The sequence below is a fragment of the Arachis ipaensis genome, chromosome B5, assembly GCF_059453495.1.
Source record: "Arachis ipaensis isolate K30076 ecotype BB chromosome B5, ASM5945349v1, whole genome shotgun sequence".
In the NCBI taxonomy this organism is placed as follows: Eukaryota; Viridiplantae; Streptophyta; class Magnoliopsida; order Fabales; family Fabaceae; genus Arachis; species Arachis ipaensis.
In genome coordinates this window covers 29,608,522-29,673,580 of record NC_142440.1, presented here as the reverse complement: position 1 = coordinate 29,673,580, position 65,059 = coordinate 29,608,522, and the positions used below count along the sequence as shown (strand labels likewise).

Below are 65,059 nucleotides of genomic sequence, written 5' to 3'. Positions count from 1 at the left end.
CAAAATGCACTGTCACCGCACGGCTAATCATCTGTCGGTTCTCGATCATACTGGAATAGGATTCAGTAATCCTTTTGCGTCTGTCACTACGCCCAGCACTCGCGAGTTTGAAGCTCGTCACACCCATCCCTTCCCAGATCCTACTCGGAATACCACATATAAGGTTTAGACTTTCCGGATCTCAAGAATGGCCGCCAATAATTCTAGCCTATACCACGAAGACTCTGATCGTAGATTAGGAGGCTAAGAGATATGCATTCAAGCTTGTTTGCATATAGAACGGAAGTGGTTGTCAGGCACGCGTTCATAGGTGAGAATGGTGATGAGCGTCACATAATCATCACATTCATCATGTTCTTGTGTGCGAATGAATATCTTAGCGAAGAAATAGGCTTGAGTTGAATAGAAAAACAGTAGTACTTTGCATTAACTCATGAGGGACATCAGAGCTCCACACCTTAATCTATGGTGTGTAGAAACTCTACCGTTGAAATACATAAGAACAAGGTCCAGGCATGGCCAAATGGCCAGCCTCCCCAAATGGCATATGAATTCGAAATTAGCGAAAAAGACCCCTAGTACAATAGTAAAAAGTTCTACTTATACTAAACTAGTTACTAGGGTTTACAGAGATAAGTAAATGATGTAGAAATCCACTTTCGGGCCCACTTGGTGTGTGCTTGGGCTGAGCATTGATCTTTCATGTGTAGAGACTCTTTTTGGAGTTAAACGCCAGTTTGTAACCTGTTTCTGGCGTTTAACTCTGCTTTGCAACCTGTTTTTCTGGCGTTTAACTCCAGAATAGGGCAGAGAGCTGGCGTTGAATGCCAGTTTGCATCATCTAAACTCGGGCAAAGTATGGACTATTATATATTGCTGGAAAGTCCTGGATGTCTACTTTCCAACGAAATTGAGAGCGCGCCATTTGGACTTCTGTAGCTCCAGAAAATCCACTTTGAGTGCAGGAAGGTCAGAATCCAACAGCATCTGTAGTCCTTCTTCAGCCTCTAAATCTGATTTTTGCTCAAGTCCCTCAATTTCAGCCAGAAATTACCTGAAATCACAGAAAAACACACAAACTCATAGTAAAGTCCAGAAATATGAATTTTATTTTTTTTTTTGGTGACTGAAATAAATTAAACAAAGAAAAACAAAAGAAACAAAACAAGGAACTGCTTAAATAGAGGGACAGTCCCGTTTAAGACTACTCTTAAACTCCTCCCAAGGTGAAAGAAGCTCCACATGCGAAAGTTGTAACTTCATCGCCATCTTTGCCATAGTATCTGCCACCGTGTTTGCATCTCTCATAATCAAACGAAAGTCAACACGCCAATTCCAATGCATGATATCTCTTATTTTGAGCACCAGTGGATCAATAAACCCAAAACCATCTTGAGTAACAAGATTAAATGCTTCCACACAATCCGTCTCACAAATAACATCTCGTTGACCCACATCCCAAGCTAAGAGATATCCTCTCCAAATAGCAAACAATTCTCCTTGAAGAATACTATTACTCTCAATCATTCCCAAACACCCCCTTTGCCAGCTCCCATTACAATCTCTAATAACACAAGCAAAACCAACACTATCACCCGAACCAAAATAACTAGCATCACAATTAATCTTAAAAGTACCAATGGATGGGGGATTCCAAAAACCATTTAGAGTAGAGGGAAGGGACATACGTTGTAATTCAAAAATATTTCTAAGCTCCTTTTCTGAAGTTAATGCCAGACAAATGACTTTTTCCGGAGGCCAAGTTTCATGGGGATTAAAGATGTCGTTATTCCTTGCTCGCCATATCCACCAAAGGCCCGAAAAGAACTTGAACGGGTGCTCTCTGCTATGATACAAGAACCAGTTCTTCAAATCCAAAGGATGACAAGGAATATCCAACCTTTGCCAGACAAGCTATGTAAAAACTAATAAAAATATACTAAAAACTAACTAAATCATACTAAAAACTATGTAAAAACAATGCCAAAAAGCGTATAAATTATCCGCTCATCACAACACCAAACTTAAATTGTTGCTTGTCCCCAAGCAACTGAAAATCAAATAGGATAAAAAGAAGAGAATATATTATAAATTTCAAAAATATCAATGAAGCTTAGCTCCAATTAAATGAGCGAGACTAGTAGCTTTTTGCCTCTGAACAGTTTTGGCATCTCACTTAATCTATTAAAGTTCAGAATGATTGGCATCTATAGGAACTTAGAATTTAGAGAGTGTTATTGATTCTCCTAGTTCAGTATGTTGATTCTTGAACACAGCTACTTTATGAGTCTTGACCGTGGCCCTAAGCATTTTATTTTCCAGTATTACCACCAGATACATAAATGCCACAGACACATAATTGGGTGAACCTTTTTAGATTGTGACTCAACTTTGCTAGAGTCCCCAATTAGAGGTGTCCAGGGTTCTTAAGCACACTCTTCTTTTTGCTTTGGACCTCGACTTTAACCGCTCAATCTCAAGTTTTCACTTGACACCTTCACGCCACAAGCACATGGTTAGGGACAGCTTGGTTTAGCTGCTTAGGCCAGGATTTTATTCCTTTAGGCCCTCCTATCCACTGATGCTCAAAGCCTTGGATCCTTTTTATTACCCTTGCCTTTTGGTTTAAATGGCTATTGGCTTTTTCTGCTTGCTTTTTCTTTTTCTTTCTTTTTTTTTTGCCATTTTTCTTTTCTTTTTTTTCGCAAGCTTTTATATTCACTGCTTTTTCTTGCTTCAAGAATCAATTTTATGATTTTTCATATTATCAATAACATTTATCCTTTTCATCATTCTTTCAAGATCCAACATATTTAACATTCATAAACAACAATATCAAAAGACATATGCACTGTTCAAGCATTCATTCAGAAAACAAAAAGTATTGTCACCACATCAAAATAATTAAACTAATTTCAAGGATGAATTCGAAACCATGTACTTCTTGTTCTTTTGTTTTTAGAACATTTTCCATTTAAGAGAGGTGATGGATTCATAGGACATTCATAGCTTTAAGACATAGACACTTAGACACTAATGATCATATAGTAAAGACACAAGCATAAATAAAACATAAAGCATAGTAAACGAAAAACAGGAAAATAAGAACAAGGAGATTAAGGAACGGGTCTACCTTAGTGAGGGTGGCGTCTTCCTCTTCTTAAAGAACCAATGGTGCTCTTGAGCTCCTCTATGTTTCTTCCTTGTCTTTGTTGCTCCTCCCTCATAGCTCTTTGATCTTCTCTAATCTCATGGAGGATGATGGAGTGCTCTTGGTGCTCCATCCTTAGTTGTCCCATGTTGGAGCTTAATTCTCCTAGGAAAGTGTTGATTTGCCCCCAATAGTTTTGTGGAGGGAAGTGCATCCCTTGAGGCATCTCAGGGATTTCATGGTGAGGAATTTCCTCCTGCTCTTGTTGAGGCCATGATCTCTTGTTTGCTCCATCCTTTTCTTGGTGATGGGCTTGTCCTCATCAATGAGGATATCTCCCTCTATGTCAATTCCATCCGAATTGCAGAGGTGGCAAATGAGGTGAGGAAAGGCCAACCTTGCCAAAGTGGAAGACTTGTCAGCCACCTTGTAGAGTTCTTGAGGTATAATCTCATGAACTTCCACTTTCTCCCTAATCATGATACTGTGGATCATGATGGCCCGATCTACAGTAACTTCAGACCGGTTGCTAGTAGGAATGATTGAGCGTTGAATAAACTCCAACCATCCTCTAGCTATAGGCTTAAGTTTTGGTCTTCTCAATTGAACCGGCTTGCCTCTTGAGTCAACTTTCCATTGAGCTCCTTCCATACATATGTCCATGAGGACTTGGTCCAACCTTTGATCAAAGTTGACCCTTCTAGTGTAGGGGTGGGCGTTTTCTTGCATCATTGGAAAGTTGAACGCGAACCTTACATTTTTCGGACTGAAATCTAAGTATTTCCCCCGAACCATTATAAGCCAATTCTTTGGATTCGGGTTCACACTTTGATCATGGTTCCTAGTGATCCATGTGTTTGCATAGAACTCTTGAACCATTAAGATCCTGACTTGTTGAATGCGGTTGGTGAGAACTTCCCAACCTCTTCTTCGGATCTCATGTCGAATCTCCGGATACTCATTCTTTTTGAGCTTGAAAGGAACCTCAGGGATCACTTTCTTCTTGGCCACAACTTTATAGAAGTGGTCTTGATGGACCTTTGAGATGAATCTCTACATCTCCCATGACTCAGAGGTGGAAGCAATTGCCTTCCCTTTCCTCTTTCTTGAGGTTTCTATGGCCTTAGGTGCCATTAATGGTTATGGAAAAATAAAAAGTAATTCTTTTACCATACCAAACTTAAAATGTTTGCTCGTCCTCGAGCAAAAGAAGAAAGAAAGAAGGAGAAGAAGAAGAAAAATGGAGGAGAGGGAGAGAGGTGTGTATTCGGCCAAGGGAAAGAAGAAAGGGTTGTGTTGTATGAACATGAAGAAGGAATGAGGGGTTTATATAGGAGTGGGGGGAGGTTTATGGTTCGGTCATGGGGTTAGGTTTGGGTGGGAAATGAATTTGAATATTGGAGGTAGGTGGGGTTTATGGGGAAGGGTGGATGGATGTGAGTGGTTAAGGGTATTTGGGGAAGAGGTATGGAGGTGATTGGTGAAGGGTAGGTGGGGAAGAGTGTTATGAAAAGGTGTGAGAGAGGTGGGGATCCTGTGGGGTGCATGATGAGCGGATATTTTATACGCTTTTTGGGGTTAATTTCATATAGTTTTTAGTGTGTTTTAGTTAGTTTTTAGTTTGTTTTTAGTAGTTTCTAGGCAAAATTCATGTTTCTGGACTTTACTATGAGTTTGTGTATTTTTCTATGATTTCAGGTATTTTCTGGCTGAAATTGAGGGAGCTGAGCAAAAATCTGATTCAGGCTGAAAAAGGACTGCTGATGCTGTTGGATTCTGACCTCCCTGCACTCAAAATGGATTTTCTGGAGCTACAGAACTCCAAATGGTGCGCTTCCAATTGCGTTGGAAAGTAGACATCTAGGGCTTTTCATCAATATATAATAGTCCATACTTTTCTCAAGGATAGATGACGTAAACTGGCGTTCAACGACGGTTCTATGCTGCTGTCTGGCGTCCAGCGCCAGAAACAAGTTACAAAGTGGAGTTCAACGCCAGAAAAGGATCCAAAGCTGGCGTTGAACGCCCAAAACAGCCCTATGCACGTGATTAGCTTAAGTCTCAGCCCCAGCACACACCAAGTGGGCCCCAGAAGTAGATTTCTGCACCATCCATCATAGTTTACTCATTTACTGTAAACCTAGTTTACTAGTCTAGTATTTAAACAACTTTTAGAGACTTGTTTTGTATCTCATGACATTTTAGATCTGAACTTTGTACCTTTTGATGGCATGAGTCTCTAAACTCCATTGTTGGGGGTGAGGAGCTCTGCTGTGTCTCGATGAATTAATGCAAGTATTTCTGTTTTCCATTCAAACATGTGTGTTCCTATCTAAGATATCCATTCGCACTTCAATATGAATGTGATGAACGTGACAATCATCATCATTCCTCCAAGAACGCGTGCCTGACAACCACTTGCGTTCCACTGTAGAATGAGTGAATATCTCTTAGATCTCTTAATCAGAATCTTCGTGGTATAAGCCAGATTGATGGCAGCATTCAAGAGAATCCGGAAAGTCTAAACCTTGTCTGTGGTATTCCGAGTAGGATTCAGGGATTGAATGACTGTGACGAGCTTCAAACTCGCGAGTGCTGGGCGTAGTGACAGACGCAAAAGGATAGTAAATCCTATTCCGGTACAATTGAGAACCTGCAGATGATTAGCCGTGCGGTGACAGCGCATCTGGACCCTTTTCACTGGAAGGATAGATGGTAGCCATTGACAATGGTGATCCACCAACACACAGCTTGCTATAGGAGGACATGTGTGCGTGAATCAGAAAACAGAAGAAAGCAGAATTTCAGAAGACAAAGCATCTCCAAAACTCCAACATATTCTCCATTACTGCATACAAGTATAATTTGCGTTCTGCCCTTTTATTCCTTGCAATCAAATTTGATAAGTGAATTATTTTATTGCTTCCTGACTAAGAGTTACAAGATAACCATAGATTGCTTCAAGCCAACAATCTCCGTGGGATCGACCCTTACTCACGTAAGGTATTACTTGGACGACCCAGTGCACTTGCTGGTTAGTGGTATGAGTTGTAAAAAGTGTGATTTACAATTCGTGCACCAAGTTTTTGGCGCCGTTGCCGGGAATTATTTGAGTTTGCACAACTGATGGTGAATCTTGTTGCTTAGATTAGGAAATTTTTGTCTTTTGGGTCAGAGTCTTTTATTTTCTTTTCAAAAATTTTTCGAAAATAATTTTTCTATTAAATCTCGTGCCAAACTTTAAGTTTGGTGTTTTCTTGTTGGTTTTCTAAAAATTTTAAGTTTGGTGTTTGATAAACCAATATTTTATGGTTTATCTTGTACTCAATTGAGTGGATTTTATCAACTCTTTACCCACCTATTCATACTATTTGCATAGTTTTACAACTCCTTCCTGATTATGTGCTTTGATTGAAAACATGCTTCTTTGATCTTATATTTGCTTATTATTAATCCTCTCTTATCACCATTAGATGCCTTGATATGTGTGTTAAGTGTTTTCAGATATTATAAGGCAGGAATGGCTTTGAGGATGGGAAGAAAGCATGCAAAAGTGGAAGGAATGCAAGAAGTTGGAGAAATTGCTAAGCTGTCCAGCCTGACCTCTCTGCACTCAAACGGCTATAACTTTAGCTACAGAGGTCCAAACGACGCGGTTTTAGTTGCGTTGGAAAGCTAACGTCTGGGGCTTCGATTTGATATATAATATGTTATAGTTCCCCTGACGCTAAGTGACGCGACCGCGTGATCCATGCGGCCGTGTCGCAGTGACGGAAATCCAGCGTGGCAAAATTCAAAACCAGCGAATTTTGGACTGTTTCTGACCCAGTTTGCGGCTCAGAAAACACAGATTAGAGGCTATAAAGTGGGAGATTGCATCCATTCATGAGAAGGCTCTCATATTTACAATTTTAGGAGTAGATGTAGTTTTTAGAGAGAGAGGTTCTCTCCTCTCTCTTAGGATTAGGATTTAGGATTTCTCTTAGTTTTAGAAGTGACTCTCAATCCCAGGTTCTTTATTTTTATTTATTTTCCCAATTTAATTTATGAACTTTTCCATGTTATGATTTGAATATTTTATTTAGAGCAATGCTAGGGGGCCAGCAACATTTGTGATTGGTAGCCATCAACTAGCCATCAATGATGATTTGATGGTGTGAGATTGATGTGAGATATCATCCAATGGCTCACATTTCTCTGCTGGTTACATGCTGGCCAAAATGTAATAAAACTGCTGGCCCCCTAGACTTTTCCTTTTATTTAATATAATTTGAGGTATTTCAGACTTATGTTGCCCATTTGATTCATAAATCTTTATTTGAGGTGTTTAAAATTTAATCTTACTTTGCTTTCAATTTAATTTAGATATTTTTCTCCCTTTTGGCTTTGGTTGAATCATCGGAGACACTTGAGTTATCAAACTCATTGTTGATTGAAAATTGGATTTCTTCATTTCATTAATTCATAATTCCAATAACTCTAGCCTTTCTCAAGGAAAGACTAGCACTTGAGGAATCAGAATAAATTCCTCCACTTAACTTACCTTCATAGTTAGAGGTTAACAAAGTGGGAGAAAAATCCAATTCTCATCGCAATTGATAAGGATAACCAGGATAGAACTTCTAATTTCTAATACCTTGCCAAGAGTTTATTTTTATTGCTATTACTTTATTTCCTCTGCCATTTACTATTGTTGCTTTTTATCTCATACATTAAAAACCCCCAATTTACAAGACTCATAACCAATAATAAGAACACCTCCCTGCAATTCCTTGAGAAGACGACCCGAGGTTTAAATACTTGGTTATCAATTTAATAAAAGGGGTTTGTTACTTGTGACAATCAAAACGTTTGTACGAAGGGATTTTTGTCGGTTTAGAGACTATATCTACAACGCGACTGTTCTTATGACATTCTTTACTGGCAAAAATCCTAACGTCAGTGTTCTTTCTTCATGTTCTTGTGTTCTTGTGAGTCTTCAAAGTGTTCTTGAGTTTTCCTTGCGTCTTGATCTTAAAATTTTTAAGTTTGGTGTTCCTTGGTGTTTTCCCTCCAGAATTTTCCAAAACAAGGAGCATTAGATCTAAAAAATTTTAAATCTTGGGCTATCTTATTGTTTCTCTCTTTCCTATTTAAATTTAAAAATATCTTTTCTCTCTATTTTTAAAACAAATTTTCGAAAATTATTTTTAAAATTCAGATTTTTTTTCAAAATTTAAAATCTTTTTCAATTCATATCTTTTTCAAAACTTCCTGACCACTTTCTCTCTCCTCATTTTTTTCGAAAATCTTCACCTATTTTTATTTATTTTACATCATCTCCCTTTCTCCATCATGGATCTAAGTGGAAATGAACAGTCCAGGAGGACTCTGGGGTCATATGCTAACCCCTCTACTGCTTCATATGGGAGTAGTATCTGCATACCCTCCATTGGAGTCAGTAGCTTTGAGTTGAATCCTCAGCTCATTATCATGGTGCAGCAAAGCTGCCAGTATTCCGGTCTTCCACAGGAAGAACCTACAGAGTTTCTGGCACAGTTTTTACAAATTGCTGACACAGTACATGATAAGAAAGTAGATCAGGATGTCTACAGATTATTACTATTTCCATTTGCTGTAAAAGACCAAGCCAAGAGGTGGTTAAATAACCAACCTAAGGCTAGCATAAGGACATGGAAACAGCTGACAGAAAAATTCCTGAATCAATACTTTCCTCCAAAACGGATGACACAGCTAAGGCTGGACATCCAAGGCTTTAAACAAGGAGATAATGAATCTCTTTATGATGCTTGGGAGAGATACAGAGAGATGCTACGAAAATGCCCCTCTGAAATGTTTTCAGAGTGGGTTCAGTTAGACATCTTCTATTATGGGCTTACAGAAAGAGCTCAGATCTCTTTAGATTGCTCAGCTGGTGGATCTATCCACATGAGAAAGACAATTGAAGAAGCTCAAGAGCTCATTGATACAGTTGCTAGAAATCAGCATCTGTACCTAAGCAGTGACTCTTCCATGAAAGAAGAGGCTAAAACAGTAACTGCTGAACTCAGTCCTGCAGAGCAAGCTGCTGAATTCAATCAGCAATTGGATTTTCTAACAAAGCAGTTAGCTAAATTCAAGGATAAACTACAAGAGACAAGGATGGCTAATATAAACATGGAAGTACAATTAAAGCAAACAAAGCAGAAGCTGTCAAAACAAATAACAGAAGAATGCCACGCAGTTCAATTAAGAAGTGGGAAGACATTAAATACCCCACCTCAAGGCAGCAAGAAGCCAATAAATGAGCAAACCACCCAAAATCCACCTGAGGACAGTAAGAGCCCAGGGAAAAATAGTTCTGGCGCTAAAACGCCAGAAATTGGGTGGAAGGCTGGCGCTGAATGCCCAGACCATGCTCAGGACTGGCGTTCAACGCCAGAAACAAGCAAGGATCTGGCGTTGGACGCCCAAAAGAAGCATAGTTCTGGCGTTCAGACGCCAGGAACAGATGAGGAGCTGGCATCTAACGTCACTCCAGCTTCTAACTCTGGCACTCAATTGCCAGTGAGGGATCAGACACACACAAGTGCTGATGACAACCCATCTAAAAAGGCCTCTTCAACCACTTTTGTAAGAAATAAACCTACAGCAACTAAGGTTGAGGAATATAAAGCCAAGATACCTTATCCTCAAAAACTCCGCCAAGAGGAGCAGGATAAGCAATTTGCTCGTTTTGCAGATTATCTCAGGACTCTTGAAATAAAGATTCCATTTGCAGAGGCACTTGAGCAAATACCTTCTTATGCCAAGTTCATGAAAGAGATCTTGAGTCATAAGAAGGATTGGAGAGAAACTGAAAGAGTTCTCCTCACTGAAGAATGCAGTGCAGTCATTCTAAAAAGCTTTCCTGAAAAGCTTAAAGACCCTGGGAGTTTTCTGATACCATGCACATTAGAAGGTAATTGCACCAAGACAGCTTTATGTGATCTTAGGGCAAGCATCAACCTAATACATGCATCCACTATCAGAAAGCTTGGTTTAACTGAAGAAGTTAAACCAATCCGGATATGTCTCCAACTTGCTGATGACTCCATTAAATACCCATCAGGCGTGATTGAAGACATGATTGTCAGAGTTGGGCCATTCGCCTTTCCCACTGACTCTGTAGTGCTGGAAATGGAGGAGCACAAGAGTGCTACTCTCATTCTAGGAAGACCCTTCCTAGAAACTAGACGAACTCTCATTGATGTCCAACAGGGGGAAATAACCCTGAGAGTCAATGATGATGAGTTTAAGTTGAATGCTGTCAAAGCCATGCAGCATCCAGACACATCAAAAGACTGCATGAAAGTTAATCTTATTGACTCTTTGGTAGAAGAGATCAACATGGCTGTGAGTCTCGAATCAGAGTTGGAAGACATCTTTAAAGATGTTCAGCCTGATTTGGAGGATTCAGAGGAAATGAAAGAGCCTCTGAAATTTCCTCTGGAAGAGGAAAAGCCTCCTAAACCCGAGCTCAAACCATTACCACCATCCCTGAAATATGCATTTATGGGAGAAGGTGACACTTTTCCAGTGATCATAAGCTCTGCTTTAAATCCACAGGAAGAGGAAGCACTTATTCAAGTGCTAAGGACACACAAGACAGCTTTTGGGTGGTCCATAGGTGACCTTAAGGGCATAAGCCCAGCTAGATGCATGCACAAAATCTTATTGGAGGATAATGTTAAACCAGTGGTTTAACCACAGAGGCGGCTAAATCCAGCCATGAAGAAAGTGGTGCAGAAAGAGGTCACCAAATTACTGGAGGCTGGGATTATTTATCCTATTTCTGATAGCCCCTGGGTGAGCCCTGTTCAAGTTGTCCCCAAAAAGGGAGGCATGACAGTGGTTCATAATAAAAAGAATGAATTGGTTCCTACAAGAACAGTTACAGGGTGGCGCATGTGTATTGACTACAGAAGGCTCAATACAGCCACCAGAAAGGGTCATTTTCCTTTACCATTCATAGACCAGATGCTAGAAAGATTGGCAGGTCATGATTATTACTGCTTTTTGGATGGCTACTCAGGCTATAACCAGATTGCAGTAGATCCCCAGGATCAAGAGAAAACAGCATTCACATGTCCATCTGGAGTGTTTGCTTATAGAAGGATGCCATTTGGGCTGTGTAATGCGCCTGCAACCTTCCAGAAATGCATGCTCTCTATTTTCTCTGATATGGTGGAAAAATTTCTGGAAGTCTTCATGGATGACTTCTCAGTATATGGAGACTCATTCAGCTCCTGTCTTGATCACCTGAAACTAGTTCTGAAAAGATGCCAAGAGACCAACCTGGTTTTAAACTGGGAAAAATGTCACTTTATGGTGACTGAAGGGATTATCCTTGGGCATAAAATTTCAAACAAGGGAATAGAGGTGGATCAAGCAAAAATAGAGGTAATTGAAAAATTACCACCACCTGCCAATGTTAAGGCAATCAGAAGCTTTCTGGGGCATGCAGGATTCTATAGGAGGTTTATAAAGGATTTTTCAAAAATCGTAAAACCTCTGAGCAATCTGCTAGCTGCTAACACGCCATTTGTGTTTGACACAGAGTGTCTGCAGGCGTTTGAAACGCTGAAAGCCGAGCTGGTCACAGCACCAGTTATTTCTGCACCAGACTGGACATTACCATTTGAGCTAATGTGTGATGCCAGTGATCACTCCATTAGTGCAGTACTGTGGCAGAGGCATGACAAGCTTCTGGATGTCATTTATTATGCTAGCCGTGTTTTGAATGATGCCCAGAAAAATTACACAACCACAGAAAAAGAATTGCTTGCAGTGGTTTATGCCATTGACAAGTTTAGATCATACTTAGTAGGATCAAAAGTGATTGTGTACACAGATCATGCTGCTCTTAAATATCTACTCACAAAGCAGGATTCAAAACCCGGACTCATAAGATGGGTGTTGCTTCTGCAAGAGTTTGATATAGAAATAAGAGACAGAAAAGGGACAGAGAACCAAGTGGCTGACCATCTGTCCCGGATAGAGCCAATAGAAGGGACATCATTCCCCTCTCTTGAAATCTCTGAGACCTTTCCTGATGAGCATTTGTTTGCCATTCAGGAAACACCATGGTTTGCAGACATTGCAAACTACAAAGCTACAAGGTTCATTCCCAAGGAATACAGCAGGCAACAAAAGAAAAAATTAATTACTGATGCAAAGTACTACTTGTGGGATGAACCCTATCTCTTTAAGAGATGTGCAGATGGCATAATCCGTAGGTGTGTGCCTAAAGAAGAAGCACAAAGGATCTTATGGCATTGCCGTGGGTCACAATATGGAGGTCATTTTGGAGTGAGCGAACAGCCACCAAGGTCCTCCAATGTGGCTTCTACTGGCCTACACTCTACAGAGATTCCCGAGAGTTTGTACGTAACTGTGACAGTTGCCAGAGAGCTGGTAATTTGCCTCACAGTTACGCCATGCCTCAACAAGAAATCTTGGAGATTGAGTTGTTTGATGTATGCGGTATTGATTTCATGGGGCCTTTCCCACCATCATACACAAACACTTATATTCTGGTGGCAGTTGACTATGTATCAAAATGGGTTGAGGCCATTGCCACACCCACCAATGATACTAAAACAGTGCTGAAATTCCTTCAGAAACATATATTCAGCAGGTTTGGTGTTCCTAGGGTACTAATCAGTGATGGGGGCACTCACTTCTGCAACAAACAGCTTGACTCTGCCATGGTCCGGTATGGGATTCGCCACAAGGTGGCGACTCCATATCATCCACAGACAAATGGGCAAGCTGAAGTCTCTAACAGAGAACTAAAAAGAATCCTGGAACGGACTGTAAGTACCCGTAGAAAGGATTGGGCACGAAGCTTGGATGATGCTCTGTGGGCTTACAGAACAGCATTCAAGACTCCTATAGGGACCTCTCCATACCAACTTGTGTATGGTAAGGCATGCCACCTGCCCGTGGAACTGGAACATAAAGCCTACTGAGCAACCAGATTCCTAAACTTTGATGCCAAATTAGCTGGAGAAAAAAGATTGCTCCAGCTAAATGAGCTAGAGGAATTCAGATTCACTGCTTTCGAAAATGCCAAGCTTTATAAAGAAAAATAAAAACAGTGGCATGACAGAAAGCTATCATCTAGAATCTTTGAACCAGGACAAAAGGTTCTGTTGTTTAACTCTAGGCTCAGGCTATTCCCCGGGAAACTAAAGTCCCGGTGGAGGGGACCATATGTGATTACAAGTGTATCACCATATGGTTATGTGGAGCTTCAAGATATTGATTTTAACAAGAAGTTCATTGTTAATGGACAGAGAATCAAGCACTATCTTGAAGGCAATGTTGAGCAAGAGTGCTCAAAGCTGAAGCTAGATTAAAAGCTCAGCAAGGTCCAGCTAAAGACAATAAAGAAGCGCTTGCTGGGAGGCAACCCAGCCATGGGGCACCACTTCCTCTAAGCATTTTGCCCTATTCTTGATTTTATTTGTTTATATAAAGTTCACTGATACTAAGGTAAAGAGTCAATTGTATAAGTTCACAGGGTTACAGAAGGATTCTACACACAAAGCAGAGAAAAAGAGCTCACTGGCAAGAAAACGCCAGTAAAAATCTGTTTTGGGCGTTCAACGCCCAAAAGAAGCATCCACTGGGCGTTGAACGCTAGTAAGGATAGCCATCTGGGCGTTGAACGCCAGAAAGAAGCTCCTTCTGGGTGTCTAACGCCAGACTTACAGCGTCCTGGGCGTTCAAAAAAATGCCCAGTGACAAAGGAGTTCCTGGCGTTCAACGCCAGAAAGAAGCAACAGCTGGGCGTTGAACGCCCAGGAGAGGCAGCATTTGGGCGTTCAAACGCCAGGATGGTGGGGAGGAGGTAAATTCATTTTTTCTTCATATTTTTCATTCTAATCTCAATTTTCATGTTTCAATTCATGATTTCTTGCATAAACATGTTAAGAACCCTGATTTCTAAAATCCCTAATTTCTAAAAACCCTATTTTAAAAATATCAAATGTATCTTAATCCATAAGCACAAATCCTTTTTTCAATCCAATTCAACTCTTTTTCAAAATTTTCAAAACAAATCTATCTCTTTTCATTCAAAAATCTTTTCAACTAATCAATATCTTTTTCAAATCTCCATACTATCTTTCTCAAAAATCCAAATCTATCTTTTTTAAATATCTTTCATATCTTTTTAATCTTAAATCATATCTTCTATCTTATCTTTCTTTGTATTTTCGAAATCACCCACCCTCCCTCCCCTTAAATATGGGTTCAGCCTCCCTCCCCTCCCATCCACCATTGCACCTAGCTCTCCTTCTCTCCCTCTCCTTTCTTTTCTTTTTGCTTGAGGACAAGCAAACCTCTAAGTTTGGTGTGCTTATCCGTGACCACTAAGATCATGGCTCCTAAAGGAAAACAACCCACTCCAAGAGGCAAGAAAGAAAGCGTTCCAAAACCACTTTGGAATTAAGGGAAGTTCTTAACTAAAGAACATTCAGACCATTATTACAAAATAATGGGTCTAAGATCAGTGATCCCGGAAGTTAGATTCGATCTGAAAGAAGACGAATATCCGGAGATCCAGGAGCAAATTCGAATCAGGAACTGGGAGATCCTAGCTAATCCTGAAACGAAAGTGGGAAGGAATATGGTCCAGGAGTTCTATGCTAATATGTGGCATACAGACAGGCAAAGACTAGCTGGATCTGCTATCTATGACTATCGGACCTTGGTCAGAGGAAAGATTATTCATACCCACCCTGACAAGATCAGGGAAATCTTAAAGCTACCTCAGCTGAAAGATGATCCAGACTCCTTCAATAGGAGAATGATGAGAACAGACAAGGGCCTGGATAAGATTCTAGAGGATATATGCATCCCTGGAGCCAGGTGGACCACCAGCACGAAGGGTGTCCCAATTCAACTCAAAAGAGAAGATCTCAAACCAGTCGCCAGAGGGTGGCTGGACTTCATTGGGCATTCTCTGCTGTCCACAAGCAACCGTTCTGAAGTCACTATTAGAAGAGCAGTGATGATCCATTGCATCATGATGGGAAAAGAAGTGGAAGTTCATCAACTGATTTCAACTGAGTTCTACAAAATTGCAAACAAAAATTCCAAAGATGCCAGGTTGGCTTATCCAAGCTTGATTTCTATGCTCTGCAAGGACGCTGGAGTAAGGATGGGAATAACTGAGTATATCTCAGTTGAGCGGCCAATCACCAAAGCATCAATGGAAAAACAACAAGCACAGGATGACCCCATCAAGAAGAGAACACAGGAAATTCTCCCAGAAATCCCTCAATCTGAATACTGGGAGTATCTTGAAACATCTATTACCAAGATGCAAGAAGCTATGGAACAAATACAGAAAGAACAGAAGGAACAAAGTAGCATTCTTTGCTATTTGCTTAAAGAACAGGAGGAGCAAGGGCGTGATTTAAGGGAATTGAAGTGCCAGAAATTATCTCTTGAAGGACCAAGCACCCCGCAGATTAGAGGAACATCCACTTCCCAGAACAAAGGTTGTTAAATTCCAATCTTAGCCTTAACTCTGTGATAACTGTTTTTATTTTTACCTTAGGAGTCATATAGTAGTAGTTAGTATCTATACTTTTGATTTTATCCCCAATTAAGCTATAATTTAATTTTATCATCATCACTGAACATGAATAAAATAGAAGAAATTCTTTAGAATAAGAGGCAATATTTTTCGAGTTTTTAATAAGATAAATTCTAATTATTCACATGTGGTGGCAATGCTTTCTGTCTTCTGAATGAATGCTTGAACAGTGCATATGTCTTTTGAATTTGATGTTTAAGACTGTTAAATATGTTAGCTCTTGAAAGAATGATGAACATGAGACATGTCATTGATAATCTGAAAAATCATAAAAATGATTCTTGAAGCAAGAAAAAGCAGTGAATACAAAAGCTTGCAAAAAAAAATAGAAAAAGCAAGCAGAAAAAGCCAATAGCCCTTAAAACCAAAAGGCAAGGGTAATAAAAAGGATCCCAAGGCTTTGAGCATCAGTGGATAGGAGGGCCTACAGGAATAAAATCCTGGCCTAAGCGGCTAAACCAAGCTGTCCCTAACCATGTGCTTGTGGCGTGAAGGTGTCAAGTGAAAGCTTGAGACTGAGCGGTTAAAGTCAAGGTCCAAAGCAAAAAGAAGAGTGTGCTTAAGAACCCTGGACACCTCTAATTGGGGACTTTAGCAAAGCTGAGTCACAATCTAAAAAGGTTCACCCAATTATGTGTTTGTGGCATTTATGTATCCGGTGGTAATACTGGAAAACAAAGTGCTTAGGGCCACGGCCAAGACTCAAAAAGTAGCTGTGTTCAAGAATCAACATACTGAACTAGGAGAATCAATATCACTATCTGAATTCTGAGTTCCTATAGATGCCAATCACTCTGAGCTTCAATGGATAAAGTGAGATGCCAAAACTGTTCAGAAGCAAAAAGCTACTAGTCCCGCTCATCTAATTAGAATATGAGCTTCACTCAAAAACTCTGAGATATTATTGCTTCTTAAATTATTTGTATTCTATTTTATTTATCTAGTTGCTTGAGGACAAGCAACAGTTTAAGTTTGGTGTTGTGATGAGTGGATATTTTATACGCTTTTTGGGGTTAATTTCATATAGTTTTTAGTGTATTTTAGTTAGTTTTTAGTTTGTTTTTAGTAGTTTCTAGGAAAAATTCATGTTTCTGGACTTTACTATGAGTTTTTGTATTTTTCTGTGATTTCAGGTATTTTCTGGCTGAAATTGAGGGAGCTGAGCAAAAATCTGATTCAGGCTGAAAAAGGACTGCTGATGCTGTTGGATTCTGACCTCCCTGCACTCAAAATGGATTTTCTGGAGCTACAGAACTCCAAATGATGCGCTTCCAATTACGTTGGAAAGTAAACATCCAGGGCTTTCCAGCAATATATAATAGTCCATACTTTGCTCAAAGATAGACGACATAAACTGGTATTCAACGCCAGTTCCATGCTGCTGTCTGGCATCCAGCGCCAGAAACAAGTTACAAAGTGGAGTTCAACGCCAGAAAAGGATCCAAAGCTGGCGTTGAACGCCCCAAACAGCCCTATGCACGTGATTAGCTTAAGTCTCAGCCCCAGCACACACCAAGTGGGCCCCAGAAGTAGATTTCTGCACCATCCATCATAGTTTACTCATTTACTGTAAACCTAGTTTACTAGTCTAGTATTTAAACAACTTTTAGAGACTTGTTTTGTATCTCATGACATTTTAGATCTGAACTTTGTACCTTTTGACGACATGAGTCTCTAAACTCCATTGTTGGGGGTGAGGAGCTCTGCTGTGTCTCGATGAATTAATGCAAGTATTTCTGTTTTCCATTCAAACATGTGTGTTCCTATCTAAGATATCCATTCGCACTTCAATATGAATGTGATGAACGTGACAATCATCATCATTCCTCCACGAATGCGTGCCTGATAACCACTTACGTTCCACTGTAGAATGAGTGAATATCTCTTAGAACTCTTAATCAGAATCTTCGTGGTATAAGCCAGATTGATGGCAGCATTCAAGAGAATCCGGAAAGTCTAAACCTTGTCTGTGGTATTCCGAGTAGGATTCAGGGATTGAATGACTGTGACAAGCTTCAAACTCGCGAGTGCTGGGCATTGTGACAGACGCAAAAGGATAGTAAATCCTATTTCGGTACGATTGAGAACCTGCAGATGATTAGCCGTGCGGTGACAGCGCATCTGGACCCTTTTCACTGGAAGGATGGATGGTAGCCATTGACAACGGTGATCCACCAACACACAGCTTGCCATAGGAGGACGTGCGTGCGTGAATCAAAAAACAGAGGAAAGTAGAATTTCAGAAGACAAAGCATCTCCAAAACTCCAACATATTCTCCATTACTGCATATAGGTATAATTTGCGTTCTGTCCTTTTATTCCTTGCAATCAAATTTGATAAGTGAATTATTTTATTGCTTCCTGACTAAGAGTTACAAGATAACCATAGATTGCTTCAAGCCAACAATCTCCGTGGGATCGACCCTTACTCACGTAAGGTATTACTTGGACGACCCAGTGCACTTGCTGGTTAGTGGTACGAGTTGTAAAAAGTGTGATTTACAATTCGTGCACCAGTGCACAGATCCTGTGGGGGATCCTATGGGGTCCACAGATCCTGAGGGGTCAAAAACTTAGCATCCCTGCTCTAATTAGGCGTGCAAAATGCCCTTTGTATGCAATACTGGCGTTTGACGCCAGACTACTGCCTGTTTTGGCGTTAAACGCCCAAATGTAACCTGTTTCTGGCATTTAATGCCAGGTTGATGCTTGTTTTTGGCGTTAAACACCAGCTTGGTGCTTGTTTCTGGTGTTAAATGCCAGACAGATGCTTGTTTCTGGCGTTTAAACCCATAATGCTCTTCCTCCAGGGTGTGTTATTTTTAATGCTGTTTTTCATTCTGTTTTTGATTTTCCAGTAGTTTTTGTGACTTCACATAATTATCAACCTAAAGAAAACATAAAATAGCAATGGAAAATAAATAAATATAATTAAATAACATTGGGTTGCCTCCCAACAAGCGTTTCTTTAATGTCAATAGCTTGACAATGAGCTCTCATGGAGCCTCACAGATATTCAGAGCATTGTTGGGACCTCCCAACACCAAACTTAGAGTTTGAATGTGGGGGTTCAACACCAAACTTAGAGTTTGGTTGTGGCCTCCCAACACCAAACTTAGAGTTTGACTGTGGGGGCTTTGGTTGACTCTGTAGTGAGAGAAGCTTTTCATGCTTCCTCTCCATGGTTACAGAAGGAGATCCTTGAGTTTTAAACACAAGGTTGTCCGCATTTAGTTGAAGGACCAATTCTCCTCTGTCCACATCAATTACAGCTCTTGTTGTGGCTAGGAAGGGTCTTCCAAGGATGATGGATTCATCCTCATCCTTCCTAGTGTCTAGGATTATGAAATCAGCAGGGATGTAAAGGCCTTCAACCTTTACTAGCACGTCCTCTACTTGTCCATAAGCCTGTTTCATGGATTTGTCTGCCATCTCTAATGAGAATTTGGCAGCCTGTACCTCAAAGATTCCAAGGTTCTTCATTATAGAGAGTGGCATTAAGTTTATGCCTGACCCTAGATCGCACAGAGCCTTCTCAAAGGTCATGGTGCCTATGTTACAGGGAATTAGGAATTTACCAGGATCCTGTTTCTTTTGAGGTAATTTCTGACTATCCAATGCATTCAGTTCATTGGTGAGCAAGGGAGGTTCATCTTCCTAAGTCTCATTACCAAATAATTTGGCATTCAGCTTCATGATTGCACCAAGGTATTTAGCAACTTGCTCTTCAGTAATGTCTTCATCCTCTTCAGAGGATGAATACTCATCAGAGCTCATGAAGGGCAAAAGGAGGTTCAATGGAATCTCTATGGTCTCTAGATGAGCCTCAGATTCCTTTGGTTCCTCAAAGGGAAACTCCTTATAGGTCAATGGATGTCCCAGGAGGTCTTCCTCACTAGGATTCACGTCCTTCTCCTTCTCTCTGGGTTCGGCCACACCAAGTAAGGTAATGGCCTTGCACTCTCTTTTTTGATTCTCTTCTGTATTGCTTGGGAGAGTACTAGGAGGAGTTTCAGTGACCCTTTTACTCAGCTGGCCCACTTGTGCCTCCAAATTTCTAATGGAGGACCTTGTTTCATTCATGAAACTTAGAGTGGCCTTAGATAGATCAGAAACTATATTTGCTAAGCTAGATGGACTCTGCTCAGAATTCTCTGTCTGTTGCAGAGTGGATGATGAAAAAGGCTTGCTATTTCTAAACATGTTTCTTCTACCATTATTAAAGCCTTGTTGAGGCTTTTGTTGATCCTTCCATGAGAAATTTGGATGATTTCTCCATGAGGGATTATAGGTGTTTCCATAGGGTTCACCCATGTAATTCACCTCTGCTATTAAAGGGTTCTCAGGATCATAAGCTTCTTCTTCAGAAGATGCCTCTTGAGTAATGTTGGATGCAGCTTGCAATCCATTCAGACTCTGAGAAATCATATTAACTTGCTGAGTCAATATTTTATTTTGAGCCAATATGGCATTCAGAGTATCAATTTCAAGAACTCCCTTCCTCTGAGGCGTCCCATTACTCACAGGATTCCTTTCAGAAGTGTACATGAACTGGTTATTTGCAACCATGTCAATGAGTTCTTGAGCTTCTGCAGGCATTTTCTTTAGGTGAATGGATCCACCTGTAGAATGATCCAATGACATCTTAGATAATTCAGATAGACCATCATAGAATATATCCAGGATGGTCCATTCTGAAAGCATGTCAGAAGGACACTTTTTGGTCAGTTGCTTGTATCTCTCCCAAGCTTCATAGAGGGATTCACCTTCTTTCTGTTTGAAGGTTTGAACATCCACTCTAAGCTTGCTAAGCTTTTGAGGAGGAAAGAACTTGGCTAAGAAAGCCGTGACCAGCTTATCCCAAGAGTTCAGTCTATCTTTAGGTTGAGAGTCCAACCATATTCTAGCTTTGTCTCTTACATCAAATGGGAAAAGCATAAGCCTGTAGACCTCGAAATCAACCACATTGGTCTTAACAGTATCACAGATCTGCAAGAATTTAGTTAAGAACTGAAAAGGATCTTCTGATGGAAGTCCATGAAACTTGCAATTTTATTGCATCAGAGAAACTAATTGAGGCTTTAGCTCAAAATTATTTGCTCCAATGGCAGGGATTGAGATGCTTCTTCCATGGAAGTTGGAATTTGGTGCAGTAAAGTCACCAAGCATCTTCCTTGCATCTCCACCATTATTATTATTTTCGGCCATGTCTCCTTCTTTTTTGAAAATTTCTGTCAGATTTTCTCCAGAGAGTTGTGCTTTAGCTTCCCTTAGCTTCCTCTTCAGAGTCCTTTCAGGTTTAGGGTCAGCTTCTACAAGAATGTTCTTATCCTTGTTCCTGCTCATATGAAAAAGAAGAGAACAGAAAATAATAGGGATCCTCCTTGCCACAGTAGAGAGGTTCCTTTATGTGAGTAGAAGAAGGGAAGGATAGAAGAAAGAAAAGATAAGAATTCGAACACAGAGGAGAAGAGTTGGTTCGAATTTTTGAGTAGAAGAGAAGTGTTAGTAAATAAATAAATAATTAGAAGGAGATGGAAGAATTCGAAAAATAAATAAATTAAAAATAAAAATTAAAGTTAAAATTCGAAAATTTTAAGAAGAAAAATGAAATGAAATTAAATTAAAATTTAAAACAATTAGTTAATTAAAAAGGAATTTTGAAAAAGAGGTTAGTGATTTTCGAAAATTAGAGAGAGAGAATAGTTAGGAGTTTTGAAAAAGATATGATTGAAATAGAAAACTTTTAAAATCAAACAAAAAGTCAAGTAGTTAATTGAAAAAGATTTGAAAATCAATTTTTGAAAAGATAGGAAGTTAGAAAGGATTTTGAAATTGATTTTGAAAAAGATGTGATTGAAATTTATTTTGAAAAAGATTTAAAAAAGAAATTTAAAAAGATTTGATTTTGGAAATTAAAGTCGATTACTTGCCTAACAAGAAACTAAAAGATATGAATTTAAAATTTAAAGATTGAACCTTTCTTACAAGGCAAGTAACAAACTTAAAATTTTTGAATCAATCACATTAATTGTTAGCATTAATTTCAAAAATATGAAATAGAAATAAGAAAAAGATTTTGAAAATAAATTTTGAAAATTTCGAAATTATGAAAGAAAAAATGAAAAAGATTTGATTTTTGAAAAAGATTTGAAAAAGATAGAATTTTTTTAAATTGAAAATTTGATTTGACTCATAAGAAACAATTAAATTTAAAAACTTTTTGACTAAATCAAACCATTCGAAAATTATAAGTGAAATAAGGGAAAGATATTTTTTGATTTTTGAATTTTTAATGAAGAAAGAGAAAAACAACCAAAAGACTCAAAACATGAAAATTATGAATCAAAACACATGATGCATGCAAGAACACTTTGAATGTCAAGATGAACACCAAGAACTTATTTTTGAAAAATTTTTAAGAAAAGAAAAACATGCAAGACACCAAACTTAAAAAATTTTTATTCTCTAGACACTAATAATTCAAGAATGCATATGAAAAACAACAAAAGATATAAAACATAAAAATACAAAGATCAAACAAAGAAGATCATCAAGAACAACTTGAAGATCATGAAGAACATATGATGAATTTTGGAAAATTAAAGAAAATTATAAAAGCATGCAATTGACACCAAACTTAAGAATTGACACTATACTCAAACAAGAAACACAAAATTATTTTTGGTTTTTATGATTTTGTAAAATATTTTTTTTTAAAATATAAACAAAAACAAAAAGCTTAAAATTAAAATAAAATTACCTAATCTGAGCAACAAGATGAACCGTCAGTTGTCCAAACTCGAACAATCCCCGGCAACGGCGCCAAAAACTTGGTATGCAAAATCGTGATCGTTCATTCCTTGGTAACGGCGCTGAAAACTTAATACGCACGTTCATAATCTTAGTTCTTCTTCACAACTTCGCACAACTAACCAGCAAGTGCACTGGGTTGTCCAAGTAATAAACCTTACGTGAGTAAAGGTCGATCCCACGGAGATTGTCGGCTTGAAGCAAGCTATGGTCACCTTGTAAATCTCAGTCAGGCGGATTCAAATGGTTATAGAGTTTTAATAATTAAAATATAATTAAAATATAAAATAGGATAGAAATACTTATGTAATTCATTGGAGAGAATTTTAGATAAGCGTATAGAGATGCTTTTGTTTCTTCTGAACCTCTGCTTTTCTGCTGTCTTCATCCAATCATTCCTACTCCTTTCCATGGCAAGCTTTATGTAGGGCATCACCGTTGTCAATGGCTACTTTCCGTCCTCTCAGTAAAAATGGTCCAAAATGCGCTGTCACCGCATGGCTAATCATCTGTCGGTTCTCAATCATATTGGAATAGGATTCAGTAATCCTTTTATGTCTGTCACTACGCCCAGCACTCGCGAGTTTGAAGCTCGTCACAGCCATCCCTTCCCAGATCCTACTCGTAATACCACAGACAAGGTTTAGACTTTTCGGATCTCAAGAATGGCTGCCAATAATTCTAGCCTATACTATGAAGACTCTGATCATAGATCAGAAGGCTAAGAGATATGCATTCAAGCTTGTTTGCATGTAGAACGGAAGTGGTTATCAGGCACGCGTTCATAGGTGAGAATGGTGATGAGCATCACATAATCATCGCATTCATCATGTTCTTGTGTGCAAATAAATATCTTAGAGAAGAAATAGGCTTGAGTTGAATAGAAAAACAATAGTACTTTGCATTAATTCATGAGGGACATCAGAGCTCCACACCTTAATCTATGGTGTGTAGAAACTCTACCATTGAAAATACATAAGAACAAGGTCCAGGCATGGCTGAATGGCCAACCTCCCCAAATGGCATATGAATTCGAAATTAGGGAAAAAGACCCCTAGTACAATAGTAAAAAGTTCTACTTATACTAAACTAGTTACTAGGGTCTATAGAGATAAGTAAATGATGTAGAAATTCACTTCCGGGCCCACTTGGTGTGTGCTTGGGCTGAGTATTGAGCTTTCATATGTAGAGACTCTTTTTGGAGTTAAACGCCAGTTTGTAACCTGTTTCTGGCATTTAACTCTGCTTTGCAACCTGTTTTTGGCGTTTAACTCCAGAATAGGGCAGAGAGCTGGCGTTGAACGCCAGGTTGCGTCATCTAAACTCAGGTAAAGTATGGACTATTATATCTTTCTGGAAAGCCATGGATGTCTAGTTTCCATCGCAATTGAGAGCGTGCCATTTGGACTTCTGTAGCTCCAGAAAATCCACTTTAAGTGCAGGGAGGTCAGAATCCAACAGCATCTGCAGTCCTTCTTTAGCCTCTAAATCTGATTTTTGCTCAAGTCCCTCAATTTCAGCCAGAAATTACCTGAAATTATAGAAAAATACAGAAACTCATAGTAAAGTCCAGAAATTTGAATTTTATTTAAAAACTAATAAAAATATACTAAAAACTAACTAAATCATACTAAAAACTATGTAAAAATAATGCCAAAAAGCATATAAATTATCCGCTCATCATATATATGGAGGTGGTGGTTCTTGGGAGTAATTGGGTTGGAATTGGGGTGGATCTATGTATGGCTCATAAGGCTCATAGGGTGGTTGATATGGTGGATAAGGGTTAGGGTCATATGGAGGTGAATGGTGAAAAAGGGCTTGTGAGTGTGGTGGTTCAAAGTTATATTGAGGAGGGGGTTCATAGGCATATGGTGGGGCTTGTTGGTAACCATAAGGGGTCCACCATATTCATCATCTTGGTATGCACCCTGGAATGGATCTTGACCACAGTAATTTGGTGGAGGTTGGTTGTTATGAAAAGGTCCACCATAACTATTGTCTTGGTATGCATCATAGAATGGTTGTTGGTTATAGTGCATTGGAGGGGATTGTTGCCAAGAGGGTTGGTCAAATTCTTGTGGCTCCTCCCATCTTTGATTGTTCTAACTTTGATGCCTGTTCTCATTATAGCTTCCATTCCTTACAACAACATTGGAACCAAACTCATAGAGACAGGGGTGAGAATTCATAGTAGCTAAAGAAAATAAAAACTAATAAAAATTAATAAAAATAAACCTATAAAACTAGAAACACCAAGAAAGAAACGAAAAAGCAAATATTTACAATAGCCAATAATAAGGCACATGTTTGCAATTCCCCGGCAACGGCGCCATTTTGACGAACAGATTTTTGCTAGTAAAGAAATATCACAAATAAATTTCCGTTGTTAGTTTCTAAACCAACAAAGAATCCTTTCGTACAAAAACTTGTTTGTCACTAAAGCAAACCCAAATAAAATTTATAACCGAAGTATTTAAACCTTGGGTCGTCTCTCAAAGAATTGCAGGGAGGTATGATTTATTATTGGTTATGAGATTGTATCTTTTTGGGGTTTTTGAAAGGTTGAACAAGGAATGTAAATTACGAAAAAGTAAATTATTAACTAGAAAAACTCTTGGCAAGGTATGAGAACTGGAAATCCCATCCTAGTTATCCTTATCAATTGTGATGAGAATTGTTCATTACTCCAACTTAGTTAACCCTTACTAAATAAAGGAAAGTCAAGTGGACTAATCAATTTGATTCCTCAAGTCCTAGTCAACTCCTAAGGAAAGATTAGCTTTAGAGGAATCCAAATCAATTAGCAAATTCCAATTATCAATCAACAAAGGAGTTTGATAACTCAAGTGTCACCAATTACTCAACCAAAGCCAAAAGGGGTGAAATCAAAATTAAATTGAAAGCATAAATAACATAAATTAAAGAAAATAATCATAAATCTGAAATACCTCAAATTGCATTAAATAGAAAATCAAATTAAACATGAGAATTCATAAATCAAATAGCAACATAAAGTAATCAATAGGGGAAATAGATAAAGTAGAATACTAAGACAAATAAAAGTAGAAGAGAAACTAAATTAAAGGAACATTGAACCTGGAATTGAGAAGAAGAAGAAATCCTAACCCTAAATCGTAAGAGAGAGGAGAGAGCATCTCTCTCTAGAAAAACTACATCTAAAACCTAAAATTGTGAATAATGAAAGTGTGAATAAATGGATGCACTCCCTCACTTTGTAGCCTCTAATATGTGTTTTCTAGGCCAAAAACTGGGTCAAAAACAGCCCAAAAATCACCTCCTGTGATTTCTGATACGTCCATCACGTGGCTCTATCACGCGTTCGCGTCGTCCACGCGTACGCGTGGATTGAATTTTCTCCAAGTCACGCGTGCGCGTCACCTAGCAGCGTGGTAACTTTGGCAAATTATTTATCGTTGCGAAGCCCCGGATGTTAGCTTTCCAACACAACTAGAACCGCCTCATTTGGACCTTTGTAGCTCAAGTTATAATCGATTGAATGCAAAGAGGTCAGGCTAGACAGGTTTGCAATTCCTTCAGTTTCTTGTATTCCTTTCAGTTTTGCATGCTTCCTTTCCATCGTCTAAGCCATTCCTATCCTGTAAACCCTGAAAACACTTAACACACATATCAAGGCATCGAATGGTAATAAGAGAGGATTAAACATAGCAAATTTAAGGCCAAAGAAGCATGTTTTCAATCATAGTACAAAATTAGGAAGAAAAATGTAAAACCATGCAATTAGTATGAATAAGTGTGCAAAGACTGGATAAAAACCACTCAATTGAGTACAAGATAAACCATAAAATAGTGGTTTATCAAGGGGCCACGCGTACGCGCGGGACTGTAAAAAGGCAGCTCGCGCGCGCATCTCTTTATCATGCGTACGCATGGACATGCATGTTGGCTCATTACGCGTACGCATATAAAGAGGTCAGCCAAAAATTTATGGCCACGCATACGCGTGGACATATATTTTCTAAAAATTTGATTAAGTAGAAAGCTATAGAATTTACATATTCCAAACCAAAACCTCCGACGTGCATAACTTAATCATTTTAAATCGTTTTTCATCCGTTCTTCGAATGGCATAAACTTCACGAACCTAATTTTTTATCAAAAGAAGTTTGAAACCTTTTGAAGGTCCGGAGGCTAAGTTATAGCTCGCTGAAATTCAGTCAAAAACCAATTTTCATCATACTTCAAAAACCTCAATTTTCTTTAAACAATTCCAATGTTCACTTCCTTTACCTACATTCAGCACAAACACACAATATATAACATCTTTAAATCACTCTACTATCCATAAACAATCATCAGCACCAGTCAATAAAATTCCATACTTCTTTCAACAAAACCCCACTATTTGCCATACATACATATGCAATCATTACCACCAACTTACCAACAACACAACCAACACATACACAATTTATATTACTAATCAAGTTACTAATGCCAAGCATCCAACATACATAATCATTCCAACCTATCATATGGTTCTCTAGCCTAAGTTTTCACAGAATATTATATATTAAATGCGTGAAACCGAAACCATACCTTGGCTGGTTTCCACGTATTGTCCAAGGCAACTCACCAAAACAAACACAACCCCCCAAAAGTTCAATAAAACACTAGTTCTTAGCTTCCTCCAAGTTCCAACATCCACAATTTCAATCACCGTTTATTTATTCACAACCTAATACACATTCATAACACATATACACCCAATTTAATACCCAAATCACAAATTCAGAAAATTAAATAGAATTATGGTATCCTCACCTTACCCAAGCTTCGTGTAAGTAAGAGTGAACGTTTTTCTCAAGCTAATCGGATCCTAATACATCAAAAGTAAAAAAATTCAATACCTCTACAAAATTTTCAAAAATTGGGGGAAGGAGTGCCTGAGAATAATTAAATGGATTACCTATGAAATTGTTCCAGTAGAAACATAGAGCTCGACGCGGTGGTCATACGGATGCAAACGGTGCGGCGATCGGAGGTCAGACAGAGGAGATACGGTGATTTGACGTGGTGGCAAGCCACGGTACTTTATCCAGAGAATCTCGTATCTCAGATCATTTGATTATTCAAGCCAAGTATCATACATAAATATTCATAACATTTCATAATCAATTCATCACCTTTTCAGCTTTACTTCACCTCCAAGTTATCCCCATTTCCTAACTTCACTTGATTATCAAACTTAATACTATTGTTTATGACTAGAAGAATGAACATAGAGGTTTAGAAGTTTGAAATAGGGTTTAAAACTCAGAAAACCATATTTGCTGGAATAGGGGCCACGCGTACGCATGGGAGTGTAAAAAGGCAGCTCGCGCGCGCATCCCCTTATCATGCGTACGCGTATGTGAGCACCTTATGTCACGCGTACGTATATAAGAATGTCAGCCAAAAATTCCAGGCCACGCGTACGCGTGGACACACATTTTTCAAAAATCTGATTAAGTAGAAAGCTGCAGAATTTACATATTCCAAACCAAAATTTTCGACGTGCATAACTTAATCATTTTAAATCCTTTTTCATCCATTCTTCGAACGGCATAAACTTCATGAACCCAATTTTTTATCAAAACAAGTTTGAAATCTTTTGAGGTTCTAGAGGCTAAATTATAGCTCACCAAAATTCAGTCAAAAACCAATTTTCATCATACTTCAAACCTCAATTTTCTTTAAACAATTGCAATGTTCACGTGCTTTACCTACATTCAGCACAAACACACAATATATAACATCTTTAAATCACTCTACTATCTATAAACAATCATCACCACCAATCAATAAAATTCCATACTACTTTCAACAAAACCCCCACTATTTGCCATACATACATATGCAATCATTACCACCAACTTACCAACAACACAACCAACACATACACAATTTATATTACTAATCAAGTTACTAATGCCAAGCATCCAACATACATAATCATTCCAACCTATCATATGGTTCTCTAGCCTAAGTTTTCACAGAATATTATATATTAAATGCGTGAAACCGAAACCATACCTTGGCTGGTTTCCACGTATTGTCCAAGGCAACTCACCAAAACAAACACAACCCCCCAAAAGTTCAATAAAACACTAGTTCTTAGCTTCCTCCAAGTTCCAACATCCACAATTTCAATCACCGTTTATTTATTCACAACCTAATACACATTCATAACACATATACACCCAATTTAATACCCAAATCACAAATTCAGAAAATTAAATAGAATTATGGTATCCTCACCTTACCCAAGCTTCGTGTAAGTAAGAGTGAACGTTTTTCTCAAGCTAATCGGATCCTAATACATCAAAAGTAAAAAAATTCAATACCTCTACAAAATTCTCAAAAATTGGGGGAAGGAGTGCCTGAGAATAATTAAATGGATTACCTATGAAATTGTTCCAGTAGAAACATAGAGCTCGACGCGGTGGTCATACGGATGCAAACGGTGCGGCAATCGGAGGTCAGACAGAGAAGATACGGTGATTTGACGTGGTGGCAAGCCACGGTACTTTATCCAGAGAATCTCGTATCTCAGATCATTTGATTATTCAAGCCAAGTATCATACATAAATATTCATAACATTTCATAATCAATTCATCACCTTTTCAGCTTTACTTCACCTCCAAGTTATCCCCATTTCCTAACTTCACTTGATTATCAAACTTAATACTATTGTTTATGACTAGAAGAATGAACATAGAGGTTTAGAAGTTTGAAATAGGGTTTAAAACTCAGAAAACCATATTTGCTGGAATAGGGGCCACGCGTACGCATGGGAGTGTAAAAAGGCAGCTCGCGCGCGCATCCCCTTATCATGCGTACGCGTATGTGAGCACCTTATGTCACGCGTACGTATATAAGAATGTCAGCCAAAAATTCCAGGCCACGCATACGCGTGGACACACATTTTTCAAAAATCTGATTAAGTAGAAAGCTGCAGAATTTACATATTCCAAACCAAAATTTTCGACGTGCATAACTTAATCATTTTAAATCCTTTTTCATCCATTCTTCGAACGGCATAAACTTCATGAACCCAATTTTTTATCAAAACAAGTTTGAAATCTTTTGAGGTTCCAGAGGCTAAATTATAGCTCACCAAAATTCAGTCAAAAACCAATTTTCATCATACTTCAAACCTCAATTTTCTTTAAACAATTGCAATGTTCACGTGCTTTACCTACATTCAGCACAAACACACAATATATAACATCTTTAAATCACTCTACTATCTATAAACAATCATCACCACCAATCAATAAAATTCCATACTACTTTCAACAAAACCCCCACTATTTGCCATACATACATATGCAATCATTACCACCAACTTACCAACAACACAACCAACACATACACAATTTATATTACTAATCAAGTTACTAATGCCAAGCATCCAACATACATAATCATTCCAACCTATCATATGGTTCTCTAGCCTAAGTTTTCACAGAATATTATATATTAAATGCGTGAAACCGAAACCATACCTTGGCTGGTTTCCACGTATTGTCCAAGGCAACTCACCAAAACAAACACAACCCCCCAAAAGTTCAATAAAACACTAGTTCTTAGCTTCCTCCAAGTTCCAACATCCACAATTTCAATCACCGTTTATTTATTCACAACCTAATACACATTCATAACACATATACACCCAATTTAATACCCAAATCATAAATTCATAAAATTAAATAGAATTATGGTATCCTCACCTTACCCAAGCTTCGTATAGGTAAGAGTGAACGTTTTCCTCAAGCTAATCGGATCCTAATACATCAAAAAGCAAAGAAATACAATACCTCTAAATAATTTTCAAAAATTGGGAGAAGGAGTGGGTGATAGTAATTAAATAGATTACCTATGAAATTGTTCCAGTAGAAACGTAGAGCTCGACGCGATGGTCGTGTGGTCGCAAATGGTGCGACGATCAGAGCTCAGACGGAGGAGATACGGTGATTTGAATTACCGTAAAGGGTTAGAAAAATTTCTTTTCTCCTATCCCCTGTTGTGCTTTCAGTGCTGCTTCTGCTGAATTGCGGAAGAAAAGAAGCTTTGGCTCACTTACGTGCTGGGTCGGTTGAGCCTGGTTCAACCGGTTGGGCCTGTTTCAAAAATTCTTGTTTGTGCACAATTGCACAAGCATATCCTCACCCCTTCTTTAGCATCATTGTCACTCTTGTTATAAAATCTGTAGAAAAACATTAAAACAGAAATTCTCGAATCAAATAATAACAAAAAATAAAAATTGAAATTAATTTAATTATCTAAAAATTAGGGTAAAGATTGTGAAAACAAAGCTTAAATTTTTCTTTTTCTTTGGACGCAGTGATAGAAAATAATAGTACTTATCATTTTTTGATTTTTTGGCTTAAGAGTCTTGGAGTTGAAAATGTTTTAAATTTTTTAGCAGGTTGATGAGTGGATATTTTATACGCTTTTTGGTGATATTTTCATGTAGTTTTTAGTGTGTTTCAGTTACTTTTTATTATATTTTTATTAGTTTTTATGCAAAAATCACATTTCTGGACTTTACTATGAGTTTGTGTATTTTTCTGTAATTTTGGGTATTTTCTAGCTGAAATTGAGGGACCTGAGCAAAAATCTAATTCAGAGGCTGAGAAAGGACTGCAGATGTTGTTGGATTCTGACCTCCCTGCACTCGAAATGGATTTTATGGAGCTACAAAAATCCAATTGATGCTCTCTCAATTGCGTTGGAAAGTAGACATCTTGGGCTATCCGGCAATATATAATAGTCCAGACTTGGCTCGAGATTTGGTAGCGCAAACTGGCGTTTAAACGCCAGCTCCTTACCCTTTTCTGGCGTTAAACGCCAGAACTGGCATAAAAGTTGGAGTTAAATGCCCAAACTGGCACAAAAGCTGGAGTTCAATGCCAGGAATAGCCTATGCATGTGAAAGCTTCAGTGCTCAGTCCAAACACACACCAAATGGGCCCCGAAAGTGTATTTCTGCACTATCTATCTTAGCTTACTCATTCTCTGTAAACCTAGGTTACTAGTTGAGTATAAAAACTACTTTTAGAGATGCATTTTGTACCTCATGACATTTTTACATATGAAATTTGTATCTTCTACGGCATCAGTCTCTAAACTCCATGGTTGGGGGTGAGGAGCTCTGCTGTGTCTTGATGGATTAATGCAATTACTACTGTTTTCCATTCAATCACGCTTGTTTCTATTCTAAGATGTTCACTCGCACTTCAACATGATGAATGTGATAATCCATGATACTCATCACCATTCTCAGCCTATGAACGCGTGCCTGACAACCACTCCCGTTCTACCTTAGATTGAGTGTGTATCTCTTTGGTTCCTGGTTCACGAGTTTGATTGCCTCTCCTGACAACAGAGCATTCAAATCTGTGAAATCAAAGTCTTCGTGGTATAAGCTAGAATGAATTGGCAGTATTCTTGAGATCCGAAAAGTCTAAACCTTCTCGGTGGTATTCCGAGTAGGATCCGGGAAGGGATGACTGTGACGAGCTTCAAACTCACAAATGTTGGGCGCAGTGATAGTGTGCAAAAGGATCAATGGATCTTATTCCAACACTAGTGAGAACCGACAGATGATTAGCCCTACGAAACCCGTAGCTAGACCATTTTCACTGAGAGGACGGATGGTAGCCATTGACAACGGTCATCCACCAACATACAGCTTGCCATGGAAGGAGCCTTGCGTGCGTGAAGAAGAAGATAGTAGGAAAGCAGAGATTCAGAAGACAGAGCATCTCCAAAACCTCAACCTATTCTCCATTACTGCATAACAAGTATTATTTAATCCATGTTCTTTTACTCATTCCAATTAAAACTGAGAATTATTATTTATATCCTGACTAAGAGTTACAAGATAACCATAGCTTGCTTCAAGCCGACAATCTCTGTGGGATCGACCCTTACTCACGTAAGGTATTACTTGGACGACCCAGTGCACTTGCTGGTCAGTTACACGGAGTTGTGAAGAAGTGTTGAGATCATGATTTCGTGTACCAAGTTTTTGGCACCGTTGCTGGGGATTATTCGAGTTTGGACAACTGACGGTTTATTTTGTTGCTTAGATTAGGAAAAATTTTTCTTTTTGGTTTAGAGTCTTCTATTATTGTTTTTGGTTAAAATTTTTAAAATCCTTATTTTATTTTTCTAAATTATTTTCAAAAATTTTCAAAACCAATAAATTCATAATTTAGTCTTCTGTTTGAGTTTAGTTTCATATTTTAAGTTTGGTGTCCTTTGTGTTTCTGTTCTCTTAAAAATTTTTCAAAAGTTGCCCTCAGTGTTCATCTTGATATTCAAGGTTTTCCTGTTTGTTTTCCTTATTTTGATCTAAAAATTCTAAGTTTGGTGTCATTTTATGATTTTTCTCTTTCCTCATTAAATTCAAAATCCCTTTCAAAATTCATATCCAAAGTTTTTCAAATCTTCTTAATTAAGTAATTATTTTAGTTTTTGAATTTATTTTTCTTTTTTCTAGTTTTCGAATTTTATATTTTAATTTCTAATTATTTTATTTTATCTTATTTCTTTTTTTATTTATTCAGTTTGTTTTTAATTAAATAAAATAAAAAATAAAAATATATTTTATTTGCAATTCACATCAATTCTCTTTTCTCCATCATGGATCTAAGTGGAAATGAACAGTCTAGAAGGACTCTGGGGTCATATGCTAACCCCATTACGGCTACATATGGGAGTAGCATCTGTATACCTCCCATCAAAGCAAGCAGTTTTGAGCTAAATCCTCAGCTCATTATCATGGTGCAGCAAAATTGCCAGTATTTCAGTCTTCCACAAGAAGAACCTACTGAGTTTCTGGCACAATTCTTACAAATTGCTGACACAGTACGTGATAAAGAAGTGGATCAGGATGTCTACAGATTATTACTGTTTTCATTTGTTGTAAAAGATCAAGCTAAGAGGTGGTTAAATAACCAACCCACAGCAAGTATAAGAACATAGAAACAGTTGTCAGACAAATTCCTGAATCAATACTTCCCTCCAAAAAGGATGACATAGCTAAGGCTGGACATCCAAGGCTTTAAACAAGAGGATAATGAATCTCTTTACAATGCATGGGAGAGGTACATGGGGATGCTAAGGAAATGCCCCTCTGAAATATTTTTAGAGTGGGTGCAGTTAGACATCTTTTACTCTGGGCTTACAGAAAAAGCTCAAATATCTCTAGATCACTTAGCTAGTGGATCTATACACATGAGAAAGACAATTGAAGAGGCTCAAGAGCTCATTGATACAGTTGCTAGAAATCAGCATCTGTACTTGAGCAGTGAGTCCTCCCTGAAAGAAGAGGCCAAAGCAGTATCCACTGAACTTAGTCCTCAAGAACAAGTTGTTGAACTCAATCAGCAATTGCTTATTATAACAAAAGAGTTCACAGAATTCAAAGAGATGCTCCAAGACACTAAAAATACCAACCAGAATATGAAAGCACAATTGGATCAGACAAGACAATAGCTATCTAAATAGATAACAGAAGAATGCCAAGCTATTTAATTAAGGAGTGGGAAGACATTGAATGTCTCAACTCAAAGCAGCAGAAAGCCAAGAAAGGAACAACTGACAGAGGATAACCAACCCACTGCCCAAAATCCTTTTGAGGACAGTAAGAGCCCAGAGAGAAATGATTATGGCGTTTAAACGCCAGAAAAGGATAAGAAAGTGGCTGTTAAACGCCCAATGGGCAGCCAAATCTGGCGTTCAAATGCCAGAAAAGGGTGGCAATCTGGCGTTAAACGCCCACAAAGCACCCAATCCTGGCGTTCAAACGCCAATAGAGGATCAGACACCTGCAAGTGCTGATAACAACTCCCTTAAGCAAGCTTCTCTAACCACTTCTGTAGGAAATAAACCTGCAGCAACCAAGGTTGAGGAGTACAAAGCCAAGATGCCTTATCCTCAGAAACTCCACCAAGTAGAACAGGATAAATAATTTTCCCGCTTTGCAGACTATCTCAAGACTCTTGAAATAAAGATCTCGTTTGCAGAGGCACTTGAGCAAATACCCTCTTATGCTAAGTTTATGAAAGAGATCTTAAGTCATAAGAAGGATTGGTGGAAAACTGAAAAAGTTCTCCTCACTGAAGAATGCAGTGCAGTCATTCTGAAAACCTTACCAGAGAAGCTTAAAGATCCCGGAAGCTTTATGATACCATGCACATTAGAGGGCACTTGTACCAAAACAGCTCTATGTGATCTTGGAGCAAGTATCAACCTAATACCTGCATCTACTATCAGAAAGCTTGGCTTGACTGAAGAAGTCAAACCAACCCGAATATGCCTCTAACTTGCTGATGGCTCTATTAAATATCCATCAGGCATAATTGAGGACATGATTGTCAAGGTTGGGCCATTTGCCTTCCCCACTGACTTTGTAGTGCTGGAAATGGAGGAGCATAAGAGTGCAACTCTCATTCTAGGAAGACCTTTCCTAGCAACTGGACGAACCCTCATTGATGTCCAAAGAGGAGAGATAACTCTGAGAGTCAATGAGGATGAGTTTAAGTTGAATGCTATCAAAGCTATGCAGCATCCAGACACACCAAAAGACTGCCTGAGCGCAGATGTTATTGACTCCTTGGTGGAAGAGGTCAATATGACTGAGAGTCTCGAATCAGAGCTAGAGGACATTTTTAAGGATGTTCATCCTGATCTGGAGGAACCAGAGAGAACAGAAGAACCTCTGAAAACTCCTCAGGAAGAGGATAAGCCTCATAAACCCGAGCTCAAACTACTACCACCATCCCTGAAATATGCATTTCTGGGAGAAGGTAACACTTTTTCGGTGATCATAAGCTCTGCCTTAAATCCACAGGAAGAGAGAGCACTAATTCATGTGCTAAGGACACACAAGACAGCTCTTGGGTGGTCCATAAGTGATCTTAAGGGCATTAGCCCAGCAAGATGCATACACAAGATCCTATTAGAGGATGATGCTAAGCCAGTGGTTCAACCACAGAGGCGACTAAATCCAGCCATGAAGGAGGTGGTGCAGAAAGAGGTCACTAAGTTACTAGAGGCTGGGATTATTTATCCTATTTCTGATAGCCCCTGGGTGAGCCCTATCCAAGTTGTACCCAAAAAGGGAGGCATGACAGTGGTTCACAATGAAAAGAATGAACTGGTTCCTACAAGAACAGTTACAGGGTGGCGTATGTGTATTGACTACAGAAGGCTCAATACAGTCACCAGAAAGGATCATTTTCCTTTACCATTCATAGACCAGATGCTAGAAAGACTAGCAGGTCATGACTATTACTGCTTTTTGGATGGCTATTTAGGTTATAACCAAATTGTAGTAGATCCTCAGGATCAAGAAAAGACAGCATTCACATGTCTATCTGGAGTATTTGCCTACAGAAGGATGCCTTTTGGTCTGTGCAATGCACCTGCAACCTTTCAGAGATGCATGCTCTCTATTTTCTCTAATATGGTAGAAAAATTTCTAGAAGTCTTCATGGATGACTTCTCAGTATTTGGAGACTCATTCAACTCCTGTCTTGATCATCTAGCACTTGTTCTGAAAAGGTGCCAAGAGACTAACCTGGTTTTAAACTGGGAAAAATGTCACTTTATGGTGACTGAAGGAATTGTCCTTGGGCATAAAATTTTGAACAAAGGAATAGAGGTGGATCAAGCTAAGGTAGAGGTAATTGAAAAATTACCACCACCCACCAATGTTATGGCAATCATAAGCTTTCTGGGACATGCAAGATTCTATAGGAGGTTTATAAAAGATTTTTCAAAAATTGCAAAACCTCTGAGCAATTTGTTAGCTGCTGACACACCATTTATCTTTGACACGGAGTGTCTGCAGGCGTTTGAGACTCTGAAAGCTAAGCTGGTCACAGCACTAGTTATTTCTGCACCAGACTGGACATTACCATTCGAACTAATGTGTGATGCTAGTGACCATGCTATTGGTGCAGTATTGGGACAAAGGCATAACAAGCTCCTGCACGTTATTTACTATGCCAGCCATGTTCTAAATGACGCATAGAAGAATTACACAACCACAGAAAAAGAGCTGCTTGTAGTGGTTTATGCCATTGACAAGTTTATATCCTATTTAGTAGGATCAAAAGTGATTGTGTACACTGACCATGCTGCTCTCAAATATCTACTCACAAAGCAAGATTCAAAACCCAGGCTCATAAGATGGGTGTTGCTTCTACAAGAGTTTGATATAGAAATAAGAGACAAAAAAGAGACAGAGAACCAAGTAGCTGATCACCTGTCCCGGATAGAACCAGTAGCAGGGGTGTCTCTTCCCCTAACTGAGATATCTGAAACCTTTTCGGATGAGCAACTCTTTGCCATTAAGGAAATACCATGGTTTGCAGACATTGCAAACTATAAGGCTGTGAGATTCATACCCAAAGAGTACAGTAGACAAGAAACGAAAAAATTAATTTCTGATGCAAAGTACTACTTGTGGGATGAACCATATCTCTTTAAGAGATGTGCAGATGGAATGATCTATAGATGCGTGCCTAGAGAAGAGGCACAGAAGATCTATGGCATAGCCATGGATCACAATATGGAGGACATTTCGGAGGTGAGCGAACAGCTACAAAAGTTCTCCAATGTGGCTTCTACTGGCCTACCCTCTATAGAGACTCCCGAGAGTTTGTACGTAACTGTGACAGTTGCCAGAGAGCTGGTAATCTGCCTCATGGTTATGCCATGCCTTAGCAAGGGATCTTAGAGATTGAGTTGTTTGATGTATGGGGTATTGACTTCATGGGGCCTTTCCCACCATCATACTCAAACACTTCTATTCTGGTGGCAGTAGACTATGTATCTAAATGGGTAGAGGCAATTGCCACACCCACTAATGATACTAAGACAGTGCTGAAGTTCCTCCAGAAGCATATCTTCAACAGATTTGGTGTCCCTAGAATACTAATCAGTGATGGAGGGACTCATTTCTGCAATAAACAGCTTGACTCTGCTCTGATCCAATATGGAATTAACCATAAAGTGGCAACTCCATATCATCCATAAACAAATGGACAGGCTGAAGTCTCAAATAGAGAACTAAAATGAATCTTGGAACGGACTGTAAGTACCCGTAGAAAGGATTGGGCAAGGAGTCTGGATGATGCTCTATGGGCATACAGAACTGCATTCAAAACTCCTATAGGGACCTCTCTATACCAGCTTGTGTATGGAAAAGCCTGTCACCTGCCAGTGGAATTGAAACACAAGGCCTATTGGGCAACCAGATTCCTAAACCTTGATGCCAAGTTAGATGGAGAGAAAAGATTGCTCCAGTTGAATGAGCTAGAGGAATTCAGACTCAATGCTTTCGAAAATGCAAAAATTTACAAGGAGAAAGAAAAAAGGTGGCATGACAAGAAACTATCATCCAGAGTCTTTGAGCCAGGACAGAAGGTTCTTCTGTTTAACTCTAGGCTCAGATTATTCCCTAGAAAATTAAAATCCCGATGGAGGGGACCATATGTGATCACAAGTGTGTCACCATATGGATATGTAGAGCTTTAGGATGCTGACTCTCACAAAAATTTCATTGTTAATGGACAGAGAGTCAAACATTATCTTGAAAGCAATGTTGAGCAAGAATGCTCAAAACTGATACTAGACTAAAGCTCAGTAAAGGTCCAGGTAAAGACAATAAAGAAGCGCTTGTTGGGAGGCAACCCAGTCATTAGCATAGGTTCTTATTATTTAAATAATAATTATAAGAGTTTGATATCAATTATCTTTAAGGTTATTTGTCCAAATGCAGAAGTTTACAGAGTTACAAAAGGATTCAGAGCATAAAGCAGAGAAAAGGAGTTCACTGGCACGAAAACGCCAGTAAGGGGTATTTTGGGCATTTAACGCCAGTAAAGATACCATTCTGGGTGTTAAACGCCAAAATGGGTACCATTCTGGGCGTTTAACGCCAGAATTGCAGCATCCCGGGCGTTCAGAAAAATGCCCAGTGACAAAAGATTTCTGGCGTTTAACGCCAGCCAGGGTACCTGGCTGGGCGTTAAACGCCCACAATGGCCAACATATGGGCGTTTAACGCCAGAAAAGGCAGGGGGAGGAGATTTTGTTTCCACTACAAAATTTTTCAAACTTTCATATTTTAATTCATAATTTTCTGCATAAACATGTTACAAATTTTCATCACTCACACTCAATTTTCAAAAATTTAATAATCTTCTAAATTCTTTTTCAATTTTCTTTCAAATCCTTTCCAAATCTTTTTTAAAAACTCATTTATCTTTTCAATTTCTTTCCAAATCTTTTCCAACTCATCATATATTCTCTTAATTCTTAGATGCATCAACAAATGTTCAGATTTAACTTCTTTATATCTTTTTCATATCTTTTGAATTTTAAAATCTCATCTTTTTCATATCATGATTCATTTTTTATCAATCAGATCTTTCTATCATATCTTTTTCAAAATTTTCGAAACCCCACCCCTCCACTTTTAAATACACGTTCGGCCATCCCTCTCCCCCACACCTCGAATTAGACTCTCCTCCTATTCCTCTCCTTTCCTTTCTTTTGTTTGAGGACAAGCAAACCCCTAAGTTTGGTGTATTTTTCTGTGATCATCGAGCTAAGACTCATTAAGATCATGGCTCCTAAGAGAAAATAAACCACTTCAAGAGGTAAGAAAGAGAATACTCCAAAGCCACTTTGGAATCAAGAGAGGTTCTTAACCAAGGAACATGCAGACCATTACCACAAAATAATGGGTCTGAGGTCAGTGATCCCGGAAGTTAAATTCGATCTGAAAGAAGACGAATATCCGGAGATCCAAGAGCAGATTCGAAACAGAGGCTGAGAAATTCTAGCTAATCCTGAGACAAAGGTGGGAAGAAACATGGTTCAAGAATTCTACTCAAATCTGTGGCTGACAGACAAGCAGAGAATGACTAGAACTGCCTTCCATACCTTTCAAACTATGGTCAGAGGGAGGATTATTTACTTCCACCTTGACAAAATAAGAAAGGTATTCAAGCTGCTTCAACTGCAAGATGATCCAGAATCCTTTAATAGGAGAATGGTGAAAGTAGATAAGCGGTTGGACCAAGTTCTAGAGGACATATGCCTCCCTGGAACTAAGTGGATAACCAACTCAAAAGGTGTCCCAAACCAACTCAAGAGAGGAGATCTCAAACCAGTCGCTAGGGGTTGGACTTCATTGGGCATTCTATACTGCCCACTAGCAACCACTCTGAGGTCACTGTCAAAAGAGCAGTGATGATTCATTGCATTATGCTGGAAAACGAAGTGGAGATTCATCATCTGATTTCTTGTGAGATCTACACAATTGCAAACAAGAACTCCACTGAAGCCAAATTGGCTTACCCAAGCTTAATCTCTCTGCTATGTAAAGATGGTGGGGTGAAGATGGGAGTAGATGAGTTCATCCCAGTCGAGCACCCAATCACCAAGAAGTCAATGGAAGGACAACAAGTGCAAGATAACTCCATCAAAAGGAGGGCGCAGGAGTTCCTCCCAGAAATTCCTCAGATTGACTACTGGACCCGCCTAGAAGTATCTGTCACCAAGCTACAAGAAGCTATGGATCAACTTAAGGAATAACAGCAAAATCAAAATAGCATGCTCTGCAAACTGCTTAAGGAGCAAGAAAAGCAAGGGCGTGAGCTACAGAAGCTAAAGCGCCAGAGGCTCTCCCTTGAGGGACCAGACACCCCACAGATTGAAGGAGCATCCATCTCCCAAAATAAAGGTTGTTGAGTCCTAATCTTAACTCTGTGATAACTTTTATTATTAGAAACCTATCTTAAGAATTATATGAATATTAGTAATTAGGGTCTTTATTTTTAATTTTATTTTTATCTCCAAGTAAGCTATAATTTATTTTTCTCTTCATCATTAAACATGAATAAAATAGTGGATCCTTTGAGTAAAGATGCAATTATTTCGAGTTTTTAAGAGAAGAATTCAAAATTATTTAATTGTGGTGGCAATACTTTTTGTTTCCTGAATGAATGCTTGAACAATGCATATTTTTGATAATGAAGTTTATGAATGTTAAAATTGTTGGCTCTTGAAAGAATGATGAAAAAAAGAGAAATGTTATTGATAATCTGAAAAATCATGAAATTGATTCTTGAAGCAAGAAAAAGCAGTGAAGAACAAAGCTTGCGAAAAGAAAATGGAGAAAAAAATATAAAAGAAAAAGAAAAAGCAAGCAGAAAAAGCCAATAGCCCTTTAAACCAAAAGGCAAGGGTAAAAAGGATCCAAGGCTTTGAGCATTAATGGATAGGAGGGCCTAAAGGCATAAAATCCTGGCCTAAACGGCTGAATCAAGCTGTCCCTAACCATGTGCTTGTGGCATGCAGGTCTAAGTGAAAAGCTTGAGACTGAGTGATTAAAGTCGTGATCCAAAGCAAAAGAGTGTGCTTAAGAACTCTGGACACCTCTAACTGGGGACTTTAGCAAAGCTGAGTCACAATCTGAAAAGGTTCACCCAGTTATGTGTCTGTGGCATTTATGTATCCTGTAGTATTACTGGAAAACAAGATGCTTAGAGTCACAGTCAAGACTCATAAAGTAGCTGTGTTCAAGAATCAACATATTAAACTAGGAGAATCAATAACACTATCTGAATTCTGAGTTCCTATAGATGCCAATCTTTCTGAACTTCAAAGGATAAAGTGAGATGCCAAAACTATTCAGAAGCAAAAAGCTACTAGCCCCACTCATCTGATTAGAATTTGAGCTTCACTTAAAACACTGGGATTCTATTGCAACTTGATCCTCTTTTTATCCTATTTTATTTGTCTAGTTGCTTGAGGACAAGCAACAGTTTAAGTTTGGTGTTGTGATGAGCGGATATTTTATACGCTTTTTGGTGATATTTTCATGTAGTTTTTAGTATGTTTTAGTTACTTTTTATTATATTTTTATTAGTTTTTATGCAAAAATCACATTTCTAGACTTTACTATGAGTTTGTGTGTTTTCCTGTAATTTCAGGTATTTTCTGGCTGAAATTGAGGGACCTGAGCAAAAATCTGATTCAGAGGCTGAGAAAGGACTGCAGATGCTGTTGGATTCTGACCTCCATCCACTCGATAATTTTGAAACCTAATTTTGAATCTCTAAACCTCTATTTTTACTCTTTTAGCCTTAGACTTTAGTGGTATATGGTGCAGAATTTATAACCACAAACTAACCGGCAAGTGCACCGAGTCGTACCAAGCAATACCTCAGGTGAGTGAGAGTCGATCCCACGAGGATTGATGGAGTAAGCAATGATGGTTGATTAATTTGCTTAGTTATACAAGTAGAAAATAGTGTTTTGAGAGTTCAAAATCATTAAATAGTAAATTCAGAATATCAGAAGACAGGCAAGTAAATAAGTTGGAAAAACAATATGGAGAAGGCAGTTAAGGCTTCAGAGTTATCTATTTTTCGGATTGACTTTTCTTATTAATTTATTTTAATCATGCAAGATTTAATTCATGGCAAACTATATGTGACTAGACCCTAATTCCTTAGACCTTTCTAGTCTCCTCTTACTTTCATCAACTGCCAATTCCTTGGTCAATTAATTCCAATTAGGGGGTGAAGTTTAATTCTAGTTATTATGCCACAAAAATTCTAATTATCCAAATATAAGAGGATTATATGTCAGTATCCCGTTAAGTCCAGATAATTAGAATTTAGGAGAAATTGTTTTCAAGCTGTTGTTCAAGTAAAGAGCTTTTCCAAGTTATACAAGAACTCAATTAGAAAGAAGGTCATACTTCCTTTCCACCCAAATTCATAAGATAAAGAACGAAAACAATTCTTAAATTATAAATCAGTACATGAATTAAAATAGAAAAACAATAGAATCAATCCATACAATAGACAGAGCTCCTAACCTTAATAGTGGAGGTTTAGTTGCTCATGGAAAAAAGTGAAAACTAGGATTCTGGTAAACTGTAAATTGGGCTGAGGTGGAATGAAAAGGGAATCCCCAGAAGAGAAGTTCCTTTTCTCTTTTATATCTAATCCTAATTAATTTAAAATCTATTTTCTAAAACTAATATAATATCTTATCCTATTTTTAAAAATTAAAGTTTAAATCAGAATTAATTATAGCAATAAGCGTTTTCTGCATTTTCTGCATGTGGCGCATGTCACGCGTACGCGTCAATCACGCGTACGCGTCGACGGTCTTCTTCGCGTGTCACGCGTACGCGTCAGGTACGCGCACGCGTCGCTGTACAAATCTCCAAATCACGCGCACGCATTAGGTACGTGCACGCGTCGCTCCTCGCTGGTCATCTCCTTTAATTCTTGTGCTCCTTCCATTTGTGCAAGCTTCCTCTCCATCCTCTAAGCCATTCTTGCCCTATATAGCCTTCTTCTTTTTTTTCTGCAGAAACTCCATCAAAATCCATCCGAATATTTCCTAAAATAAACAGAATTGCACAAGACTCAAAGTAGCATCCATAGTGGCTAAAAGATAATTAATTCTTAATTAAACTCAACAAATTAAATGCAATTTCACTAGAAAAAGGTAGGAAAGATGCTCACGCATCAGTATACCTAGTAATAAGATGAAGCTAAGAAAAGGTGGAAACTTGCGGGTGAAGTAAGGTTGAAAAATGATGAATTATGTATGCAAATTGTAAAGAAATGAAGTATATGTGATGCCATGGCTATTATGAATGATTGTGAAATAATTATGAATGAATATGAATGTTTTTTTAGGCTTATGCTTTTTATTTATCTGAGATACATATTTTCCTGGGTAAAGTACCGTGGCTTGCCACCACGTGTTCCAAGTCAAGACTCGATACTTTGTTGACCCTACATCGTAAGGGTGACCAGACACGTATAAATTTTTGGGAAGGATACCCCCAATGAGCATATTTGATATATGAGAAAAACCTATGTATAGACTCTTGGGGATGCGCGATGGGGGACAGTCCAGGGTTTAGTAGCCGGACTTGTCGGGTTGGCTTGATAACCGATAGATGAGACTCATCAGCCATAGGAAAGGCATACATCATATGCATATTGTTTGAATTACTTTCTTGTGCATTAATTGGGAATGCCTAAGTGAATTTAATATGCTTATTGTGATACTTGCTAACTGTAATACTTGTAATCTACCTGTGCTTGCCATTGCCTGGTGGTTTGTCTATGTAGTTTCACCGAAGTTGGAAGGATCGGGGGAAAGGCGGAGACATTGAGGGTTTTAGTTAGGTTTTGTATAAGTTTAGAACCTTAGAGGACCACCTGTTTATGGTTTCCGTTTTAGTTCCTTAAGTTTTATAATCTAAGTGTCGGAGTTCTAGGATTGCCTCTGGCTTTTCCAGGACCTTATATATTATGTACGTGGCACCTTTACCATGCTGAGAACCCCCAGTTCTCATTCCATACGGATATTTGTGTTTTTCATATGCAGGTCGAGAGGCACCTCGCTAGGCATCTGGAGTTCTGCAGTGAAGTGGATCTTTTGGGACACTATTTTGTGTACTACTTGTATATGACCATATGTATAGAACTCTCCTAATGACTTGTTTTACTTTTGTACCTCTTAGAAGTGTATGAAGAACTAGGGTTTCATATATGTATTTTGGGTCATGGTTTATATATATATGTATGTAAATATTCTCCGGCCAGCCTTAGCTTTGCTGGCTGAGTTAGGAGCTTATTATTTTATACTCTTGAGCCTTTACTCTTGTTTTCTGTATATATATGTTATGAACCTTATCTTTCTTCGTACGCAAGTAATCCTTATTCTTGAGCGTTACACTTTTAAATTTTGCAATTTTTTTACCAGTCCTTCAAGAATCTTCGTATATTATATTCTTTCAAGTATTATACGTATATATAATTTTTACCTTAGAGATCGTAATACCTCAGTACCTCTGTTTTATGACTTAAGCGTAAAGCTCTGTGTGGTAGGATGTTATATTATGGTATCAGAGAAATTTGTTCCTGTGGAGCCTGAAGGACGGACTGACTATGCTTCTGTGCATTCTCTGTGTGTGTGTTTATGTGCTATTAGGATATCTAACTGATATATGTGGCATAAATGTTCATGAGTGTGCATTTGGGACTTGAAATACTAGACCTGCGATATTGAGACTCAACAACTTGATATCACTTGTTTGGTGTGTATAGGAACTAGATGTCGACTCACGGACACGGTCGCAGGCGAGGAAGAGGTAGATTAGGCAATGCAAACTCTAAACCAGCAGGGAATAACCCTATAACTTTATGGCTGCCTTGGGAAACATGGTTGCGGCTATGCAGGCAACAGCTGAGGCATTGGAAAATTAGATGAACAACGGGAATAATGGGAACAACGGTGATGAGGGGCCAATGACGCTAGCTTCTTTTCTGAAAGTGCACCCTCCGACCTAAAACCCTACTGAAGTGAATAACTGGCTTCAGGCAATGGAGCGGGCACTGCAGGCTTAGCAAGTTCCTGAGGAACAGTGGATCGAGTTCGGGACCTATCAGTTACAAGGTGAGGCTCAGTACTAGTGGCAGGAAACACGACGTATCCTGAAACTAGATGGTGTTGTGGTACCGTGGAAAGTGTTCCGAACAGAGTTCTATAGAAATTACTTTCCTAGTTTAGTTAGGAATGCCGAGGAGCTTGATTTGCTGCAATTAAAATAAGGACAGATGATTGTTACTGAGTATACTAACAAGTTCAAAGAACTGTGCCGATTTTTCTGCATTTGTCAAGGTGCTCCAGAGGATTTTGCTGAATGAAAGTGCATAAAATATGAGGGAGAACTCCAGAGTGATATTCTGAGCTCTGTTGGGCCAATGGAAATTAGAGTACTCTCTGAGCTTGTAAACAAAAGCTGGGTGGCTGAGGAGTGTTTGAGGAAGGTAGTAGTGGAAAGAAAAAGTCAGAGGATGCCTTTTCAAAGGGCTCAAAGAAGGAGTTTCGCACCGAGAGGTAGAAACTTTAAGCTTGGAGGCTTCGTCCCACGGTACAATCAGGGTCCGAACAGCTTCAGGAGGCCGAATAACATTGCTAATCAAGGGAGAACGTATGGAAAGCAGCCACAAACCGATCTAAGTTGTCAGAGGTTTGGGAAGTATCATCCTGGAGTTTCATGCAGATTGGGATCAGTGGTATGCTACTTTTGTGGATGACCCAGGCACTTGGCCTAGAATTGTCCAGAGAAGAAGAAGTATAAGACCGGCAGAGTACATCAACCGGGAAGAGTGTTTACTTCTTCTACAGCAGTTGCTGAGGAATCCGAGACACTGATTAGAGGTAATTGTGAAGTAGCTGATAAATCTTTAATTGCTTTGTTTGATTCTGGAGCGACGCATTCATTTATAGCATTTGACAAGGCTAGTGAACTAGGGTTGAAGATTGTAGTCTTGGGTTATGATCTGAAGGTACATAATGCCACTTCTGAAGCCGTTTTAACTAGATTAGGATGTCCACAAGTGTCATTCCGAGTTAAACAGCGTGATTTTGTTTATGATATGATTTGTCTGCCGATGACTGGTCTTGATCTCATCTTGGGATGGGATTGGTTGTCTAAGAATCGCGTGTTGTTAAACTGTTCTGAAAGGACGTTGCACTTTATGACGAAAGGGTCGGAAGGGCCGGTTGTGGCGAAGGATTATTATCTGAACTCAGTAGTTGTGAACTGTAGTGGGTGTGAATGCGAGGGTGTTGTGCCATTGGCGGCAAATGTGTCGGGTGAGGAACAGAGCTTAGAGCAAATTTCGGTTGTATGTGAATTTCCTAAAGTATTTCCAGACGACATTCTTGAATTCCCTCCTGCTCGAGAAATCGAGTTTGCGATTGAGCTGGTACCTGGAGTCGGGCCAATCTCAATTGATCCTTATCGAATGTCACCACTGGAATTAAATGAACTCAAATCTCAGTTAGAAGAACTAATGAGTAAGAGTTTCATTCGGCCGAGTATTTCTCCATGGAGAGCGCCAGTGTTACTGGTAAAGAAGAAGGATGGAAGCATGCGCCTATGTGTTGACTATCAGCCACTGAACAAGGTTACCGTGAAGAATAAGTATCCATTACCAAGGATCGACGATCTAATGGACCAACTTCAGGGAGCAGGAGTATTTTCCAAAATTGACTTGCGATCCGGTTATCATCAGATAAGGGTTAGAGAGGAGGACATTCCAAAGACTACTTTCAGAATGTGATATGGTCACTACGAATACAGAGTAATGTCTTTCAGGTGAACCAATGCCCCGACAGTATCTGGATAAGTTTGTAGTCGTCTTCATTGATGACATACTGAATTATTCTAAGAACAATGAGGAGCATGCGGATCACTTGAGGACTATGCCACAAATCTTGAAGGACACAAAATTGTATGCTAAGTTATCTAAATGTGAATTCTGGAAGAGTGAGGTGAAGTTTCTTGGTCATGTGATAAGTCAACAAGGGATTATTGTAGATCCTACTAAAGTTGAGGCAGTAATGGACTGGGGGCGACTAACTTCTGTGACAGAGATTAGGAGTTTTCTTGGATTGGCAGGTTATTACCGAAGGTTCATCAAAGGGTTTTCGCAACTCGCTTTGCCTTTGACCAAATTGACCGGGAAGGATGCGCCATTTGTCTGGACTTCTGAGTGCGAGGAGAGTTTTCGAGCGTTAAATTAAAAACTGACCACTGCACTTGTATTGGTGTTGCCTGAGCCAAATGAACCATTTGAGGTATATTGTGATGCCTCACTAAAGGGTCTGGGGTGCGTGCTGATGCAACACCGTAATATCGTGGCATATGCCTCACAGCAGTTAAAGCTGCACGAGATGAATTACCCAACTCATGACTTAGAGCTTGCTACCGTCGTGTTTGCTTTAAAGGTTTGGAAGAATTATCTCTATGGCATCAAGTTTCAATTTTCTCATATCACAAGAGCTTGAAGTGCCTTTTTGAGTAGAAAGAACTGAATATGCGTCAAAGGAGGTGAATTGAGCTATTAAAGGACTATGACTTTGAGTTGAATTATCACCCTGGGAAAGCAAATGTTGTGGCGGACGCTTTGGGTCGAAAGTCTCTATGTGCTGCTTGGATGATGCTAAGACAGGAAGAATTGCTAAAAGCATTCGAAAGTCTAAAACTGGGGGGTTAGAAAAGAGTCTGGTACTCTATGTCTAAGCCAGTTGTAAATTTCAAGTGAGTTTAAATCCAAGATCGAGAAAGCTCAACAAGACGAAAAGGAATTGCAGAAGGTGTGGCCGGTAATTGAGCAAGGGAAACAGTGGAGAGTATCATGAGACGATGACAGGATATGGAGATTTAAGGGTGGGATTGTGTGCCTGATGTTGGAACTTTACGGCAGGATATCTTAAAGGAAGTGCAGAAAAGCGGATTCTCTATTCATCCGGGAAGCACTAAAATGTACCAAGATCTGAAAACAATGTTCTGGTGGCCGGGAATGAAGAACGATGTAGCATTGCATGTATCTAAGTGTCTGACTTGTCTAAAAGTCAAAATTAAACATCAGAAACCATCAGGAATCCTTCAGCCCTTAGAAATTCCCCAGTGGAAATGGGAGAGCACCGCGATGGACTTTGTGTCAGGATTACCAAGAACTCGAGTTGGATATGATGCTGTTTGGGTGATTGTGGATTGACTGACAAAATCGGCACATTGTCTCCCCATTCAGATGAGTTGTAAGTTGGAGGAGGTGGCACGCTTGTACATCAAAGAGATTGTGAGGCTGCATGGCGTGCCTACTACAATTATATCCAACAGAGATCCTCGTTTTACCTCTAGGTTCTGGGGGGCTTTCTAGCGAGCATTTGAAACTCAGTTGAGTTTAAGTACGGCGTATTACCCTCAAATAGATGGTAAATCGGAACAAACAATTCAAACCCTAGAGGATATGCTGAGGGCTTGTGTTCTGGACCAGTCGGCAAGCTGGGATTGGTATATGCTGCTAGTGGAGTTTGCATATAACAATAGCTACCATGCGAGCATTGGAATGGCTCCGTATGAGGCTCTGTATGGAAGAAATTGTCAATCTTCGCTATGCTGGTATGAAGCTGGAGAGAAGAGCTTGTTAGGGCTTGAAATGATAGAAGAAACTACTGAGCAGATAAAGAAAATTCGAATTTGAATGCTTGTCGCTCAAAGCTGTCAGAAGAGCTATGCTGATCAAAGGCGGAAGCCTTTAGAGTTTGAGGAAGGAGATCATGTGTTTCTGAAGGTTACTTCAACAACTGGAGTGGGTAGAGTAATCAAAACAAAGAAACTGAATTCCCGTTACATCGGTCCATTTCAAATTCTGAAGAGGATTGGGCCGGTAGCCTATAAAATTGCCTTATCGCCGCATCTTTTGAACCTACACGACGTGTTTCACGTGTTGCAGCTTCGGAAGTATACTCCTTATGCAAGTCATATTCTGGAACCAGAATCAGTTCAAGTAAGAGAATATCTGACGCTTCCAGTAATCCCGGTTAGGATTGATGACACCAGCATCAAACGATTGCACGAAAAGGAAGTATCATTGGTGAAAGTAGCTTGGAGTCGAGCTGGAATCGAAAAACATACTTGGGAACTTGAATCAGATATGCGGAAGGATTACCCACGCCTCTTTTCAGGTAACTGAATCTGAATATTGAGGGCAAAATTCTTAATTAGGTGGGTAGGATGTAAACTCCGTAAAATTAGCGAATAATTAATCAACAAATAAATTTTTAATAAAAGAAATTAGAAATGTGAATTTTATAGTTTAATAAGATAGAGCTAATTAAAATAATAATTTTGACACTAATTTTAAAGAATTTGGCCCAAGATTGGGCCGAATGGGCCGAACCAGGCAAACCGGGCCCTATTGGGCCCAAGGCCCAACCCATCAGCCCAATATACTTAAAGAAGAATTATTCTTCTTCCTCCATTCAGCAAAATCACGCTGAAGCAAGCTCAAGACAAGGGGAGCAAGAACAAACCCTTGGCTTTGATTTCAAACCATCATATCTTCTCACACCGAGCTCTGATCGCCGCACCGTTTGCGGCCGCGTATCCGCAGTGACGAGCTCTACAAAGCCCAGAGCCTAATTTGGTAAGGAAGTCTTAGTTTTAATCTTAGTTCTTCCTTCCCCCAAATATTTGAAAATTTTATAGGTCGGTGTTGAGATTTTGATCCTTTTATGTTATAGGATCCGATTAGCTTGAGGAAAACACTTAACCTTGCTTCATTGGTGTTTGAGTAAGGTGAGAATCCTAGAACCCTAGATAATTCATTGATTATGTGTGTTGGATATAAAATTTTGAATACATATATATGTAGTAATATGAATTAGGTGTGTAAATATGTAAAGTGGAGCTTATTTGTGGAAATTGGAAGATTGGTTTGGATCTTGGTTGCTGATTTTTTATGTTGAAGTCTTGCAATCTTGTCTAAGTAGGTTGCCTTGGGTTATATGAGAAAATCGGTCAAGGTATGATTTTGGTTTCTCGTATTTAATATATAATGTCTTGTGAAAACTTAAGCTAGATGACCATAGGATAGGTTGGAATGATAGAGTATGTTAAGTACTTAGTATTTTTGATAATGATTGTTGATATGGATTGAGTAATTATTGGTGATTATTATTTATGATGGAAATAGAATGATAAATGGTTATTGAATGATGATTGACAAGTTGATAATATTGAATATGCATAGATGATGGATTGTTGATGATTTTGTTAGTTATATTGAGGAATTTAGGTATGAGATTGTGTGATATTGAGGTATGATTGATTGTGGTAGAAATTGTAGATTGTGGTGCTATAAATGATGTGTTGTGGTGCTGCTTTTGTGTATGGCAGGTTGATTTTGAGTTTGGTTTTGGTAAGAATAGAGGTTTAAGAACTTTTGTGAAAACCTTATTTTTAGCCGAATTTCGGTGAGCCATAACTCGGCTTCTAGACACCCAAATTGTTCAAAATTGTTTCATATGAATATTGGATCCGTGAAGTTTATGCCGTTGAAAGAACAGATGAAAAATATTTTGAAACAAAAAAGTTATTTGCATCGGAAGTTTGGAGTGCAAAACAAAAAATTCTGGAGCATTCAACATTTTTGCCATCCTGCATGTCTTGCGTACACGACCACTACACGCAACGCGACCAACCCTTTCGTGTTTGGCATCTTGCGTATGCGAGCAGTGATTTTTGAGGGGTTGCGTACGCAACCACCTGCACGCGACGCGACCAACCTTTTCGGGTTAGGGATCTCGCGTACGCGAGCAAGTTGCTTGCATACGCGAGGAAGGAAAAATGCAAGCCCATAGCAAAATGACTTTTGTGTTTTAAAACCTAATTTTGAACCTCTAAACCTCTATTTTTACTCTTTTAGCCTTAGACCTTAGTGGTATACCTAGTAATGAGATGAAGTTAAGAAAAGGTGGTAACTTGGAGGTGAATTAAGGTTGAAAAATGATGAATTATGTATGAAAAGTTTAAAGAAATGAAGTATATGTAAGGCCATGGCTATTATGAATGATTGTGCAATAAGTATGAATGAATATGAATGTTTTTTAGGCTTATCCTCTTTATTTATCTGAGATACGAGTTTTCCTGGGTAAAGTACCGTAGCTTGCCACCACGTGTTCCAGGTCAAGACTCGATACTCTGTTGGCCCTACTTCGTAAGGGTGACCGGGCACGTATAAATTCCTGGGAAGGATACCCCCAATAAGCAGATTTGATATATGAGAAAAAGCTATGCATAGACTCTTGGGATGCGTGACGGGGGGCAGTTCAGGGTTTAGCAGCCGGACTTGTTGGGATGGCTTGATAACTGACAGATGAGACTCATCATCCATAAGACAGGCATATATCATATGCATATTATTTGAATTGCTTGCTTGTGCATTAACTGGGAATGCCTAAGTGAATTTAATATGCTTATTGTGATACTTGCTAACTGTAATACTTGTAATCTACCTGTGTTTGCCATTGCCTGCTTATTTGTCTATGTGGTTTCACCAGAGTTGAGACGATCGGAGGAAAGACGGAGAGACTGAGGGTTTTAGTTAGGTTTTGTATGAGTTTAAAACCTTAGAGAACCACCTGTTTATGGTTTCTGTTTTAGTTCCTTAAGTTTTATAATCTAAGTGTCGGAGTTCTAGGATTGCCTCTGGCTTTCTCGGGACCATATATCTTATGTATGCGGCACCTTTACCATGTTGAGAATCCCCGGTTCTCATTCCATACAGATATTTGTGTTTTTCATATGTAGGTCGAGAGGCACCTCGTTAGGCGTCTGGAGTTCTACAGTGAAGTAGATCTTTTGGGACACTGTTTTGTATACTGCTTGTACATGACCATATGTATAGAACTCTCCGAATGACTTGTTTTACTTTTGTACCTCTTAGAAGTCTATGGAGAACTAGGGTTTCATATATGTATTTTGGGTCATGGGTTATATATATATGTATGTAAATATTCTCTGGCCAACCCTAGCTTCGCAGGCTGAGTTAGGAGCTTGTTATTTTGTACTCTTGACCCTCTACTCTTGTTTTATATATATATATATATATATATATAAATCTTATCTTTCTTCGTATGCAAGTAATCCTTATTCTTGAACGTTGCGCTTTTAAATTTTGCAATTTTGTTTTACCAATCCTTCAAGGCTCATCGTATATTATATTCTTTCAAGTATTATACATATATATCTTTTATTTTAAAGGTCGTAATACCTCACCACCTCTATTTTACGACTTAAACGTAAAGCTCTGTGTGGTAGGGTGTTACAAGAACAATTGTTTAAAAGAATAGAAGTTAATTTTAATATGTTAAAATATGTATATTTTTTAGATAATTATTTAGGTGATGATTGTAAAATGTAGTTTTTTAATTATAATACATAATTAAATAGATCCATAAAATCTTTAATCTGATGACAGTATATCAAAATTAAATTAAAGTATTTTAAAAATAAAAGTGTTCACTAACTCTCTTTAATTTTTATATCTCTATTATATTTTTAGTATAATGGGCAATGTTCAAAAAAATTATTTTAGGATATATATTTTTGCCCCCATTCTTAAAATTTTCTAGGTCCGTCACTGTCTAAAGTTGCTTTTTCTCCTTTTACTTTGCACGGAGAATATAATTTGTGTATACACAATTATTTGATAAGAAAAAAATTACAAATCTACTACTCCAATTAAAAAATTATCTGTTAAAAGAGGTAATTATAATTTTTTATAGTTTTTTTTAGAATACTATTTAAATATTTTTTATTTTTAATTTTCACATACAAAAATAATTTTATTATCTTTAAAATATATAAATTGTTAATGAATATATTTTTATAATAACTAATTGTATTTTTTCTTAGTCATGTCAATTGATAAGTCATGAATTGAAAAATTAGGAACTATGCATGAGTATAAAAATGGTTTAAACAAGTTTTTGGATTTTGCTTTTGAGCATTAATCTTTCGGAGTTGCCAAATTAAATTCTCTTGTCTGGTGTGTGGTTTTGACAAGTGGAAAACAAGAGAGAAGATTCTTTAACATTTAATAATCAAGCCATTTTTAGAAAACTACAAAATTTGGTATTGGCATGGTAAAGAGGCAATTGGAGTTGGGTCACAAGTTCATCAAACTAGTCATTGTACAAGATGACTTGACATCTCAGTATTCAATGGTAACAATGCTCAATGACGCATTTAGGGTTGCTGGTCCTAACTTGAATGAACATGTTCACTCTTTGATCCAATAGATGGAGATGGTGACAATGCAGAAGATGAAGATGGAATTCAAAATGAAGAGCACAATGAAAAAATGCATAATTTTATAAGTTATTGGAAGATAGTAATGAACAATTGTATGAAGGGTGCACAAAGTATTTAAAATTGTCTTTCTTGATTAGTTGTATCACATAAAGAGTTTCGACAAAGCCGTGACGGAAATCCTCAAGTTAATAAAAGATGCTTTTGAAAATATGAAGATTTTAAATACATTCTACGAAACTAAGAAAATCATAAATAAAATAGGACTTAATTATACCAAGATACCTGCTTTTCCTAATGATTGCATGTTACAGGGAGGATGAAGATTTACAAGAATGCAAAAGATGCAAGACATCTAAGTGGAAGGATGATAAAAAGAAGAAACCTGAAAATAACTTGCGATACTTCTCCCTAAATCCGAGACTTCAATGATTGTTTGTGTTCTAAGACTGCTCAATCAATGCGATGACATTATTTGGCAAAAAATAAAGATGCAAAGATGAGGCATCTGGTGCACGAATTATGAATCACACTTTTCACAACTCGTACCACTAACCAGCAAGTGCACTGGGTCGTCCAAGTAATACCTTACGTGAGTAAGGATCGATCCCACGGAGATTGTTGGCTTGAAGCAATCTATGGTTATCTTATAAATCTTAGTCAGGAGATTAATTATGATTATCAGTTTGAATTGCGAAAAATAAAAGAGCATGAAATAAATACTTGTTATGCAGTAATTGAGAATATGTTGGAGTTTTGGAGATGCTTTGTCTTCTGAATCTCTGCTTTCCCCCTTGTCTTCTTCTTCACGCACGCAAGGTTCCTCCTATGGCAAGCTGTATGTTGGTGGATCACCGTTGTCAATGGCTACCATCCGTCCTCTCAGTGAAAATGGTCCAGGTGCGCTGTCACCGCACGGCTAATCATCTATTGGTTCTCAATCATGCTGGAATAGAATCCATTGATCCTTTTGCGTCTGTCACTACGCCCAGCACTCATGAGTTTGAAGCTCGTCACAGTCATTCAATCCCTGAATCCTACTCAGAATACCACAGACAAGGTTTAGACTTTCCGGATTCTCAAGAATGCTGCCAATGGATTCTAGCTTATACCACGAAGATTCTAATTAAGGAATCCAAGAGATACTCATTCAATCGAAGGTAGAACGGAGGTGGTTGTCAGGCACGCGTTCATAGGTTGAGAATGGTGATGAGTGTCACGGATCATCACATCCATCATATTGAAGTGCGAATGAACATCTTAGATAGAAACAAGCGTGTTTGAATAGAAAACAGAAATAATTACATTAATTCATCGAGACACAGCAGAGCTCCTCACCCCCAACAATGGAGTTTAGAGACTCATGCCGTCAAAGAGTACAAATTTTAGATCTAAAAATGTCATGAGGTACCAAGTAAACCTCTAAAAGTTGTTTTAAATACTAAACTAGTAACCTAGGTTTACAAAAAATGAATAAACTAAGATAGATGGTGCAGAAATCCACTTCTGGGGCCCACTTGGTGTGTGCTGGGGCTGAGACTTAAGCTTTACACGTGCCTAGGCTGTTTCTGGAGTTAAACGCCAGGTTGTAACCTATTTCTGGCGTTTAACTCCAATTTGTAACCTGTTTCTGGCGTTTAACGCCAGACTGCAACATGGAACTGGCGTTGAACGCCAGTTTACGTCATCTATCCTTGAGCAAAAGTATGGACTATTATATATTGCTGGAAAGCCCTGGATGTCTACTTTCCAACGCAATTGAGATCGCACCAATTGGACTCCTGTAGCTCCAGAAAATCCATTCCGAGTGCAGAGAGGTCAGAATCCAACAGCATCAGCAGTCCTTTTTCAGCCTGAATCAGATTTTTACTCAGCTCCCTCAATTTCAGCCAGAAAATACCTGAAATTACAGAAAAATACACAAACTCATAGTAAAGTCCAGAAATATGAATTTTTCCTAGAAATTAATGAAAATATACTAAAAACTAACTAAAGCATACCAAAAACTACATGAAATTAACCCCAAAAAGCGTATAAAATATCCGCTCATCACAACACCAAACTTAAACTGTTGCTTGTCCCCAAGCAACTAGACAAATAAAATAGAATACAAACAAGTCAAGAAGCAATAATATCTCAGAGTTTTTTGAGTGAAGCTCAGATTCTAATTAGATGAGCGGGACTAGTAGCTTTTTGCTTCCGAACAGTTTTGGCATCTCACTTTATTCATTGAAGCTCAGAATGATTGGCATCTATAGAACTTAGAATTCAGATGGTGTTATTGATTCTCCTAGTTTAGTATGTTGATTCTTGAACACAGCTACTTTATGAGTCTTGGCCGTGGCCCTAAGCACTTTGTTTTCCAATATTACCACCAGATACATAAATGCCACAGACACATAATTGGATGAACCTTTTCAGATTGTGACTCAGCTTTGCTAAAGTCCCCAATTAGAGGTATCCAAGGTTCTTAAGCACACTCTTCTTTTTGCTTTGGACCTTGACTTTAACCGCTCAGTCTCAAGTTTTCACTTGACACCTTCATGCCACAAGCACATGGTTAGGAACAGCTTGGTTTAGCCGCTTTGGCCAGGATTTGATTCCTTTAGGCCCTCCTATCCACTGATGCTCAAAGCCTTGGATCCTTTTTATTACCCTTACCTTTTGGTTTTAAGGGTTATTGGCTTTTTCTGCTTACTTTTTCTTTTTCTTTTTCTTTTATTTTCGCCTTTTTTTTTGCAAGCTTTTGTATTCACTGCTTTTTCTTGCTTCAAGAATCATTTTTTTATGATTTTTCAGATTATCAAATAACATTTCTCCTTTTTCATCATTCTTTCAAGAGCCAACATATTTAACATTCATAAACATCAAATTCAAAAGACATATGCACTGTTCAAGCATTCATTCAGAAGACAAAAAACATTGCCACCACATGTAAATAATTAGAATTTTTCTTATTAAAAACTCGAAAAATATTGCCTCCTTATTCTAAAGAAAATCTGCTATTTTATTCATGTTTAATGATGATGAGAAAAATAGATTATAGCTTAATTGGAGATAAAATCAAAATATGAATACTAATTACTACTACTCATATATAACTTCTAAGGTAAAACTCAAATAAGAACAATTATCACAGAGTTAAGGCTAAGATTAGAACTCAACAACCTTGAATTTGGGAGGTGGATGCCTCTTTAGTCTGTGGAGTGCTTGGCCCTTCAAGAGATAGTTTCTGACGCTTTAATTCCTTCAGTTCACGCCCTTGCTCTTCTTGTTCTCTAAGCAGTTTGCAGAGCATGCTGTTTTGATTTTGTTGTTCTTCCTTCAGTTGATCCACAGCTTCTTGCAACTTGGTGACAGATGCTTCTAGGCGCTCCCAGTATTCAATTTGAGGGATTTTCGGGAGGAACTCCTCTGCTTTTCTCTTGATGGGGTCGTCCTGCACTTGTTGTCCTTCCATAGACTTTTTGGTGATTGGTTTCTCAACTGAGATATACTTATCTACTCCCATCTTTATCCCAGCATCTTTACATAATAGAGAAACTAAGCTTGGATAGGCCAATTTGGCATCTTTGGAGTTCTTGTTTGCAATTTTGTAAAGCTCACAAGCAATCAGCTTATGAACTTCCACTTCTTTCTCCAGCATAATGCAATGAATCATCACTGCTCTTCTGATGGTGACTTCAGAGCGGTTGCTAGTGGGCAGTATAGAGCGCCCAATGAAGTCCAACCAGCCTCTGGCGACTGGTTTGAGATCTCCTCTCTTGAGTTAGTTCGGGACACCCTTTGTGTTGGTTGTCCACTTGGCTCCAGGGAGGCATATGTCCTCTAGGATTTTATCCAAGCCCAGGTTTGATCTCATCATTCTCCTATTAATGGAGTCTGGGTCATCTTGCAGTTGAGGCAGCTTGAAGATCTCCCTTATTTTATCAGGGTGGGTGTGAACAATCTTCCCTCTGACCAAAGTTCTATAGTCATAGAATGCGGTTCCAGCTATCCTTTGCCTGTCCGTCTGCCATAGATTAGCATAGAATTCCTGAACCATGTTTCTTCCCACCTTTGTTTCAGGATTAGCTAGGACTTCCCAGCTCCTGTTTCGAATTTGCTCTTGGATCTCCGGATATTCATCTTCTTTCAGATTGAATTTAACTTTCGGGATCACTGACCTTAGACTCATTATTTTGTAAAAATGGTCTGAATGTTCTTTGGTTATGAACTTCCCTTGATTCCAAAGTGGTTTTGGAATATTCTCTTTCTTGCCTCTTGAGTCGGTTTGTTTTCCCTTAGGAGCCATGATCTTAGTGGGTATTGGTTTAGTGATCACGGATAAACACACCAAACTTAGAGGTTTGCTTGTCCTCAAGCAAAAGAAAGCAAAGGAGAGGGAAAGAGGGAGAGCCAAGCGCAACTTGTGAAGGAGAGGGGGAAAGGCCGAACCAATATTTAAAGGGAAGGGGGGTGGGTTTCAAAAATTATTTGAAAAAGATATGATAGAAAAAGTGATTTGGAAAAGATAAGTATGATAGTAAAAGATGTGATTTAAAATTGAAAAGATATGAAAGATATTTGAAAAAGATAAATCTGAATTTTGAAAAAGATGATGTGAAGATTTGAAAAAGATATTGATGAGTTGAAAAGATTTGAGAAGGAAAAGAGATAAATTTATTTTGAAAAGGATTTGAAAATAATTTGAAGGGGATTAAGAAAAAGGGTTTATGAATTAAGATATATTTGATATCTTTTGAAAAAGGATTTGAAAAATTAGGATTTGTAACATGTTTGTGAAAGAAATCATGAATTGAAACATAAAAAATGGAAAAAATTTGAATTGAAAACGAAATCGCCTACTCCCCACAATCCTGGCGTTAAACGCCCAACTGCTGCATGTTTTGGGCGTTTAACGCCCAGCTGTTGCTTCTAGCTGGCGTTAAACGCCAGAAACCCCTTTGTCCCTGGGCGTTTTTCTGAACGCCCAGATGGCTATCTTTACTGGCGTTAAACGCCCAGTAGATGCTCCTTTTGGGCGTTTAATGCCCAGTTGTGTTTCTTACTGGCATTTTCTTGCCAGTAAGCTCCTTTTTCCTGTTTTGTGCTCTAAATTCTTCTGTAACCCTGTGGACTTATGCAATTGATTCTTTACCTTGTTAATATTAAACTCATATAAATAAAATGAGGAATAAAATAAAATAAAATAACAGAAAAAGTTTTGCTAATGGCTGGGTTGTCTCCCAGCAAACACTTTTTTATTGTCATTAGCTGGACCTTGCTAAGCTTTTAATCTAGCCTCATCCTTGAGCACTCTTGCTCAACATTGCCTTCAAGATAGTCCTTAATTCTCTGTCCATTAACAATGAACTTCTTATCATAATCAATGTCTTGAAGTTCCACATAACCATATGGTGATACACTTGTAATCACATATGGTCCCCTCCACCGAGATTTCTATTTCCCGGGGAATAGCCTGAGCCTAGAGTTAAACAACAGAACCTTTTGTCCTGGTTCAAAGACTCTAGATGACAGCTTTCTGTCATGCCACCTTTTTTATTTCTCTTTATAAATCTTGGCATTTTTGAAAGCAGTGAGTCTGAATTCCTCTAGCTCATTCAGCTGGAGTAATCTTTTTTCTCCAGCTAATTTGGCATCAAAGTTTAGGAATCTGGTTGCCCAGTAGGCCTTATGTTCCAGTTCCACGGGCAGATGACAGGCCTTACCATACACAAGTTGGTATGGAGAGGTCCCTATAAGAGTCTTGAATGCTGTTCTGTAAGCCCACAGAGCATCATCCAAGTTTCTTGCCCAATCCTTTCTACGGGTACTTACAGTCCGTTCCAGGATTCTTTTTAGTTCTCTGTTAGAAACTTCAGCTTGCCCATTTGTCTGTGGATGATATGGAGTCGCCACCTTGTGGCGAATCCCATACCGGACCATGGCAGAGTAAAGCTATTTATTGCAGAAGTGAGTGCCCCCATCACTGATTAGTACTCTAGGGACACCAAACCTGCTGAAGATATGTTTCTGGAGGAACTTCAGCACTATTTTAGTATCATTGGTGGGTGTGGCTATGGCCTCTACCCATTTTGATACATAGTCGACTGCCACCAGAATATAAGTGTTTGATTATGATGGTGGGAAAGGTCCCATAAAGTCAATTCTCCATACATCAAACAACTCAATCTCCAAGATTTCCTGTTGAGGCATAGCGTAACCATGAGGCAGATTACCAGCTCTTTCGCAACTGTCATAGTTACGTACAAACTCTCGGGAATCCCTATAGAGTGTAGGCCAGTAGAAGCCACATTGAAGGACCTTGGTGGTTGTTCACTCACCTCCGAAATGGCCTCCATATTGTGATCCATGGCAATGCCATAAGATCCTCTGTGCTTCTTCTCTAGGCACACACCTACGGATTATTCCGTCTGCACATCTCTTAAAGAGATAGGGTTCATCCCATAAGTAGTACTTTGCATCAGTAATTAATTTTTTCTTTTGTTGCCTGCTGTACTCCTTGGGTATGAACCTTGCAGCTTTATAGTTTGCAATATCTGCAAACCATGGTGTTTCCTGAATGGCAAACAAATGCTCATCCGGAAAGGTCTCAGAGATCTCAATAGAAGGGGGAAACTCCCCTTCTACTGGTTCTATCCGGGACAGATGATCAGCCACTTGGTTCTCTGTCCCTTTTCTGTCTCTTATTTCTTTATCAAACTCTTGCAGAAGCAACACCCATCTTATGAGCCTGGGTTTTGAATCCTGCTTTGTGAGTAGATATTTAAGAGCAGCATGGTCAGTGTACACAATCACTTTTGATCCTACTAAGTATGATCTAAACTTGTCAATGGCATAAACCACTGCAAGCAATTCTTTTTCTGTGGTTGTATAATTTTTCTGGGCATCATTTAAAACACGGCTAGCATAATAAATGACATGGAGAAGCTTGTCATGCCTCTGCCCCAGTACTGCACCAATGGCATGGTCACTGGCATCACACATTAGTTCAAATGATAATATCCAGTCTGGTGTAGAAATAACTGTTGCTGTGACCAGCTTAGCTTTCAGAGTCTCAAACGCCTGCAGACACTCTGTGTCAAACACAAATGGCATGTCAGCAGCTAGCAGATTGCTCAGGGGTTTTGCAATTTTTGAAAAATCCTTTATAAACCTCCTGTAGAATCCTGCATGCCCAAAAAGCTTCTGATTGCCTTAACATTAGCAGGTGGTGGTAATTTTTCAATTACTTCCACTTTAGCTTGATCCACCTCTATCCCCTTGTTTGAAATTTTATGCCCAAGGACAATTCCTTCAGTCACCATAAAGTGACATTTTTCCCAGTTTAAAACTAGGTTGGTCTCTTGGCATCTTTTCAGAACAAGTGCTAAATGGTCAAGGCAAGAGCTGAATGAGTTTTCAAATACTGAAAAGTCATCCATGAAGACTTCCAGAAATTTCTCTACTATATCAGAGAAGATAGAGAGCATGCACCTCTGAAAGGTTGCAGGTGCATTACACAGACCAAAAGGCATTCTTCTGTAAGCAAATACTCCAGAAGGACATGTGAATGCTGTTTTCTCTTGGTCCTGAGGATCTACTGCAATTTGGTTGTAACCTGAATAGCCATCCAAAAAGCAGTAATATTCATGACCTGCTAGTCTCTCTAGCATCTGGTCTATGAATGGTAAAGGAAAATGATCCTTTCTGGTGGCTGTGTTGAGCCTTCTGTAGTCAATACACATGCGCCACACTGTAACTGTTCTTGTAGGAACCAGTTCATTTTTTTCATTATGAACCACTGTCATGCCTCCCTTCTTGGGAACAACTTGAACAGGGCTTACCCAGGGGCTATCAGAAATAGGATAAATAATCCCAGCCTCCAGTAATTTGGTGACCTCTTTCTGCACTACTTCCTTCAAGGCTGGATTTAGCTGCCTCTGTGGTTGAACCACTGGCTTAGCATCATCCTCCAATAAGATTTTGTGCATGCATCTAGCTGGGCTTATGCCCTTAAGGTCACTTATGGACCACCCAAGAGCTGTCTTGTGTGTCCTTAGCACTTGAATTAGTGCTTCCTCTTCCAGTGGATTTAAAGCAGAGCTTATGATCACTGGAAAGGTGTCACCTTCTCCCAGAAATGCATATTTCAAGGATGGTGGTAATGGCTTGAGCTCGGGTTTAGGAGGTTTCTCCTCTTCCTGAGGAAGTCTCAGAGGCTCTTTCAATTCCTCTGAACCCTCCAAATCAGGCTGAACATCTTTAAAGATGTCTTCCAGCTCTGATTTGAGACTCTCAGCCATGTTGACCTCCTCTACCAAAGAGTCAATGAGATCAACTTTCATGCAGTCTTTTGGTGTGTCTGGATGCTACATGGCTTTGACAGCATTCAACTTAAACTCATCCTCATTGACTCTCAGGGTTACTTCCCCCTTTTGGACATCAATGAGAGTTTGTCCAGTTGCTAGGAAAGGTCTTCCTAGAATGAGAGTAGCACTTTTGTGCTCCTCCATTTCTAGCACCACAAAGTCAGTGAAAAAGGCGAATGGCCCAACCCTGACAATCATGTCCTCAATCACGCCTGATGGGTATTTAATGGAGCCATCAGCAAGTTGGAGACATATCCGGGTTGGTTTAACTTCTTCAGTTAAACCAAGCTTTCTAATAGTGGATGCAGGTATTCGGTTGATGCTTGCCCCAAGATCACATAAAGCTGTCTTGGTGCAATTACCCTCTAATATGCATGGTATTAGAAAGCTTCCGGGAACTTTAAGCTTTTCTGGAAAGCTTTTCAGAATGACTGCACTGCATTCTTCAGTGAGGAGAACTCTTTCAGTTTCTCTCCAATCCTTCTTATGACTCAAGACTCCTTCATGAACTTGGCATAAGAAGGTATTTGCTCAAGTGCCTCTGCAAACAGAATCTTTATTTCAAGAGTCCTGAGATAATCTGAAAAGCGAGCAAATTGCTTATCCTGCTCCTCCTGGCAGAGATTTTGAGGATAAGGTATCTTGGCTTTATATTCCTCAACCTTAGTTGCTGCAGGTTTATTTCCTACAGAGGTGGTTGGAGAAGCCTTTTTAGAGGGGTTGTTATCAGCACTTGTGTGTGTCTGATCCCTCACTGGCATTTGAATGCCAGGGTTAGAAGCTGGAGTGGTGTTGGATGCCAACTCCTTACTTGTTCCTGGCGTTTGAACGCCAGAACTGAGCTTCCATTGGGCATTTGACGCCAAATCCTTGCCTGTTTCTGGCGTTTGAACGCCAGAGTTATTCCTCTCTGGGCTCTTACTGTCCTCAGAGGGATTTTGGATAGTAGGTTGCTCATTTCTTGCCTTCCTGCTGCCTTGAAGTGAGGTATTTAATGTTTTTCCACTTCTTAATTGAATGGCTTGGCACTCGTTATTTGTTTTGATAACTGCTGTTCTGTTTGCTTCAACTGTACTTCCATATTCAGATTAGCTATTCTTGTGTCTTGTAGTATCTCCTTGAATTCGGCCAGCTATTTTGTTAGAAAGTCTAATTGCTGATTGAATTCAGAAATTTGTTCTGCAGGACTGAGTTCAGTAGTTACTGTTTTAGCCTCTTCTTTCATGGAAGATTCACTGCTTAGGTACAAATGCTGATTTCTGGCAACTGTATCAATAAGCTCTTGAGCCTCTTCAATTGTCTTTCTCATGTGTATAGATCCACCAGCTGAGTGATCTAGAGACATTTGAGCTTTCTCTGTAAGCCCATAATAGAAGATGTCTAATTGCACCCATTCTGAAAACATTTCAGAGGGGCATTTTCTTAGCATCTCTCTATATCTCTCCCAGGCATCATAAAGAGATTCATTATCTCCTTGTTTAAATCCTTGGATGTCCAGCCTTAGCTGTGTCATCCGTTTTGGAGGGAAGTATTGATTCAGGAATTTTTCTGACAGCTGTTTCCATGTCCTTATGCTAGCCTTAGGTTGGTTATTTAACCACCTCTTAGCTTGGTCTTTTATAGCAAATGGAAATAGTAATAATCTGTAGACATCCTGATCTACTTCCTTATCATGTACTGTGTTAGCAATTTGTAAAAACTGTGCCAGAAACTCTGCAAGTTCTTCATGTGGAAGACCAAAATATTAGCAACTTTGCTGCACCATGATAATGAGCTGAGGGTTCAACTCAAAGCTACTGACTCCGATAGAGGGTATACAGATACTACTCCCATATGAAGTAGTAGTGGAGTTAGCATAGGACCCCAGAGTCCTTCTGGATTGTTCATTTTTACTTAGGTCCATGATGGAGAAAGGGAGATGATGTGAAATAGAGATTGAAATAGTATTATAAAAAAATATTTTTATTTATTTATTTCAAAAATAAAATAAATTAAAAATAAAATAAATGAAAAATGGGTGAAGATTTTCGAAAAATGAAGAGAGAGAAAAAATGGATAGGAGGTTTTGAAAAAGATATGTCTTAAAATTAGAGATACTTGTAAGAAAATAAAATAAAATAAAATAAAATAAAAGATATGAAAAAGATTTGATTTTAAAATTTGAGATTAGAAAAGATAAGATAAGCTAAGTAAGAGAAGATAAGGAATTTAAATTAAAAAGTTTTGAAATTTGAAATAAGATAAGATAAGATTTTGAAAAAGATATGATTTTTTTTTGAAAAAGATTTGAATTTTGAAATTTTAAAACTAAGATAAGATAAAATAAAAAAGTTTAAAATAAAATCTGAATTTTTAAAAGAAAAATTCGAAAAATCAATTAAAATAAAGGAAAAAGATATTTTTGAATTCAATGAGGAAAGAGAAAAACAATAAAAAGACACAAAATTTAAAATTTTTAGATCTAATGCTCCTTATTTTTGAAAATTTGGAGGAAAAACACCAAGGAACACCAAACTTAAAAATTTTAAGATCAAAACACAAGGAAGACTCAAGAACACTTTGAAGACTCACAAGAACAACAAGAACATGAAGAAAGAATACCAAACTTAAAATTTTTAGAAAACCAAAATAAAATTTTTGAAAACTAAAGAAAAGTTAACAGGAGAACACCAAACTTAAAGTTTGGCACAAGATTTATTCAAAGAAAAAATATTTTTGAAAAAGTTTTAAAAAGAAGATAGCCAGTTACCAAGAACATAAGCACAACGCTCTAGCCAATTGAGCTATAAATTTAACGTGTTTTAATAAGGTATTTAATAAATAAAATATATTTTTTTTTAAAACTGATTTTTTGAAAAAGCACAAGAAAAACAAGAAAAGACACAGAACAAGAAAACTAAAGATCAAACAAGAAAAATTGACAAGAACAACTTGAAGATCAAGGAAGAACAAAGAACATGCAATTCGAAAATTGAAAGACAAAGAAAAGCATGCAATTGACACCAAACTTAAAACATGACACTAAACTCAAACAGAAAAACTCAATTATTAGTTTAAAAAAATTTTCAAAAAATTAAAAAAGAGAAAATAAGGATTTAGAAAAAATAATTTCAACCAAAAACAATAATAGACGACTCTAAACCAAAAAGAAAAATTTTTCCTAATCTAAGCAACAAAATAAACCGTCAGTTGTCCAAACTCGAACAATCCCCGGCAACGGCGCCAAAAACTTGGTGCACAAATTGTGAATCACACTTTTCACAACTCGTACCACTAACCAGCAAGTGCACTGGGTCGTCCAAGTAATACCTTACGTGAGTAAGGGTCGATCCCACGGAGATTGTTG

The 65,059-nt window shown here is 38.5% G+C and overlaps 1 non-coding gene across 1 annotated transcript; it reads left to right on the top strand.

The window, feature by feature from the left end:
- Positions 1–20,480: 20,480 nt before the first annotated feature.
- Positions 20,481–20,588, top strand: LOC148563727 (small nucleolar RNA R71). The gene has a single exon (XR_015883884.1). It is a non-coding gene; the product is annotated as a small nucleolar RNA R71 (small nucleolar RNA).
- The last annotated feature ends 44,471 nt before the right edge of the window (positions 20,589–65,059 follow it).